The following is a 66,342-nucleotide window of genomic DNA, read 5'->3' on the forward strand; positions in this document are numbered from 1 at the left end:
TCAGTTCTTCCCTGAGAAACTAACTTGAGTCTTTCAGGATGCACATTCTCATGCAATGTTTATCTAAGTCCTCAGATCTGGTCAACCAGGTTATTATTGACATTTAGATAGCAAAGTTGGTCTCTTCATATAGTTAAATATACATGAGACCTCATCCTAACCCAGTTAAGGTGATGTATCATATATACGTATATATGGCGGATATCATAACTCATTGTACTCCCACTCTTTTGAGTTATTAACACATGATATCCCCAAAGCCAAACATGCTTATTAATTTAGCAACCCTGGATTTTGTTACATCTTATCTCATCCTGCTCACAAGCAACATTTAAGGCGATAAATTCGTGTTAGAAGATTTATCTCAAACCTGATAGCATACTCATATAGATGTGCAACATGTTATACAATAATCATAGAAAGAAATATGAATAGCATTACCATATCAAATCTTATAAATACTCATAGATTTTACATGCTTAACATAAGAATCCCTATTAATCGGCTTAGTAAAGGGATCTGCCACCATATCTTGGGTATTGACATATGCCAAGACAACCTTGCCTTTAGAAATAATGTCGTGCATATACTTGCATCTTGTGTCTATATGTTTGATTCTCATATCTTTGGTAAACGCAATTGCCGCTTGATTATCACAGAATAAAGTCACTGGCAGTTTTGCATCAGAAGTGACTCCCAAATGTTTGATGAATCTTCTTAACCAAACACATTCTTCCACTGCCAACGAGCCTGCAAAAAATTCAACTTCCATTGTGGACAAGGCTACACACGTTTGCTTCTTGCTACACAAAGATATAACACAATTGTTCATCAAGAACACATAGTCAGACATAGACTTACGTTCATCAGGGTCCCTGCCCCAATATGCATCCATATAGCCTACTACACACATGTTACTACCATGGTAGCAAAGAACTGAATCCAATGTATCTTTAAGATATCGTATAATCCTCTTGAGAGCCTTCTAATGTGCTTGTACTGGATTAGTTTGATATCTACTCACCAACGCTACTGCATAACATATGTCGGGTTGGGTGCATATCATTAAGTACATCAGACTGCCTACTGCACTGGAGTAAGGGATTTTGGCTATATCTTCTATTTTTTTTTTATTCTTTTGGACATACCTTGAAACTTAAATCATTCCCTTTTACAATAAGAGTATCTATGGGTTTATAATCTTACATATGAAATCGTTTTAAGACCTTTATATATGACTCTTATGAAAGAGAAAGAAGTATTTTTGAATGATCTCTTTTAATCTCTATGCCCAACATAAAGCATGCTTCACCCATGCCTTTCATTTCAAAATGAATGGATAATCATTCTTTAATGGTTTTCAGAAACTCTAAATGATTACCAGCCAATAAAATATCATCCATATATAGAGTTAGAATTACAAATTTTGGACCTTGACGCTTAAGATAAAACACAGTGGTTTTCATCAATCATAGCAAAATCATTGCTCATGATGGTCTCATGAAACCTTAAATACCATTGTCTGGATGACTGCTTCAATCTATAAATGTATCATTTGAGCTTGCATACTTTGCGCTCAAATCCAACAGTAACAAACCCCTTGGGTTGTTCTATGTATATTTTCTCATCCAGTTTTTCATTTAGGAATGAAGTCTTCACGTCCATTTGATGTAATTCTAAATCCATATGTAACACTATGGCTAACAAAAGACAAATATAGGTCAATTTGACCATAGGAGAGAATGTCTCCTCATAGTCTATCCCTATAATCTGTGTATCCTTTAGCAACCAAACGTGCTTTGTATCGCTCGATAGATCCATCGACATTCCTCTTAATATTTATAACCCATTTGCTCCCAATAGGTTTTCTTCATTTTGGAAGATTAACAGGATTTCAGATCTCATTTGATGCCATGGATTTCATTTTCTCTTCCATTGCCTTGCACCATTCATCACTTTTAGAACAAGATAGAGCATCTCTAACACTCTTAAGTATTTCATCATCTTGGGGCATAACTACAAAGGCTTTCCCTTCGATTTTGAATCTCCGGTGAAGAATTCTCTTCCTTGAACTCTTTCGAGTTGCCAGATCTTCATCAAAGTCGATATCCACTTGAGTGTTACTCCCACTATCCAAAAGTGATATAAACACATCCTCTTGTGTCTCTAAAATATGATGATCAATCTCGTTAGACTGATCTGAATCATCCAATTCATAGAATTGAAAGTTATGCTCTATCTTTCCTCTTTTAAGAAATTCACTCTCAATAAACGTGGCATCTCTAGAATCTATCTCAGAAATACTTCCATCTGTATTCTCTCCTAAAAACATATATCCTTTTGAATGTTCACAGTATCTTATAAAGATACACTTCTTTTCCCTATAACCAAATTTTTCATATTGATGAGAAAGATCATGGACATATGCAGCAGACCCTTAGGGTCTGAGATGAGCCAAATCAGGCTTTTTGTCTGTCCATAATTCGTAGCGAGTTGAAGAAATAAATTTTGTTGGTACACGATTTAATACATGGGCTGCAGTCAACAAACAATCACCCCAAAAAGAAATGGGTAAATTTGTCTGTGCCATCATGGACCTGACCATCTCTAAGATGGTCATATTCCTCCTTTCTGCAACACCATTTTGTTGCGAAGTTCAAAGAGTAGTCAATTGTCTATCTATCCCTTTATCATCAAACAATTCCTTGAATTGTTTGGATAGATATTCACATCCATGATTTGTTCTCAAAGCCTTGATCCTACGATCAAGTTGGTTCTTTATCATATTCATAAAGGATCTAAAGCAATTCAATGCTTCAGATTTATGTGAAATTATATACACAAGGCTAAATCATGTATAATCATCAATGAAAGTAATGAAAAAAGAGGCTCCATGCCTTGCTGCCACATTCATTGGCCCACATATATTGGAATGAATTAATTGAAGAGAATAGGTTGCTCTAACTGCCTTTCCAAAAGGCAATCGAGTTGCTTTTCCAGTAAGACAATGTTCACATATAGGCATTTCAATCTTTGCATAGGATCCCAAAAGACCCTCTCGTGCAAGCCTATCCATTATCTTTTGCCCTATATGTCCAAGTCGAGCATGCCATATAGATACATCAACATTCATATTACTAGCAGTTGAAACAAGAAAAAAACATTCATCACTAACATTCAAACTTTTAAGTTCTGTGTCCAACACATAGAAACCATTTATCAAGAAACCAAAAACAACTAAAGTTTGTCCACAAAGGATGTCAACATTGACATCTCTAAACACAAGTTTATAGTTTAACATAGACAAAGCAAAATCTGAAATCAAATTTCGTCGAATCTCTAAAACATGCAGAACATCATGTAATAATAAAGATCATCCTTCTCACAAATCCAATTTGCAGGTCTTGATCCCTTTGACTTTTGCTTTAGTGTTGTTCTCTAGGAACAACCACTTCGAATCAGATGACATCTTTCTGTATTTGATGAAGTTTGTGCGGTCTTTGGTTACATGGTTGATGGCTTCTGAGTCTAAAATCCACATAAGATTAGATTCAATAATTAGTGCACAACTACAAACATTGATATATATTTCAGGAGTTATAAAAGAATGCACCTTCTCCTGCTCATGACATTTACAAGCATAATGATCCAAATTTTCACAATTAAAGCATTTTGCATTCGTCTAATTTTTCTTGCAATCACGCTTCTCAAAGCACTGATAAGGATTCTTTTCTTGCTCTTTGTCTTGTCCCTTCTTGTCACCCTTCTTGAACTTTCTTGATCCATAATTTTTTTTCTTAAAAGATTTTGACCTCTTCGAGCTTTCTGCCACATATGCTCTCATGCTAGATGGTCAAGCCGATTCTAGGCGATCATTTTCTAACTCTACGTGACGGGCAATATCATCAAAAGTCTTAATACTCTCGTTATGAGTCATATTAATTTTCATATGCTCCCAACTGTGTGGTACAACGTGAATCACAGCCTGGACCTGTTGTTCATCTGTAAGGATATGTCCTGCACTATTGAGCTCTCTTATTATATTTGTCATCTCTCTGAGATGCTGACTCATAGTGTGTTGAGGAGACTTCCTGTAGGAATCGAACCTGATGGTTAGCCTTCAAAACTTTGTAGCTAATGTTCCCCCAAACTTATTTTTAAGGGTCATCCACATCTGTTGAGCAGTCTTATAATACTCAAATTGGCACATGATGTCATCCTCCATAGAACATAGCATAGTGACACGTCCAACAATATTCATGCACTTCTATTTCTCATAGGTTTCCATGTCCCTACGAGATTGTGCCACATTTTTATTTTTAGGTCATTCTACAATATGGTTGAGAGCCTCCAAAGCCTCAGCCTCCTCCAGTGTAAATTGAACCTTCCTATGTCATATATCATAGTTATCACCGTTCAATTTCTCAATTCGTACTAGGTCCGTTATGGATTTGCTTGGCGCAGCCATATCCTAATAAAGATACAATGCACAATTATGTTATTCATGCATGTAGTGATCTAATTACTAGCACATCTATATGCAGTCATAATCACATTATTAAATAATATATAATTTCTCTCAGGGCGTAGAATCAAAAGCTTACTATGTTCACAATCATCTCTCATTTTTCCTAAGATGATTATATTCATCTAAACTGCATTATAACTGTATAAATAAAGTATTAACTCATGGAGTAAGTACTTCTAAAGTACTTCAAACTCCTCAAATAATCAATATGATCACATCACATACATTCACATTCATTCAATATTATGTTCATATCTATATATATTGAAACAAAAAAATATATATAATAATTATCCCAGACCGGGTCCAGGTATCCCCGACCCAGCCGGGGCTCAACCAAAATTGGTCTGCGGCACCAACCGCAGGCCATGGGCCTCTGCCTACATGGACCCTGGCTGAATGCCAGGATCTAGCTCCAAAATCAAAATCGAGCTTACGGCCTTGCCGCAGTGGGCATGGTTGGAGGCTGAGCCTGCGGCCTACGCTGCAGTGGCCCACCTGGCCAAAGGCCAAGTCTGCGGTCTAGCCGCTGGGCCTGGTCCGGGTTCTACAGTTGGTTGATCCCTCACTTTGGTCGTGCGGCCACTGTCGCACGGTCAAAACAATCTTTTTTTTATTGTTGTATGACGGCCCCACTGCGTGCATTCACCATGAATGCACATGCATGTGGTTCCAACCACGTGCACACGAGGGATACACCCACAAACAAAACAACATAAAAAAATGGTCGCTCTGATACCAATGAAGGATAAAAAAATATATTTTTTTGAAGCGAAAGCGTAAAAGCGATCGTTGATGCTCGCCTTGCTCAATGGATGTGTGCCCTCACTTGGAGAGAACAGTAAATCCACCAATCTAAGTGCCCTACGATGCACTATTACCACAAAGATGGTCTCATCGTCTTCTTCTTCTTCCTTTTCGAAATGTGCACTCACTGTGTAAAAGATCTCTCTGTTTCACTATGCACACTTTCTCTCTCTGTCTTATCTCACTCTTCTCGTTCCTCTCTTCTCTTCCACGCAAATGAGGAATGAGCCGGAGAAGATGGGGAGGTGGGTGGTTTCCAAACCGCTCCCTCCTCAAATGGTGGTCCGGGTCCGAATCTCGCTCATCATGGGCGGACCCGGTACCCAACCCAACAAAAATTATTAATATACCTTTATGTATATTATAAAATCTTTATATATATTTTTAACCCTAAATCATTTTTCTTCTCTCTCCTTTCTTTGCTTCTTATTTTTTTCTTACTTCTTTTAAAATATAAATAAAGTTATTTTATGATGAGGACCAAGGCGGGGATAGGGACAGGGATAATTAGTTTGAAACGGGGTGGGGGTGGAGGTCCAAAGTTCCCCCGCCACCGGGGTGGACTGGAGATGGAGAGTAAAATTTTGAGATGAGGCGAGGATGGTGACCTTGTCAATCCACCCTCCCTCCCCGGTCCACTGCCATCCCTACCTGGCCCAATCATCTTAGGCATATATGGTTCTTGCTGCATAAGAAAGCTTCCTCATGAGCACTGAAAATTTTCAACCCGAGGACACCCGTTTTTATGTGGTAGCTGCTTAATCCATAGCTACTTAACAAAAAATGTGTGCGCTGAGAGTCCATCGTATGAGCAACGGACGCTCAGCACGTAAAAAAGAGCTTTTAGCGGCTCTTTTGAGACACTGCTAAAAAACAAAAAATTGACCACACATGCCCCCCGCTGCACTTTTAGTGGCGCTTCAAAAGCACCGGTAAAGGGCGTTTTCAACCATCTTAAGAGCATGCATCTAGGCTTGTGATCTTAGATTTACGAAATCCTGTTTTTTGGCTACCGTGTGCCAATAATTAGCCTATAATCAACAGATGTTGCAGTCAACGCAACCACATCTAAGTCCTTATGGTGGAGCCCCACATGCTTAACGGCCAGGCAGTCTGCAACCCTATGGAGGATCCTCTCTTCTGAGGGTGACCCATCACATACATAGGAGTCTTCATCCGAGTACTGAACTCCAATCAACAGTTTGTAGCAGCAGTGGCTAAAGGACACAAGGTAGCCCCCTGGTTGGTGTCCATGAGGACCCCACGAGATGGAAAAGAAGAGCCGACCCGCCTGAGCAATGACACCGAATTAGATTAGTAATTTAACTCATTGATTTAATTAAGTCAGTCATAAATTACAAGGGACAAAAGTACCTGATCTTGAATGTTGAAACTTTGGAATGCCACCACATGAGACCAGACAGAACACCTGGAAAAGCCTTAGACTCGTTAATAGCACAATGAACAGATCCCACCAACTTGTGCTCCAACCACTCACCAAACCTGTTTTAACTCATTCAGTTAATGATCAATGCATTGTATGGTTGTAATGTTATACATGATAACATTAATGAAATGTATCAAGATAAGTAATCAAAAGAAATGTTAATATAGTATTAACTCAAAAGTTAACTTGCCCATATATATATATATATATGTGTGTGTGTGTGTGTGAGAGAGAGAGAGAGAGAGAGAGAACTGAACATATTAGGCCCCATTTCTCATTCTGCCCCCATTTTGTCCATAGGTCTTAAGTGTTTTATGATAGATCTGAACTGTTAAATATGTTTAACGTGCTTGATTTAGTGGGAATCAACTCTTGAATCATGTCTTTTTTATAAAAAAAAAAATATTTTTATGAGCTAGAAAAAATTGATACTTTCATAGCCATTGATTTTGGATCACTCAAAAAACCTGTATACAGGTCAGATTCGCATCCAAAAGTCGGTTCTCACTAAACAAAACTTATAGATCACATCAATGGTGTTAGAAGTGAGAAAAAATACTTAAAACTACATTTTTTTAAGAGACCTAACGAAAAAGGAGGCCTAAGGAACACATTATACCCCTCTTTTTCGTTATATATTTCTCTCTCTCTCTCTCTCTCTTTCTCTCTCTCTCTCTTGTTCTTGTCGCCAAGCAATGTTGGTTGGCCCACCAACCAAATAACCCTTGTACTAGTTTGCTTCTTGCTAAATATGGGGCTCTTGCTCTTATCATGGTTCGTCTGGAAACCCGGGGTTTGGCACTTTCGCACTTGCGTAAATCATGGTTGAGGGCTTTAGCCTGCTTTAGAGACCATTTTGAGGACTCCGAAAATCTTGGTCAGTGGTTGCAGTGGGCGCTGGCCCCAAGCGGAGAGTTCCTCACAAAAAAAGTCTATAGATCGTTGCTCCTCCTGGGGGCTGATTGGTTGCCCGAGGATGTGCTTTGAGCGAAGGGTCCTTCTCCTCGTTCTCGAGTCCTGGCTTGGTTAATTTTGCATGATAGGATCCAGACCCACAATAATTTAAAGAAGTGAGACATTCAGCTCCCGAGTTGGTGCGTGCTTTGTCAAGCTGCAGAAGAATCTACATTTCACTTGTTCTGGTCTTGCCCAATATTTGTGGATCTCTTTAGCAGGACCTGGAGGCATCCATAAGTGTTTGTTAAGGAGGAGTCCTTTGCGCTAGATCTGATCTTGGCGCTGGTTTGTATTAGGCACAGCAAGAGGTGGAGGTTCATCTGGCGTATGTGGTTGCTTACTTCTTGGTGGTTTGTTTGGATGGCGTGAAACGATGCTCATTTTCGTTAAATTTCGGTTAACATTCAAAATCTGGTGCATAAAATCTTGGTGGATGTTTATGCGATCTTGCGTATGCATCTTAGTGATCTTCCACTTCTTCCTGCTCACGCTACCTCTCTTTTGCCACAATATGGGCAAGTGGCTCTGGCGTGAGCACGTTTTATCTGTCTGATGTTCTTTTCTCTTCTGCTTTCTTTATTTGTTTTGGCTTTTTGCTCTTGTTCAGTTCATGGGTTCAACATTTTGTTGATCTTCATGAGCTGCTATGTTGAATTACTTTCGTCTCTCTCTCTCTCTCCACATATATATATATATATACCCTTTTTTATAATAAATCTGAACTGTTAGATGTGTTTATCATGCTCGATTTAGTAGGAATCACTCTTGGATCATGTTTTTTTTGACAAAAAATGTATTTTTATGAGCGAGAAAATTTTGATGCCTTTATAGCAATTGATTTTTTTATCACAAAAAAAACCTGTTCCAGCAATCCAAAAGCTGGTTCCTACTAAACAAAACCTATAGATCACATCTGTGATGTTAGATGTGAGAAAAATACCAAACTACTATTTTTGAAGGGACCTAACTAGACCTAACGAGAAAATATGGCCTAAGGATTGCATTAAGGTTTTTTTTTTTAGGGAGCCTTCCAAAGGCGATTAATGTAGCTCATTGAATCACTGAATCTACCTTGATTGTGAGAAAGGGAAACGTTGGAATTTAGGCGCAGAGGAGATGTCAAATTGTCAACCTCTTTCATGACCCATGAATGCACACTTGGTTTGCACCTGGCTATAAAAAAATTTGCCTTGGAAAAGATTCTCCAAGCCTTAGATGGAGAAAAAATTCACAGATACGGCAGGAAAAGTAGTGAGAAAACTTTTATGTAAAAAATTTCACAACGTTTTGTAAACGGCTGTGAAGATTTCTTTCTTTTTTTTTTGACAGAAATGGAATATTCGCATCTATTTTCCCACTTTTCAGGCACACATTGAAGAATTTCTTTACATAAACGGATTTGGACTTGAAATCAAATTAGTCCAATTCATAAACCCCTTGACATAAACGGATCTGATTAACTCTCATATCAAAAAACTATGAAAAAAATAGACCCAAGGGGTTTGGCGTAGTGGATGGGGCCTAGACTGTTAGAGGGGCAGTCTAGGTTCAAATCCCATGGGTGTCACCCCCCTGCGTAAGCTAAAGTTTGGTGACTCCATGGGTTTGAGGGGTAAGCCCTTGGAGTTTTACCTGACATAGACTGAGACGGTAGTATGGCAGGCTGAACCAGGGCAGCTAGGTTTCTGTGCCTGGGGCTATTTCTCCAAGTAAAAAAAAAAATTGGGACAAACAGGGCGTGGTTCGTAGGAGTTGTCAGTGCACGTCTCCTTGTTAGGGATGGCAGTGGACCGGGAGACAACAGGGCACTGCCCTGCCTCGCCCGGTTTGGACCGGGGATGAAGGGCATGAAACGGGGATGAAGGTTAAAATCTATCCCCGTGCAGGGATGAAGGCGGGGATGGACTTATGCTTTTCCCCGCCCCGCCCCATCCCTGTCCCAATCTCCTCCCCGTCCCCAATCCTGTAAGGGATGATTATAGACTAAGGGGAAATGGGCCCTGCCGCCTCGCCCCCGTTTGGAACAGGGATGGTGGACATGAAACAGGGGTGGAGGTTAAAATCCATCCCTGTGGAGGATGGAGGCAGGGATGAAGGTTTGAATTTTGAAACGGGGGAGACCTTGTCCCCTGCCCCCGTCCACTGCCATCCCTACTCCTTGTAGTAGGACGTTGCAGATTCAAATCAGAGTGATAAGTTGAATAATAACTGGTGGGGGGTCTGCCTAATCCCAGGTTGCCTTTAAAAAAAAAAACTAGGAAAAATTGGGATATTATGTTATTCTTCACAAAGCGATATCCCACCTTATCCCTGCTTTTTTGATCCACTTGATCCATCCGAAAATGGCCTAATTGTGACCAATTTCAAAATTCTATTGAAATCAGAGAAACCCATACCAACACAAAAGAGACATAGCAATGCTAGATTTTGGTTGGTTGGATCTCGAACCATAACAGAATTCCCTAGTCATTTTTATGGTACGTTCGGGTGTCACGGAACCTAGGTGTTTTTCGTGAAAAAGCATCGGGTGTGCATTTTTGCGGGGCCCATAGTGACTAATCAAACAGCGGAAACCGCAGTTTCTGCAGAAACAAAATATACTCTGGGTTTTCTGCAGAAACGGTTCCCGTGAGGGGAGGTCCGATTCAGTTTCCATTTGCCACCAAAGTTTATGAAACCCCATCATATGTGCCTGCATTTCATCAACTTGGTCACATTTCATTTGATGCCAAACATATCTTCACATCACGATCATGATTTTTTATTAATCATAAGGTTTCCAACTGACATCTTTATGGTGTACTCATGAGTTCTTGAAATTAAAACCAGTTATTTACCCTTTTCCAGTTTGTGTACTGACATCTCAGTATTAGTCAAAGTCCCAATATTCTTTTCCTTTGGCCGTTAACTGTTTGTCAATGAACCTTTAGTCTCATTAATTGCTTTGCTCATTGAATATGCATTCTTAATACAATCCTGTCACAAAAAGTAGCCGTTGCAGGTTTTAAATTTGAATTTTGGGACCAAAAGTAGCCGCTCATGGCTGTAGAAAACCTGGAAAACATACATAAGAGTGCAAAAAGGCCCCACTCAAAAAAGTGACAACTTGATTGTGCCCCCATTTTCTCATAAGCCAGTCTTGGTATTGTGCACCTTTACTCTAGTTGGGCTTGTTCTAGCTCTTTGCTTCCATGGATCAGCCTACCAATCTCTCATTTGCAGAGAATCTGAGTATGGAAGAAACTGAGATGTGCAGAAATGACAATGCATATCATCAACCAGCATCAGATCAGCAGCCCAAGCACATCAGCAGGAAATGGTTTTCTCAACAACCAACTTGCGGTAATCGTGCGACTAAGCCCCTCAGCGACGAGGATCTTCAAGAGCTCAAGGGATGCATAGAGTTGGGCTTCGGCTTCGGGTTCGAAGAAGATCGCAGGTTGTGTAGCACATTGCCCGCGCTCAATTTGTATTATGCGATCAATCGTCGGTCTTCTTATACCGGAGAGTATGGATTCGCTGTCGCGTCTAACTCAGGTTGGATAAAATTCTTTCAGTTTTCTTTTTTTGTTTTTTGTCAGTTGTGAGTTGTTGGGAAATAATCTTTGATTCTGTGTTTGTGACAGAAGACGACTCAAAGATGATGAAGACAAGGCTGAAGCACTGGGCACAAGTAGTTGCTTGCTCTATCAGGCAATTTCACGGATAAGGAATTGTATTGAAAGTGTGACTGTTTCTCTGTCATTGGTTTTTCACATTTTCATGGATTTTGTGATTCATTATGTTTGAACTTGTGTGAGATGAGTATAATTATAAGAGGAAAGTTTTGTTTGGATATTCTTGGGGCAGCCATGAGTGCATGTTGGCTACAATTCTATCATCATGTCAGCAACGAAATCAAGCAGTGTCATAGAGTCATGCATTCAAGGCTTGGAGTAATCCCAGATGCTTAAATTTGCTTGGTAACTTATTTAGTAAATTATCTTTGTTTTACAACAGTAAATTTGAGACAATTAATCTCTGCAACATGCAGATAAAAGAAGCAAAATGATCTGAACAATAAAAGAAGCAAAATGATCTGAACAATGAAGAGAGTGATAAATACTAATGCATCACCCGGCGTCTCAAAAAGATCGTTTTGTTGATTTTGTTGCAAATTAGCTGCTTTGCATATCTCTCTCTCTCTCTCTCTCTCTCTCTCTCTCTCTCTCTCTCTCTCTCTCTCTCTCTCTCTCTCTCTGGGTATGAAAAAAAAAGGTAGCCAGAACGAGTATGCAGGTGAGGAAGGGTGCCTATATAAATCCAACAAGTACTACAATCCTGTAATCCAGAGATCTGATGCACCGTTGTTGCCTGTGTTATCTCTTTCTTATTTTGTAAAGATCAATGCAAGTTGAATCCACTCTATAGGCCAAGCCAACAAGGATTCAGAACACTTGGCTAGGTGGGTCAGCTAAAGGCTTTGAAGATGAAGGAGGTCGAGAGTTCGATATCGAGGTGTAGGTCCTTTGCCCCAATGCCTAAGCCAAATGAAAAACTATCCCCAGTGGGCAGAGGGGAGTACTCATGGAGTTTTACACTAGAGAAAGCTACTCAAATCCATGTTCAACATAACACCTCTGGCCCACAACCGGACGTCTAAACTATATTTGTGATTTCTCCGCGCTAAAAAAAAACCCTGTCTAAGCCAAGATATGTATGGAGGTGCTGTGGTATCATCTTGGTTGCAGAATTGAATAAAGTATGCTGCAATGAGCAGTGTCATCTGTTGGTCTCCTCCTACAAAAACTACAATGTTGCCTTAACAACTAACACAGTGCGTACACCTTTTATCATGTCTCCAGACATCACCTTCAAATGGGATATCCGTAGTAGTGAATCATTTCTAAACATGTCTCTGTCTTGTGGCCACACTAAAGAGCCAAATAGATAGTCCCAGGCAGGGGCTGCATTTGTTCCAACTCTCTCTCTCTCTCTCTAGCACAAGAGACATTGGATTGCAAAGTAATGATGCTTTCCTGCGGGTCAGCCACTAGCATAGGCTTTTTCAGCTGGACTGGTAAAAGTTGAGCTATATTTTAACCTTGGCAAATCCCCAGCTTTTTTTATGAAAAAAGAACAAACAAAAAGAGTTTTTTTTTGTATTTTGAGCCAGAAAAGATGTCATTGCTCTTGGTGATCCCCATAACTGAATGGCCTTGGTAGCCTGGTGGGATACCCCATTACATATACACCAACTTCAATGGTTATTTGTTCATAGAAAATGAATGCATGACTTTTCTGTTGTGTTTGAATGAACAAAGCTCCCATGTCTTGCGTTTGAATTTGACAGATGGATGGTTAGGTCACACTATCATAACAGAGGGGTCTCGAGTTCGAACCCCAGGGTGGTTATCTGATGCAGGAGTGAAGCAGTGCAGTCCGGATCCAAAGAGATTCATTTGGGTCTAGTTCTAGTTTTAGGGTTTTTATTTTGGTTTTATTTAAATTTGCATCTTTGAATGTAATAGATTCATCTTGATCCGAAATAGGCTTAGGGTTTCTCATCTTCCCTTATAAATACTCCTAATACGGGTTTCTCAATCAGAGTTGATGGATAGATGAATCTTATTTATGAATTTTCTGCAATTTTCATTATTTTCTTTTCTTTTTCGTGTATAGGAGTAGGGTAACACAGAGATTTCTTCGCATCTAAGGTTGCATTATTATCCCCCAGCTTGCCTGTCTACAAAGAAATGCCCCCATGTCTTTTGCACAAATTCTGAATTATCTTGTTTGTTAAATTCCACTACACATGGCAGAAGAGTGATGCAAAGCAGGAGACTACTTGGGGGTTGAGGGGGCACCAATGGAGTTTTACACTGGCAGGATGTCGATCGTAGGTACGGTAGGCTAAGGCAAATGCTGGCAGATCTCTAATCCTGGATGCAGTTATATGAAACAGAAAAAAAAGAAATGTCACTTGTGATGAACCTAGATTCAGCATGCACCCAGTGTCAGTGCACTCTAGCTGACAATGGACGTGCAGGGTTTCAGTCCCATGTCAAGGTTGATCTGAACCTATACTCGTACAAAACAACGCAAGCACAGATGTTGCTTGGGTACAGTTGATCCAGCCGACTGATTCCCAGATCTCATCTAAGTACATGACCAACTAGATCCAATCTGCATCTGCCTCATTTATAGTTTTTTCACTTGTATTTTCTTAGAAACTTGTGACCGGTTCAAAAGACCCAGATAAAGGTTTAATCCAGATCCTGATGGGATGCTGCTGTGCTCATATGATCCAAATGCGGCCCTAGGACGTGCATGAAACGCACTTGAGACCGAGTTTTACTTTTAGTACAAGGATTGTTTTGAGAAAACATATCAGAAATGGGTCATAGTGTGCTCCAAATTTTCTGTATGTGCACATGTAAGGGGTAAATTTTGCTACCCTATGGGTAAGGAACCCTCTAGTGAAAAATATAATATTTTTAGTTTTGTTTACTTTTTTTGCACATCTGACCCTCAATATGTGATACATATTAAGTTTAGTAGAAACTGACCTTTGGATCATCTTTTCTTGACATATATGACAGATTTTACAAGGGCTGATCCTACAAAGTACCCAAACTTCAAGCAACTTCGAACCTCAGAAAAACATATTTTATATTGAAAAACTATGATCCAAGGGTCAATGTTTCCTACCATTTTAACCATGTTGAACACCTCCTTGAGGTCAGATTTGGCTAAAACAACCTACCTCTATGAGTTCCATCTAATGGACTCCTTACCCACGAGGGTAGCAAATGCCATCCTCACATGTAATACCCACCATCCATGGTTCTGATTTGAAATATCAAGGTTCTCATCGAGTGTCCATGGTTTTAAACAGTCACAAAATCCCATTCATGAGAAAATCCCGGAATGTTTTAAAAATATGATTTTCGCAGAAAGTATCGCAGCAAAATATCAGTACATATAAATCATAAAAATGTAAAAAAATATTTAAACTAATTAGAAAGATTTAACATATAAAATATATTAAAGAAAAGATAATCTTGCGTCAACAACAAAATAATATCACAGAATTTTCAAAGTAGGCAATCTTTTCAAAATATCAAGATTTTCTTGGACTATATCTGGTTTTGAAAATATCATGATAAAATTGCAATAATTTAAAAAAAAACTAGAATTATCACTATGGCTTTAAACCGAGGCCAGTACGCAAAAAACAAAAGACCAGCAAAGTGCCAAATGAAAAGCACAGAATTTGGAATTTTCTATTGAATTCAAAGTTGAAATACATCGCAAATTGGCACTATGTCCCAGGGATTCGGCCAGACAGGTGCCTCACCCGCATCGAGTGCGGTCAACCCGACCCTGGGTGCAGTCAACGCACCCAGGGTCATTTTGGTCCATTTTTTTGGACTTTAAAAAAAAAATCTGCCCTATGAAATAGGCCGCGCCGGGGAACCCCGGACCCCCCTTCTATATATATATATATATATATATTTTTTTAAAAAAAATTTTTGCCACACCCCCGCACCCACACCCAAGGTTTTTGAAAGTGCCACACCCCCGCACCCACACCCATGTGACTTAGCGTATAACATATTTATACAAATCAAGCGATGAGATCACACAAACTCATCAACAAACACATGTATGGCCCCAATACAAAACACCAAACTCGGCAGTGCCACCATAAATTTTTGTTGTTGTTGAGAGGATGAGAGTAGGCTCAGACTGGTTTTTGGAGACATTAACCCCATTAACCAGACGCGGCCAAGTTTACAAAAATCCAACGTCAAACAGTATCATAGCAGCATTAGTTTGCTGTCCTGTGCAACCAAGTTCTTGCAAAACTGTTAGTTGTATAACACCACAAGCTCCAAAGAGGTCACACTTATTGAATTGCCAGATTCAATTAATGGGCAGCCCTTGACATGAGTTCCCCTTTCCTGTATGATTTCTTTACGACTTTGATGATGTACATCCATGATTTTGATCTATGCTTTTTTATCATCTAATGAATGTATGAATGTTAAATGCTTATATGGATGATGTGTTTGTGAGTGATGTATGAATGGTATGTGATGTGAATGCATGTGAGAGATGTAGGAATATATGGCAAATAAATGAACACTTTCTTCCACACAAAAAAAAACCTTATTTCATAAACTCATCCATTCCTGGGACATACACGCATATGCATTTTGGAAACCCATTTTTATAAACTTGTGATTAGCGTGTGCATATTTGTGCCCCTGATTGCCTTTGCTCAAAATGTCTTCAATCGAATGAGTTCAAAACTCGACCACTTCAGCCTTCTTCCCTTTTCCAAATCCTAAGAAAAAGACTGGCTTGGCATTTACCGCCGCTGTCATTGACTCTTACATGAATCAGTTAAAGATGTTTTTTACAGTTACGGCCAGTAACATAATCCATAATAGATTCATCTTGAAAGCCAAGGAATTTGAAGCTCCTAAGGCTTCAGGCAAAGATTGAGAAGGGCTTCAAATCCCATCAGCAGCATCAAGCTTGAAGTTGACGAGTAGCACACTCCTAAGTAGGATAAGACAGCTCAAACTATTAACTGAAGATGATAAGAACAAGCATCCCAAGGTTAGAGAAAGTTTCATTATAACATATACCATGAAGGCAATCTAGAACCTGGGCTACTTCAATCCAAAGAAGATAAGTGGCACCTTGAGTGGCTACAGTTATGGATTTGAGAATTAATTTTCACACATGCCGTTATGAAAGATGTCAAGATTCTCAATAAAACCTCTTCCCACATGATTTTCGATGTCGAGAAAATGATGATGTTTCTTGGAAAGAGAAGTAGATCTCAGCAGACAAATGAACATTTCCCGGTTTCCTCAGAATAATGTCCTTTTAAGAAACGTGAAATCACAATAACAGGCTTGGTAATTCAGCTTTCATATATACTTACCTTAGTAGAGAACTGAGGCATTAATCTTTTGTAACTCAGCAAAGCACTGATTGCACCGCTCCAGTCTGTGCCCAATGGGGAAAAATACAAGTCAGGAACAGTAGAATTACTGCACAGCAAGCTTAATGGAAGATGGGATTGATGGTGACTGGGACAGAGACCGTTCTGCTGCATGAAGATCAACCCCAACTAATGCTGGTCCAGATACTGTTGAATGGATTACTGGCCCAAAGATCCTCACAAGTTTTAGCAGCATCTCCAATGACACACTTACATGCCTGCCCATTCAAAAAACAAGCTTGGAACTGCATATACACAATAGTACGCTATTCTTGCTGCAAAAGCTAGAGTAGGTCAAGGGAAAGGAAACATGGAAAGGAAACATCATGCCTGTCAATCTTGCTACCAAGTAAACCAGTAAGCAATGGTAATACACAAGCAAGATATCCAGTCTAACAATGTCAAATTTCTCCATAGTGCACCGTTTACATCAGCCTGCAGCTGTGTTCAATAATTATGAAGTCAGTATGAGACATAGCTATGCCCAAACTAACTAAAATTAATAAAATATCTAATTTCAGCTACACAACAGTAGCTTGAATGGAATACCTACAGAATGATCAGACATTTTCTCTATGGTAAAGATGGTGCCCTTGATGTCATTCCTCTCCCAGAAGCACCGTACAACCTGAAAGCTATTTTTAGACAACTAGAACCCTTGCAAATATAGTATCTTCAAAATCCAACTATAAAGAAGCACTCAGAATGGGGCATTAAAATTATAAACCACGATGTAGAATGCTGGACTGGCACTAGTGCAATGGATTTATGCTACATTCCACGTTCCCAAAACAGTATGCAAAACAAAGTGATGAAAAGCCATGTATTAAAGGAGCTGCCAAATATAGACCTTGACCTCTAGCCTCAAATTGGACAAATTAACAATGTCAATCCTGATTGTGGGCAGCCAGAACTCACTGGTTTAGAGCCTCACAGAAGTCCAAGTAAAAGAGTGTCACAGAAGTCCATCTAAAAAAAATGCAGTTCTTCATGAGCTTTCCTCGATCAGTCTCAACAAAGAGAAACTGAGAACTTCTAATTACAAGGATCAGGATAAAAATCAAATAAATAGAAGAATGTCGAAAAAGGAAACTCTCAAATAGGGAATTGAAAAGGGAAAAATCAAATAAAACAGATGTTCAATGAAAATAATGGGTATCACATAGGGAAATGAAAGGGAAACAAGCATAGAACTTCTGGAACAACATAACAACAACAACAACAACTACGCCTTCATCCCAAAATTCTGGAACATAACATGAAATCAAAATCGTACCACAAATAGAAACCGAACTGTCAGGTGAGTCAGAGGAAGCACTCATTCCCAATGTGTCATTGTTTGGAGATTTTTCTCTCCTCCCCCAGCTCTCCACCAGAGAACGTGTTCTTTTACCATCACCTGCTTCCATCAAGCATTTTATCATCACCTCCCCTGCTTCCATAAAGCATTTTACCATCGCCTCCCCTGCTTCCATCAAGCATTTTACCATCACCTGACCCCTTGCTTCCGTCAAATATTTTACCATCACCTGAAAGCAAAGACAACAGCATTTTGTATATAAAGATGATAAATCCTTAAGACACTAGAACGGAGTTAGTTCTTCCAGCTCCGAACTTTAATACATCATGTAAGATAGAACAAGAATCACGTTTACTCAATATTAGAAAGGAAAAAAAAAATCCTACCGACATTAGTTCACTAAACCAAGTGTAGAGAACTGAGTTGGCAGGACCCCAACTATTGATTGATGTTGAACAACCTAAAAACAATGCTCACAAAAGCAGCAGTTACATTACAAAAAATCTTTTAAACCATCGCATAAATCCATGTCAATAATTAAACAAGCTATTAACTATAACCTATTGGCAGACATTTGGAGTCAAACAATTTGCGTGAGCATCACAGACCATTCATATTTTTGGAAATTCATTTTATACTCCACCAGCAGCAAATTAGTTCTTTTTTAGGGTTAGAACCAGTGTTGTTAAAAGCGCGCCTCAAGGCGCAAAAAGCATGCCTCGCCTCGAGGCGAGGGCCTTTTTGCCTTGAGGCGCACTTAAAAAGAGTAAAACCCTCAAGGCGTACGCCTCATGCGCCTTAAAAAATCGGATGGGCCCAGACCCGAGTCCGGCCCGGGCCCGGGCCCGGACCCAGACCCGTATGCTCGAAGGTTCGAGAGAACCTGTCTTTAAAAAAGACACAGTCACCTCGGGCGAGGGGCAAAAGCCCTCGCCCCTTCTCTCTCCACTCTGTCCCCTCTCGTCCCCCGCGACCGTTGTCGTCGGCCACCACCCGCCGCAGGTCATCGCCTCTTCCACCTTCTTTCCTCTGCTGAGAATGCATCGGCGACGCGCCGGCCACCACCATCTTCTTTTCTCTGTTGCGAGGGCACCAGCGACTCACCGCCACCGCCGTCCGTTCCGGCGACCTCGGCTGACATCCCTGACGCCGCCTTTCCTCTGCGTTTTCCGGTGACGTCGAAGTCGCCACCGCTAGGTAAACCCTCTTCTTCTTCTCCGTGAGGGGTCGACCGACAGGGAGGCAGAGCCCGACTCTCGTCGGCAGGGGATTACCCCCTCCTCTGCTTTTCTCTCTTGGTCGACCAACAGGGGGGCAGAGCCCCCTGTCGTCGCCTCTCGTCGGGAGGGGGTCCCCCCCCCTCTGCTTTTCTCTCTTGGTTGACCGACAGGGGGGCGGAGCCCCCTGTCGTCACCTCTCGTCGACAGGGGGTTACCCCCTGCCTTTCTTTTGGGGTCGACCGACAGGGGGGCGGTGCCCCTTGTCGTCGCCTCTCGTGGGAAGGGGTTCCCCCCCCCCCCCCCCCCGCATTTGCCTTGTCGATAAGGGGGCTCTGCTCCTCCCTGTCCTCCTTGCTTTGCCGGCAGGGGGCTCCACGCCCCCCCCCCCCCTACCATTTGCCTTGTCGACAAGTAGTGAGGAAGGAAGCTGATAACTGCGACTGTTTGCAGGGTTTGCTCTCTCTCTGTTACTGTCTTTTTAGATTCTTTTTCTTCTAATACATATTTGGTTGTTTATGTTAAGTGTTATTTCATTGATAAGATTCTTTATAGATTTTCTTATTTCCTGTTTTTGCATGTGTTGATTTTCATGCTAGTGGAATATTATGTATTGGAGAACGTCTTAGTTTATTATGTTTGATGATGTGTTCCAGTATTTAATCAAACTGTTGATGATGGTCGCCTCATTTATCGTTTTATTTAGTTGTTCTGTCATTTTGTAAACAGAGTATGTTTCTAATTCATGTATAATTTTTAACTTTTAGTTGTTCTGTCTCTCCTCGAGGATTAGCCTGTTTCAGGCCAATGCTATAGGCCTTGGATATGTCTCTCCATGAACATGAACCTGCTTTTGATTAGCTTAGGCTGGTATAGGTGTCATGCCAGTGGATGTTGGGTTATACAATATACTTCTATATGCATTGTTAGTAATTTATAGTTGATTCACATATCAAATCTGCCTAAATGTTGGCATTGTTCCTCTTGGATTAGTTAACTACTTGTATCTTTACTTTTAGTTGCTAATCTGTGTTTGCATCACTACTAATAGTTCTCTGCATCGGGTGTCTTATTGTTTTGCTTGCATTTGCCATCATTTTCTTGTTAAGTTTATTTTCAATCTCAGAAATTTTATTTCCTGTATTTAGATTAGAATTTAGTTGTTAATTTATTAATTATCATTTTTAGATACATTAATACTTGTGAGACTAGTTAAAAAAAACTGCAGTACATTAATACTTATGTTGAAGTTTTAGGGTAATACAATATGTCTAAACATGACAAGTTTTGAATGTGGTATACATTTTCCGTATTTATTTGAGATTTTTTATTTCGTGTTGGTTGGTGCTTCATCAATAAAGCATTTCTTATTTATTTATAATTTTAGATAATTTTTATAGTTTTTTTTTAAGTTTAATTTTTTTTTTGAGGCTTACGCTTTGCGCCTCGAGGCTTACACCTCGCCTCAGATTTTGGTGGAGCGCCTCGCTACGCCTCAACACTTTTAACAACACTGGTTAGAACTTAGAAAATAAAAATTGTGGAAAGAAACTGAAAAGGCATCACCAAAAGAAAATTACTTAAACAACAAGTAAACACATGTAAAACCATATCAAAAACTCGCATAACCCCCAAGTTATTTTGTTAACTAAAAAACTAAGAATCAAAAGTTGCAGGAATTTACAATTTTCAGGCTCACTGCTCGATGTATGTCCTACTGCTAAAGTTCTTTCGATCTTCTCGGCAACATTCTTCATACTTATTGCATTGCCATCACCGACTCCAGCAATAACATCTTTTGTGTCAAGGCCAGGAAAGAAGTTCCAATCTGCTTTACGGTTTAAGTTATTACTCTTGGAAATAGATGATCCAAGAAACACTGAAATGGATTCATTATCTACACCACCTCTACCATATGATGGATTCCGTACACGGGATGACTTTGATGCTTAGGCCGTTCTTTCAACAGGCATGATTTCAGCTTGGGAATCGACTGGTGGTTCAAGTTTTTGGCTGCTTCTAGGGACAATGACAGGTACAACATCAGGCCTAGTGAAGACTATCTTTGGCATGGCATTTTTCTTTGGGGCAGAGGGATTGCATGCTGCTGTTGAATTAGAAGCAAGTATCTTTGAAGCATTAATTAGACCAACTCTTTGGGGAGTACGAGGTACAGTTTCAGCAGCTGCAAAAGAAAAATAAGACGCAGAAACTGTCATTTAGGAATCACAATAAAGACTAGCAATGAAGCAAAACTATAATGCGTAAACCATTCTTAGTAATAAAGCTGTGAAGAAGACACATTTATGAATGCTATACATAGAGTAGTAAACGAGGCAAGAAAAGATCACTCACAGTTTGCTGATTGATTAACTTTAGTCTGTTTAGTTTCGAGATTCAAAGGTGGAGAAAATGATTTAGTGTTAGCCTTCATACTACTCTCTAGCTGCTGTACTGGATGGACTTCCCTTGGATTGGGTTTGGGCTCGGTAGGAACATTTCTAAGCACACCACCAACCGCATATGGTGCTATGCGTTGAAAACAAATTAAATACAATATTATCATCTTAAAGTATGTGTTTATTTTTTCATACTTCCATATAATGAGCAGATAACAAGTCAGCAATTCACAATTGATAAAATATTACCGATATATCAGCAACCCAAACTCCAACACAACTTTGATTGAAAGAACAGCCTAAAAGCTTCCCCTCACGGATATTAAGATCAGCCAATCTACACCATCCCATGTCAACTGCATCATGGCATCTGACAGGCTCCCATGAGAATACCTGAAAAAACAACATAACGTTCAAGAAAGAAAAATAAAAGAGAAAAAGAAAAGGACCAGCTTATCAATATTTGAGCTAAACCAGAAAATATCCACTACCTTTAAGGATTCATGCAATCCACAAAAATGTGTTATTCCATCAGGATTAAAGACCATAGAACACACACCTGTAGCCTGGCAAAGCAAGAGAAAGGATACATATCGGAAAAGTTTGACAAAACTTGAATTTTACCTAGATCTTCATTCTCACAATATTGAATGGTGTACAAGGAACATATCCACATGAAATCCATTATGAACAACTCTATGTAACCAGTGTAACCAAAAGCAGTTGTAAAGTGCTCGTTCAAAATCAAGAAAAGTCCTTAGTAAAGCCCAAAAAATTGCAATGCGTCTACCTTTATCAAGTGCTAATTTTCTTTGCCTGGAAAACTGTAATATTTCTCATATATTAGAACGAAGGAGAATGTATTAGAACCATCGGAGCAGTTAACATGGTATCTAATGTCCAGCATGTGGACCAGACTGTCTGCATGCAGTTGCCACTTTACCCACTCTTAATAAATAGGAAACCCAACTGATTTTCCATACTCAAAATGAAACAACCCATTGTTTTTGCCTATCTCTGGCTATGAATGGGTCCAATATTATTAGTCCAAGTAGGGGTTCAACCCGGTTGCACCTAACCTGACTGGGTGTGTGGCCCTCATACCCAATGCAATTAGCTTTTATAATGTATATATATGAACCAGCATATTTAGACTTAAATATTTATGTCTTACATGTAAAAATATGCATTTCAATCATTTTTTTACTAAACCCAGCAGTATCATATCAGATTTTCATGCAGATTCAGACTTCATGTGGTCTATTTTAGACTCAAATATATTCCTCAAAATTAGGGTTCAATTTCAGACGGACTATGATGTCGACCATGACTGATTTGTTTGCACACTTGAAAATGAGCTTGTTGGGCTTTATTATGGATCCACTCCGAGTCCGATTGAATGTAAAATGTGTTGCAGCTGACGCAAACAACGTAAGATCTGGATCCATCCATATTTCCTATGCTATGTCACCCGGATACTCCATTTTGATTGAAGTTCCGTATCCCTTTATATACAAGTCAAATTGGAAATTTCATAAAAATAGATATATCCCCGTATCCGCAGCCGTATCCATGTGACATAGTTCCTATGCATCAGCTAACCTTGAATCAGTTTCAGTTATACATTTAACACCATCCATCAACCAAAATGACCATCATTCTTTCTCTGAAATTATTTTTTATGAAACAACAAGGGTTCCACTCATATGAAAGAGGCAACTTGTGAACGTCACCAAGTAGAAGGGGCATCACAGGTTCGAAACCTATGGCTGAGCATTTCATGCAAGATTGAATCAAAATCCAAAATTTTTATAAGAGTTTGCACTTGAGATAATATTCATGTGTTAATGCCATATATTTATAGATAATATTCATTTTTTAATGTCATATATATATGGCATTAAAACATGAATATTATGTTGAGTGCAAACTCTTAAATAGCTATTTTAATTCATTATAATTAAAAACATCAAATAATAAAACTAAGTTGAAATTGAAATGTAATGTAGTTGATAACAAATTAAAAAAGAAAAAAAAAAGAAAACAAAACAAAAATAAACACACAAGTAATCAATATCATAAAAGGAAATAGATAAAGTTGACTGTGTCCGTGAAATGTCTTGGTATGTTATTGTCCTGTTGTGGAGACACGGAATATGCACCTAATTGAAGTGTCCATGTGACATGGTCTATACCCAGCAACCAGAAAGCTCTTTTCTGAATCTCTAAAAGTAAAAGCACATATGTCATGTTCTAAGCTTTAATGAGAGAGAGAGAACCTGTTCCTGGCTAACAAAAAGTTTAGGACCCATCAAGTTAAACTGCAGAGAGGGGCAAACAGGCTCCTTTCTTCGATGACCAGGAAAGTGGTCCCTGTTGGGGGACCATACACAAGGGATCTGAACTCTAAAAAGTACTGTAATTCCTTAATAGGAGGCTTACCTGCAGAAGATTCAGAAAAGAATGTTATTTAGATATAGTAAGAGATAAAGTAGCAATTGTTGTTGCATTGTGCAGGGGATGTTTCTTACATTCAAGGTAAAGGTCAATGGCACGAACAAGGTGATCATTTCCAGGAACATCATCAAGATGAGAGGTGATAGGACAGAAGATCATGCCAATAACATCAGGGGCAGAGCGAATAGTTTTTGTCCAATGGGTATGGCTCTGAAACAGATCATCTCCTTCCCTTCACCTCATAATGACCATGACATCCTGCAAAATAGATTTCAACAAGTTCAAGAAACTTTAATTTCTTACACATGCTCTAAAATAGCAAAAGTGCATGGATAAATACAGAATATAAACCCTCACCAAGTTTGCATCACAAATGCAAGATCTCATCTTATGTATCATTATTGTATTGTCGAATTTGGTTCCAGAGAACCCTCACCAGTAATCATGACATGAACAAGAACCAGCTCTGAAGTGGTGAAAACGACTAACATCGCGGATGACAATCTCTCTTTCTGTTATAGCCGATATTAATTTGATAGCAGTGTGGCAATCTCCACAAATACGAAGGTTCTTGAAAATTCGTATAACTTTTGCGGAATTTGTACATATCAATCCATATGCTAGAGCCAACCTCTCACTATGGTAAAGAAGTGATTCCTTCTTCTCATCATCAGCAATATTATGCAGCACAACATTTGTGTCAGGAACATATCCTCAAAGACTCAGTTGCTCATTCAGTTCATCTAATTTTGCATAGATCTCATTGGCATGTCTGTGTGAGGCATCTTGTGGAACAAATACATGAATATGTCCATCAATATCTATCCAACTACATCCGGGCTCCTTTTTCACTCCCCTTTCAGTCATCATCTGCCTAACCTTGACAACATCATTCCACCGGCCTGCAGCAGCATAAATGTTGGACAGCAGTATATAAGTTGAGTCCACAAGTGAATCTAACTCAAAGAGCTTCTGAGCTGCCTTTTCTCCAAATTCAACATTTCCATGCATTTTACAAGCACCAAGAACGGCTTGCCAAATCAGAGAATCAGGGTTCAGTGTCATTTTCCTAATAAAGCTTTCAACTTCATCAAGCATGCCTGCCCGGCCTAGGATATCCACCATACATGCATGATGCTCCATTGTCACATTAATGCCATATACTTGGCTCATTGATTCAAAATATTGCCTCCCTTCTTCAATTAAGCCCACATGGCTACATGCAGAAAGAACGCCTACAAAGGTCACTTCATCAGGTCTCATGCCTTCTTCAAGCATGCATTTGAATGCTTCAAGAGCTTTTTCTCCAAGTCCATGTTGTGAATAACCACATATTAAAGTGTTCCAAGCAACTATATCTTTTGAAGACAGGTCATGAAACAAAGTTTCTGCTTCTTCCATACATCCACATTTACTATACATGTCAACAAGCGCACTTGCCACATAAATATCACTCAGCTGACCATTTTTAATTACCCATGAATGAAACTGACGGCCATTTTCTAAAGAGCATATGCTAGAACAAGCCCTCAAACAGCTCGCAAATGTGAACTGATTAGCATTAACACATTCGCGTTGCATCTGCTGGAAGTATCTGACAGCCTTCTCCCCTTCACCTGTCTGTGCATAGCCTGTGATAACCACAGTCCAAGCGAAAACATCTCTTTCAGACATTCTATCAAAGACTTGACATGCCTTAACCAAAAGCCCACACTTTGCATATAAATCAATAAGCGCAGTCCCCACAAAACAGTCATTCTCAAGCCCATTTTTTACAACATGTGTGTGAACTTGTTTTCCATAGTGTGCCTCCAAAAGATTAACGCAAGACCTTAAAACACTTATGAAAGAATACATGTTAGGTTTGACATCTTTCAACAGCATTTTCTTGAAAATATTAAGTCCTTCAATACAAGCATCACCATTCTGGAATCCAGAAAGCAGGGCATTCCATGAGACCGTATCATGACATACCATCAAATCAAATACTCTACAGCCATCTTGAACAGCATTCAATTTCATGTACATTGCCACTAAACCGTTCCCAACAGTATTATCCAAGTCAAGCCCAACCTTTATGATATAAGCATGAAGACTAGCGGCATGTTTTTTGTCATCAATATCAGTAACAACACTAACAAGACTAGCAAGAGTAAATTGGTTCGGCGTAATGCTTGTCTTCCTCATGTCACAAAAAGTCTCAAAAGCCTCATGACCATAGCCATGTTGGGCAAAACATGCTATCATGGCTGTCCATGATACAACATCATGAACTGAGATTCTAACAAAGACCTTATATGCATCCTCCACCAATCCACACTTGGCATAAACATCAAGAAGGCAACTTTGGAAAAAGCCATCTAGCTCCGTCCCCATCTTGATCGCCAAAGCATGAATGCTCCTCGCTTCTCTTATACTTCTTAAACAAGCACATCCCTTCAGCACGCTGGACAAAATGAATTTGCTGAACTTGACCTCCTTCTCAGTTAATTCTCGAAACAAGTACAATACTCTCTCAACATCACCAACCTGAACATACCCAGCAAGCAATGCATTCCATGAAATAGAATTATGGTGTGGCATGTGCCAGAACACACTCCCAGCATGCTTCATCTCACCACATTTAGAATACAAATCAACAAGAGCACAACCAACTACTACATCAGATAAAAATCCACACTTAAAAGCATACGCATGCAACACTTCTCCCAGGTCCACCTCAAGACACAAGGCACAGGCTTTTAGACCAGTAGCCAAAGCAAACTCGTTAGGTCGAATCCCACTCCTCACCATATGGTAGAACAATGCAACAGCTTCATCCCCTCTACATTCTGTAATAAACCCAGAAAGCAAAGCATTCCAAGACACAACATCTCGTTGTGGCATTTTATCAAACACTTGGCAGGCATACGACAAATGTCTGCATTTACTGTACATAGCAATCATGCAATTATGCAAATGTGAATCTGGCTCGATACAACTCCTTATGAGATGACCATGGACCGCTCTCCCTTCCTGGACAGATAACTTCTTTGTGCAATTCATCATCATGGTAGAGTAATCCATCAATATATCCTTCCTGCACCGAAAACCAGAAGTGGGTAGTGACCGGGAGCTCATATTTTCATCTTCTATAGCCGAAATTTGAGAGTTGTGGAGCTCTAACACCGGAACAGCCATGGAAGAAAGACTTAACTGCGTGGCATGCAAGGTTCTTGATTTTTTTGGCAACTGAAGATGGTGAAAAACAGCATTCTTCCATATGGGTGACACAAAAATAGTGAATGTATGGAAGCCATGGGAGTGCATTCTATGCATTGAGAAGTGTGGTTCAATACACTCTGGATTTTTGGCTGTGAAGGAAGAAGCAAACATTCATGGTTAACTCGGTGCAATTGATAAAATAACAAACAAAACCCTTAATATTCTAAGTTCCAAGTTCTAACCAAAATCAAGTACTCATTCTTTATCGATTCATGGTTAATGATAATTGAAAAAGAAAAACACATAAACCCTAAAAGCTTTATTCAACATTCATGTTGAAAAACACCAAATCAAAACCATAATTCATACAAACATCATAAATTATGGATTTATGTTAATTGATAAACAAACCAAAACCGTTAACATTTTAACCAAAATCGATTCACGTCTAATGGTAATTAAAAAAAATCATAGAAAAATCCTAAAACCATAACTAACATTTATGTCATTTTACAAAAAAACCAATTCAAAATCTTAAATACTAACAAACATAATTCATATATAGCCTAATTAACAAAAAACAACCTTAAAATTCTAACTAAAATCAAATGTGTGGAATGATGTTTAATATTGATTAAAAAATTAAAAAATACCTAATTAAATATTCACCTCATTTAAAAACCAAAATAAAACCTAAATGCTAATTGAAAAAAATATAAAAAATCCTCAAACCTAATTAAATATTTATGCTATTTACAAAAATAAATAACAAAAACTCAATCCTAACAAACATCATTCATATAGAAGCTAATTGAAAAAAACCCGAAAATTCTAACTAAAATCAAGCATGTGAAATCATATTTAATGTTGATTGAAAAAATAAAAATACCTAATGAAATATTGATCATATTAAAAAATCAAGATCAAAGACCTAAATGCTAATTGAAAAAAAAACACAAAAAACTCTAAAACTTAATTAAATATTTATGCTATTTAAAAAAACAGACCTAAAACATAAATCCTAATTTCTAACAAACATGATATATATATATATATGCTAAGTGAAAAAAACCCAAATTTTTTAAGTTTATAACTAAAATTAAGCACGTCGAGTTATGTTTAATGTTGATTGAAAAGAAAGAAACACTTACATAATTAATTAAACATTCATTTGAAAAACCTAAATGTTAACTGAAAAGAAAACACAAAAAATAGTAAACCCTAAAAAAGCACTAGAAGAAGAAGACCAACAATGGCATGCTGCTGGAAGGCGGATGGCTGGATGCATGGTGCAGGAGGCGCTGACCCAGGTTTCGGGAGAGAGGACCTGCCAAGGGTGCACCAGAGGCTGCCGCCGAATGACGAATGGCCGGAGGCACTGAGTGGAGCTGCTTCAGTCCAGAGGCTGAGAGAGACCTGTGAGGGGTGCGCGGCGTGCGTCGGAGACAGCCGCCGGTCGGTGAAAGACGAACTGTCGGAGGTGCATCCGTACAGGTCCAGTGGCGTTTTAGTGAGAGAGAGAGAGAGAGAGGTGGGGTCGGGTCGGGTCGGGTCGGAGAGCTAGGCAGAGAAAGAGAGAGTCTGGGTCACGGAGGAGGGGCACACATCGTGTGCCTCTGGGTCGGGCCCCCTCTATTGCGAATTCCAGGTCAGGGTGGGCAGTCCACCTTGACCCGATACCCCTATTGGAGGATTTTTCGGGCCTAACGTAGCTATGCCCCTCATCCTATTATTTGAAAAGTTTTTGGCTGTGAAGAAAGAATCAACATCATGATTCATGAAACCCAACAAAAATCTTGGAACTTGGTTGTCCAGAAACCCTCGAATTCTCTGGACAGGATAACTAATTCTTGAGAAAAAAAAGAACAGTCTTTTAAATTCTTGTGAATCGTTCTGTCGAATTCTCGGGCGAGAATTTTTTTTTTTCGATAGAGAAAGCTGGGGTTAGGCAGACCCTTACCAGTTAAATAACTATACCATAGGGATTCGAACTTGCAAAGTCCCAACAAAAGGTGACTTGCACAAACTGCTCATGCCAGACAAGCACAGATCCCGTTGGTTTCTCGTGCAGGATTCTTGTTCAAAAGACTCATGTGGAAAAGAAAGAAAAAAGGTGGAAAGACTTAGACGAAAGGATCGGTATTTGGGGTGTGCCCTTCGCCTGTAGTCCATTTGGTTGAGGAGCTTTCATAGGGAACAATCCAATTGATCCTAATCTGGCCTAATGAGTGTGACCAGCTTTGTTACTACCATCTAACAACGGGGCTCCGCTTGTCTGGTAGGAGCAATTAGTGCATGTCACCTTGTGTTGGAACGTTGCAAGTTCGAACCCTCCCTAACCCCAGCTTTATCTGTCAAGAAAAAGCTTTGTTACAACGATCTAGGTATGACCGGACACTTGATGCTGGTTTCCCTCACGAGTTTGAAAACCTTTTTAGAGAATAGGACACGAAGACACTGACTTTTTTATTTTTTTGATCAATGCAATACTTTTTTTTTTAGAATTTAATAGTTATAATTTATTTATTAAATATTTATTTAAAATAACATCATTCCTGTCGAAGTGCCGATCTTACTATCAATATGTCTAGTAGTGTCGCCAAGGACACGAAGCTAAAATGACATGTACATGTGACATTGATGATTAGGATTTAGGAATAAGGTTGTGAATTACTCAATGGACGGGGTTAGTCCTGGGTAACAGACCTTACCCAAAATTAGGTATCCAGGTGTGAGTAGGGGTGTCAACGGGCTTGGTTTACCCAGACCGGACCCGAATCAAACCCTATAGGGTCCGGGTATAGTGACGAATAACATGACCTGATTAAGACGGGTCCAGACCCAAAGGTCTGATCAATACATGGACCCGGGTATAGTTTATGAAATTTTATACCAGACTCAGACCCAACCCAAGTTTTGATTATGACCCATAATTTTTTAATATAAAGGTAAAAAATATGGTTTTACTAGGTATGGTCCCAGTTTGGTTCATGTAGTTCTTATCATGTCTGGGTGTGATTTTTCTTATAATGGACTCAATTAGACCTGGGTTCAGACCCGATACCATACCCAAAAAACTGGTCCAAGTCTGGTTTCGCTTGGGTCTGAACCAAACCCAATCTCTTGACACCCCTGTGAGCATAAAAATGCTGATCCAAATGTTATTTGGGTCGATATCCGCACATGTAACATACGGATAGCAGATATCCGACCCAACCCAGCTGAACAAAGTGTTTCTATTTATATAGTTTTATGCAAAAAAAATTATATGCTAAACACTTTTAGCAGATATCTGATTCCCAATTAGCATGCTTGTGTGGAGAGCTACTTCAGTCTGTCTTGGGATGGAGCCTTGGCACCCTTCCGTTCAGATATCTTGGCCTTCCGTTGTTCTATGGTCAATGATGCTGATATATTGTTAAAGCAAAGAACAAATTACAAGGATGACAATCTCGCATGCTCTCATATGCAGAGAGATCATACGTAGAGAGAGGGTCTGCCTCGTCAAACATGTGCTCTCTAGTGTGCCTCTCCATTAGCTCCTAACATTCAAGTTACCGAACCTTGTCATTAAGGGATTGGAAAGACTCTAGCCATTTTTTTTGGTCAGGAGTAAATCCCTTAAAGAAGGTCAACCAAGTGAACGTTGCCCATAGAGGGTATCAGCGACAAACCGGAAGAGATGAAAGATGATGAATGAAGAAAACTAGGCTGAATGATGGTCGATTTCATTCGACAGTAGATAGATGACAGTGTCTTTCATCATGTCTCTACAGAAACTTCGGCGCATGGTCTTTGGACCAAATTAGAAAGCTTTTACGACAGAAAGATGACAGTAAATAAGGCCTTTCTATTTCGAAAGCTTGTAAACCTCAAGTATAAAGAGGGTAGCTCTATTGCAGAGCATTTGAACGACATCAAAAGCATTGTAAATCAGCTAGTCACAATGAAGATCGCTTTTGATGATGAGCTACAAGCTTTGTTGCTCCTCAGTTCCCTTTTTGAGAGTTGAGAAACATTGGTGGTTACAATTAATAACTTTGTACCTGATGGAACGATAGCTATGAGCCAAGTTACCAGCAGTCCATTGAATGAGGAGACCAAGAGAAGGTCATCAGGTGTTGCTTCTACCTCTGAGGCGCTTGTGATTGAAAACAGGAGGAGAGGCAGGAGTAAGAGCAAGACTCTGCACTTTCATGGCAAATCCAGAAGCCACTCACACTCGAGTTCTAAGAAAGACGTTGAGTGTTATTATTGCTACAAGAAGGGACATATGAAAAGGGAGTGCATGAAGCTCAAGTTCAAGGAGCAGAGTAGAGAGAAGAACCCAGACGAGAAGCACAGTGCCACAACCGCAGTCACAGATGAAGAGCTCATGGTTATCTGTGATGACACTAGCATAAATTTGATCGGTCAAGAGACTGATTGTGTGATTGACTCTGGAGCCTCATTTCATGTTACCTCATGGGATGATTTCTTCACTTCTTACTCGCAATGAGACTTCGAGAATGTTCGAATAAGAAATGAAGATGTGTCGAAGATTGTCGGCATGGGCGACATTTGCTTGGAAATGAGCATTGGCTGCAAGTTGTTGTTGAAAGACGTGAGGCATGTACCAGACATCTGACTGAATCTGATCTCTGCCGAAAAGTTAGATGATGAGGGCTACAATAACACCTTCAGTGATGGAAGGTGAAAGTTAACCAAGGGTTCTTTGGTGGTAGCAAGAGGAACAAAGGTATGTTCCCTTTATACTTTGCAAGTGAAGGTTTGCAAGAGTGTTGTGAATGTTGTGGAGGCTGACTTGTTCACAGAGTCATGGCATAGAAGGCTCAGGCATATGAGCGAAAAGTGACTGCAAGTTCTGGTCAAGAAAGAGCTCCTAGCAGGCACAACAAGTACATCTTTGGAACCATGTGTTCATTGCTTCCATGGTAAACAGAATAGAGTTTCTTTTCATAGAAGCATTATATCTAGAAAATCTCACGTTCTAGATCTTGTACATTCTGATGTGTGTGGGCCTTTGAAGGTCAAGACACTTGGTGGTGCACTGTACTTTGTGACTTTCATTGATAATCACTCTAGGAAAGTCTGGGCTTATACACTGAGAACTAAAGACCAAGTTCTAGATGTATTCAAGCACTTTCAGGTTATGGCTGAAAGAAAAACTGACAGGCAGTTAAAGTGTGTTCGCTCGGATAATAGCGGCGAATACCTTGAACCATTTGATCAGTATTGCATCAAGCATGAAAGGACCATGAGGATGACACCTTAACAAAATGGAGTTGCTGAAAAGATGAATCACATCATTCTTGAGAGAATCAGATGTTTGTTGTCACACTCTAAATTGCCAAGATCTTTCTGGGATGAGGCAATAAGGACAACAGTTGATCTTATCAACTTGTCTCCTTCTATTCCATTAAAGGGAGATGTTCCAGAGAAAGTCTGGACTGAGAAAGAACTTTCCTATGGACACTTAAGAGTGTTTGAATGCAGAACATTTGTTAACATTCCGAAGGAAGAGAGGTCCAAGCAGTGTATATTTCTTGGCTATGGACATGAAGAATTTGGCTACAGGCTATATGACCCTATTGATAAGAAGGTGGTCAGAAGTCAAGATGTTGTCTTCTTGGAAGATCAGACTATTGAAGACATTGGTGAGACTGAGCTATCAAAGTCCAGTAAAGGTGATCTTGTTGACATAGATCTCCTTGATGCACCGGTTGTTCATGATTTCGTGGAGGAGATGTCACCTCCCCATATTGATGTAGAGGAAGGAAGTGCTAAGACAGAAATTGAAAGGGAGTCAGTACTCCAAGAGCCACTTTTTCAGACTTCGATAAAGAGGTCTACCAGGGAGAAACAGTCATCCAGAAATTACTCATCAATGAGTATGTGATGATTACAGATCAAGGTGAGACATAAACTTTTGAAGAAGTTTTGGAGGATGCAAACCAAGATGAGTAGCTTAAGGCAATGAATGAGGAAATGGATTCATTGCATGAGAATCATACATTTGATCTGGTAAGGACACCTAAATGGAAGAAGGTGTTGAAGAACAAGTGGGTCTTCAAGCAGAAGACTGATGGTAACAACTCCCAACCTAGATACAAGGCACAACTTGTAGTGAAAGGTTTTGCTCAGAAGAAGGGAGTTGACTTTGATGAGATCTTCTCACCAGTTGTGAAGATGTCCTCCATCCGAACTATGCTCGGTATAGCTGCAAGTATGAATTTGGAAGTTGAGCAGCTTGATGTGAAGATTGTTTTTCTGCATGGTGACTTGGATAAAGAAATTTATATTGAGCAACTTGAGGGTTTTATTGACAAGGGTAAAGAGCACCTAGTTTGCAAGCTGAAGAAGAGCATGTATGGATTGAAGCAAACACCAAGGCAGTGGTATAAAAAATTTGATTCTTTCATGACTGAGCATAGATATTCAAGAACCTCCACAGACCACTGTGTGTTTGTGAAAAAAAATTTAGATGGTAATTTTACCATTCTCTTGCTTTATGTGGATGACATGCTGATTGTGGGCCAAGACATCAGTAGGATAAGCAAGCTGAAGGTGGAGCTGAGTGAGACCTTTGCCATGAAGGATTTAGGTCCAGCAAAACATATTCTTGGGATGAGAATCGTTCGTGACAGATCACATGGGTTGATCTGGTTATCTCAAGAGAAGTATATCTGAAAGGTTATTGAGAGGTTCAATATGGACAAAGCAAAGCCTGTTAATTGTCCACTTGCAGGTCATTTCAAACTTAGCTCATGTCAATGTCATGCAAATGATGAAGAAGGAATCGAGATGCAAAAAATTCTCTATGCTTCGACAGTAGGTTCATTGATGTATGCTATGGTCTATACTCGACCAGACATAGCTCATGTTGTTGGAGTTGTTAGTCATTTTTTGTCAAATCCAGGGAAGGAACACTGAACAACAATGAAATTGATTCTCAGGTATCTTCAGGACACTTCGAAGTTGAGTCTGTGCTTTGGAAATGGTGAACTTATTCTTGAAGGGTTCATAAATTCCGATATGACTGGTGACGTAGACAGTAGAAAGTCTACTTCTAGGTATTTGGTTACCTTTACAGGAGGAGCAGTTGCATGGCAATAAAAAATACAGAAATGTATAGCTCTCTCCACTATAGAGGCTGAGTTCATTGCCATTACAGAAGCCAACAAGAAATTATTGTGTGTGAAGAAAAATCTTGCAAGAGTTGAGCTTAAAGCAAAAAAAGTATGTTCTTCACTGTGATAACCAGAGTGCGATTCACTTGAGTAAGAATTCCTTATTTCATTCAAGATCAAAATATATCGATGTTCGATATCATTGGATTCGAGATGTCTTGAATAAAAAATTGCTGCAATTGAAGAAAGTGTATATTGATGACAATACATCAGATATGCTGACAAAGTCATTGCCCAAGGACAAGCATGAGAAGTGTCGATTCCAAGCAGGAATAGAAGAAGCTTCCTCATAAGTCGGGAAGAAGGAGAATTGTTGGGTTTTCCCTCCTGATTCATACCGCAGCAGAACTCCAATCACGTCGCTTGATCTTGTTGAGAACGTTTTTCGTATTCGCTGGATAGCGATTTGTAGAAGTCCTCTCAACTGAATGACTATTCAGCTGTTCAGAAGTTTGTGAATCAACTATTTGTCGGTGATGATTTGTGATTGGTGCATGGAGCTGCGTAAGTCGATTTCATATTCGCTGCATAACGATTTGTGGTTATCGCAGGATAGTGATTTGTGCTGTTTGCCGGACATCGATTTGTGGTATCACTGAATAGTGATTTGGGGTATCGCTGGATAGCGATTTGTGGCTTCAGCTGGAAGTCGATTTGTGGTATCACTACATGGCGATTTCTGGTCATTGTTGGATAGCGATTTATGGCATCGCAGCATAGTGATTTGTGGTATCGCTGGAATAGCGATCTGTGCTAAAAGCGCTTCGTATGTTATGCAAGACGTTTAGTCTTTTCGTGTTTAATGCGGGTCTCGTCCCCTATATATATAAGATGGATGAGAAAGGTGAAGAGACTTTTCAGTTAGAGCTTTGCAGAGTGCGAAAAGGCAGAAAGTACGAGGAACACTTTTAAGGCATCAAAAGGGTGCGAAGAAAGCAAGGGTAAGAAGTGTTGTTACACTTCTTTTAGGACAGTTTCGTCAAGCTAGTTCTTCAGATCATTTGTTCCTTATTCTTCTTCAGATCATTTGTTCCTTATTCTTCAGTGATGTATATCCTCTTGTTCATTCGTTACACCTTGTGTGTTTGTAAGGTTTATGCCTTTTGGCCACTCTTGTAATATTTGTTTGAAGATAGTGAAAGGTGCTAACCTATTGGTCGTCGTGGACGTACCTCAGTTGAGAGGGAACCACGTAAATCGTTGTATATTGTTTTTTGTTTCCGCTGTTGGTTTGGTTTTTTATATCTCTTTCGGTGTCATTGTCGTATTGTTTTCATCGATTCATACTTGTGGGGAATATTCGTTTCGGCTGTTTGTTTCTGTAGGTATTTGTGTTTTATTCCCAACAAAATTTTGGACCGTTGTGGTCGCATGGTTGTATTATTGATTCCATCTCTCCAGAACAATATGGGCAGATTTTCTTTGACTTACACCTTACAGTGTTTGAGGCAACTGCACTGTATCGGTTTCGTGCTGACATCCAGAGTTGGCTTATGCAATGGGCTCATTTAGACCCCTCCATCTATTTTCAGTTCAGCTGATTCACTCAATTGGAAAGAGTATTGATTCCTCAAGCATATCACGCAAACAGTTGTAGGAAGCTATACAAACTATCATGCGGATGAGACTGGGCAAAGCACCATCTTCCAAGAGCATCTTGGACCCTTGATTGGCTTCAAAAATAGGGTATTTCTATAGTGAATAGATGCCCTCTATTGAGTCTATTCTATGTGGTGCAAGCGAGGAGAGCAACTCACATCTTTTATTGTTGTGCCCTGTTTCCAGTAGGGTGTGTGAGTTACATTTTGTCAAAGTTCGGTAAGTCAAGAAGGTTGCATAGGTCTCTAGTTATGAAATTACAATGGTGGTTCCAACTGTTCAAGACGCAAACAGGCCTGGCTGCAGATTTGTTGGAGATTAACATTCTATTTAGTGGTCTGGTTCATTTGGAAGTCGAGAAATCAAATAGTTCATAATAATGATCCTTTATCAGAGACATTGGCACATCAAGCTCTATGGCAATCATGTAAGGAAAACTACTTTAAACTCGAGTGGGTTGACGATCGACGAGTTGCCATTTCCTGTTGGGTTCGGTTCAACATTACTCCTAGTCGGTGGATCCCTCCCCCCATTGATGTGTTGGGTAACTCACTGCTGTCTATATCATATGCTATGCAGTCTCCGAATCTTTATTGTACTAGGTGTTGTTCAACAACCAAAGGAGCTATTGTGGCCGGAAGTGACTATGATTAAAGAACATCTTCAGGTGACGCTATCTGTAAGTCGAAGGCTATGGATCCATTCTAATAACAGAAGATGGATATCTCGAATGAAGGAAGTGCAGAAAGGTCGAGGTAGACTCTCAAGTAGGGGTGGCAATCGGGTCGGGTTGGCGGGTCAGCTTACCTCAACCCGAACCCGACCCGTTTATTAAACGGGTCGGCTGTGGCAAACACGAACCCGACCCGTTTAATAAACAGGTAACCCGACACGACCCGCCAACCCATTTAATAAATGGGTTGGGTCGGGTAAACGGGTTTTCAGGTTGGCGGGTTGACGGATCGGGTTGGCAGGTAGGCAGGTTGGCGGGTCGGGTTGACGGGTCGGTTTGGTGGTCGGGTTGGCGGGTTGACGGGTCGGGCAGACGGGTTGGCGGGTCGGGCAGACGGGTTGGCGGGTTGACCCACCCACCTAACCCATTTATTAAACGGGTCAGCTGGGTTGGCGGGTTGGCATACCCCCAACCCGAACCCGACCTGTTTAATAAACAGGTTACACGGGTCGACCCGTTTATTAAACGGGTTGGCTTAAGCCCAACCCGAACCCGCCTAAGAGGCGGGTTGGCGGGTCATGTCAGAAATTGCCACCCCTACTCTCAAGCCACTCTACAACTTTGATGTCTTCATTGTATTGTTGTGTTTTTCGATGCAGAGAACCAGGCCTACAAGTGTGCTCCCTCTTGAAATTTCTGTAGAAATATGAAGATTGTATTATGTGGAAAGATAAACCGCCTGGCATACTGATTTTTCACAACAGTAGATATTGTCTACAGTAGGTATAGGTGGGGAGCCTTAATCTCTCAACGTAAATATCAAAAAAAAAAAGTTGGTGATAATTCTAGCGTGTAGTTTATATAGTTATGTCTACCTCCAAAAGAAAGATTCTTAATTACAACCCGAGGGGTTTGGCGTAGTGGGATGGGGCCTAGATTGTTAGACGGACACTCTAGGTTCAAATCCCATGGGCATCATCGTAAGCCTAAGCTTGGTGACTCCAAGGAGTCAAGGGCTAAGCCCTCAGAGTTTTACGCCAACATGGACAGAGACAGGCAGGCTGAGCCAGCGTGGCTAGGTCTCTATTCCTGGGGTAGTTTCTCTGAGTAAAATTTTTTAAAAAAAATAGGAAGATTCTTAATGTCTACTATGAACGTTTGGAGTTGATGAGTTTTTATCAAAACTTCAATTTCTTCTGTGTAGCCGTCATTTCATTCTGATTCCGAAAGAAGTTGAATGCAGAAGATATATCCCAATATAGGCTCATTTCTCTACTTAATAGACTGTCAAGATAGTGGCAAAGCTTTTGGCAGAACGTTTAAAGCGTGTCTTGCCTTCGCTAATATCCACATACCAATCAAATTTCCTAAAAAGTTTGATACTTCATGATAGTTGGGAATGAAATTGTTCACTCTTTGGTGCAGGCAGGTAAGCCTTTCTTCTTATTGAAACTTGACATTTTTAAAGCGTTTGGCATGGTTAGTTGGGAATTTCTTCATTAATGCTTGAAGGATTTGGCTCTTCCAAGCATTTTCATTAATTGGACTATGGAGTTTTCACAACTCAAATGATAGTCCCGGTTAATGGAGTGTGGGGTCATTATTGTAATATGAGGCGGGGCCTTCGACAGGGCTGCCTTTATCACTTCTCTTCAACATTGTAGGTGAGGCCCTCAATGCAACTTTCAAGAAGGCTATGATTATTGGGTTAATTGATCAGATTCCTATTGCTAATCTTGGGAATTTGTTGATTCTCCAATATGCAATGATATAGTTCTTTTTGGTCCCGCAAACCCTGCTCAAATGGCAAGAAATTGATTGCTTTTGAATCTGTATCAAGTCTCAAAATCAGCAAAAATATGTGCAAGCTCATAGTATTTAGTTTACCTCATCGCCAAGTGCGCCTTGCTGAAAGGTTTTTTGACTGCAGCCAATCGTCCCTTCCACTTGACTTTCTGGGTTTAAAAGTACTTCAAAAACATCCTTCGCAGAATTTGTGGGTGGCCATTGAAGAAAAAAATCGCTCTACAATTGATTCTTGGCATGGGCTTTATCTCTCCAAGCCGGCCAAGGCTACGCTAATCTGCTACATCCTAAACAACTTAAAGCAACATCATATTTCTTTATTTCATATACCCAAAAAAAATTGAATCATTAAACAAGGTTCTTTCTAATTTTTTGTGGAGGAAGAAAAGGACCTACAAGGTTCTTGTGAATTGGAATGTGGGTAACAAAGGCTTCTGCTGCCTGGGCCAAGGTTGTCAGACCAGAAACCAAAAGCAAAAAATGATACAGGAAGCGGAAGTAAGCGATGCATTTTAAAACGTATAGAAAGCAGGAAGCCAAGAATAAAAAAAATCAATATAAGAATTGAAAGAAACGAAAACAAAAACTAAAATAAAAGTGACTTCTTAAGTTTCATGATTTTTTAGTGCAAGAATTAATTTTTTAATAAAATCTAAACATGATGATTGCCATTTAAAAAAAAAAACACATGAAAGTAAGTGAGAAGCATGAAATAAACTACATGAAAAATAAAAGTGAGAAAACATACAAAGAGAATATATGAAGCATGAGGAAAAGCATAGAAGAAGCATGGGAGAATCGAGATTCCCATCAAGCTTTCATAACTCGTGTCTGGGCATTATAAGGCATTTTCAGTTTAATATTGTGCTCGTTTGACATTGGTGGTGGCCATTGGAGTGTGAAGATTTTTCTGGGCTGTCTTCTTGAAACACAAATACAAGCTCCTTGGACCACCATCCCAATGGCTGACAAATTCTTCTTGGAAAAAAGCCTCCCTCGTTTAGAAGGCAATTGCTAAAGCATTTAGCATTTTTTCATGTCACCTGATTGAGGCGAAAGGTATCAGACCCCTTAAATAGTCTCTCACGAATGATGGAGAATTCTCAGTCGCCTCTTGCTACCTGACTGGATTGGAGGTGGGCATGAATTGCTTTTCCAAAGGCATTATTTGGGGGGTAGGGCCTTCACCCCACGCTCGGTTCTTGGCCTGACTTCTCATAACGAGGCGTGTCAATACTTTAGACAGTTTTAAAAAATGGGGTATTCATATTGTTAATAGATGCTGTTTATGTGAACAGGATTTGGAATCAGCCGTGCACCTGTTCTGGTTCTGCACTTTCATCCAATCCTTCTTCAAACCAGCCTGGCCGAGCCTTACCATGCAGTTAAACTCAGTCTTGCTTCAGGACACTGATCTTTGGTCCTCCTCCTGTGAAATTCTCTAGGAAATGGCATTGGGCCTGAAAGTACTTGCTCGTTTCTGTGGTGGCAGATTTGATTTGGAAGGAGTAAAATGGTAGACTTTAATGACAAAAAAATTGATGTTCTAACTGTGCTCTATGCTATTTAGTCTGATATATATCATTCTCCTCAAGCGGTTTAGCCTAAGGATGATATTTCTTAATTGGAGTGCAGGTCCTTTCGTCTATGCTGCTCTCTAAAAAATTTATTTGATTCTAAAAAGAAGAAGAAGAAGAATCGGTTGTCGTTTCTTGCAGGGGATAAATCATAAAACAGACACTCTATGGGATACTGTTGTTGGGGGTCCATCGAACGGCCCATATTATACTCTCATGCAACATTGCATGAGCGCATTTCTCTTCTTAACATATCCCAGCCTCGTCGTTCATATTCACACGCGGGCAGTAGGTCGCACGTGCACACCTCCCAAACCTATAAATGGGTGCTGGGCCTTGGTTATCTATTTTCGTTCTCGCGCGGGAGAAGCAAAACCCTATCCTCTCTCGAACAGAAGGGGAAGACGAAGATGAGGGTTTTCTCTAGCGCCATTGCTACTATTCCCCCTCCACCTCGACCCCTCCGATCTCTGAGGGATCGGCGTTCCGTTCGTTGCTTCTCTCCTGCAACTCTTCTTCCCGATCATCCTTTTGCTCCTGAGGTAAGCCCTAAACGGTAATTCTAATGTGATCTTTTTATACCGCTGAGAGTCGACGTCTAAAACCCTAGATAATGATTTCTGGAACAACATCTTTAAGTTTTAAGGCCTAGAACGCTAAATTCTGACGATCTCTGAGCGACGGAAATGCAATCTCTAAATCCTGTGAACCTAGAGAGGAATCCGTATATCTTAATCGCTAATGTCGTATTTCTCCAGTCTAAATGTGTTTTGATTGCTAAATCCCTATATCTGGCAGGAGCAGTTAGTGCACACGTCACCTTGTGTTGGGACGTTGCAAGTTCGAGTCCCAATGGTATAGTTGTATAACTGGTAGGGGTCTGCCTAATCCCAGCTTTCTCTGTCGAAGAGAAAAATGTGATTTGAAGGCTTCGTTAACCCTATATTGATGATGGATGGCGTTTATCTAGAGTTCATTCTAAATTCTAGATTCGCATCTCATAATTGATATGACTTAGTCCATTAATTTGTAAACATCGCAATGTTGAGCCTCATTCTATAAAACTTTGGATCCTAATGCCCGAATATTGCGATTTGAGCCCGAACAACTAAAATTCGTGGCCAAAATTGATGGTTCTAAATGTAGAATTGAAACATATATTGTAATTCTTTCGTACCTAGGCATCTAGGTCATGAACCATAAATTTATAACTAAATGCTGCATTATGTCATAGCTGGTGGTTCTTTTTATTTGGACAAATCCAGGTTGCAGAAGCAGCGGATGCTCTGTATGCAGAGTTCAGAATGGTGGATAACTTGGTAGCTCATAACACTAGCCGCGTTCTTAAGGCATACCAAAAAGCCAGGGTTGGATCTCATGTAAGTTTGACTGCAAACGATCGAATGTTGTGTTTTCAGCCAACTGTATAATTTCCTACAAATGGGATTTCTGTTCTATTTCATTTCTCTGTTTTCTTCTGACTTACAGAATTAGTGAACTTTCCATTTTTTTTTCTTTCAAGTTCCAAAACTGAAATTTTGGTGTGAGAAGTAATTAGCTTGTGAACGGTTTCAGCAATTGGCCTGCTACTTGGCAATGCAGTCAAGATGTAATTGAACAGATCCTTCATATTGTTTTTCCTCTAACATTTTGTTGATTCATGGATAATGTGGCTGGATCTTAGTAGCATATCTATAGGATTTTCTAACAAAAATGGAAGAAAGGAAAATATTGTGTGGGCAACTGGTTAAAAGAGGAACGGAAAATAGAGCAGGAACATGAAGAATAGAAAATGGAGTATAAAAGAAAGAATGTTAAAACACAGGAGGATGAATGGACAACATTAGCAGGCTTGGGGTTCTATATGCTCAAGCAATTAGGAGTTCCATACTAGTGGCCCACTTGATTCTTGGAAAATATATCACATTACTTTCATTGATTATAGTTAAAAAAAATCAGTTGTTTGTTATCATTTCAATTCCCTGAGTGGTATGAAGATTTTAGGGAATGGAGTAGGGAAATGCATGTCAAATGTACATATAATGGTGTCCGATTATTGGAAATAGAATTTAAAAAAAAAAATAGAAGTATCTTCAAATTGAAATTGTTGTGATGGTATTGTGATATGTTTGTGACTTTGTGTTATTTTCCAAAATATTCAGATTTTTAATTTTTAATTGTTTATTGTTATTTAAGTTTTAGAAACACCAAAATTTTCTAAAGAAGTACTTTTTCTTAAATTATCCAAGAAAAGCTCTCCTTGTTCTGACGGTGCATAGTTGGCACCTATGTAACAGGGATTCGGCTAGCAGGTGCCGCACCCGGGTCGACGCGACTCCACGCGGGTGCGGTCAACCCGACCCTGGGTGCGTTGACCGCACCTAGGGTCATTTCGGTCCATTTTTTTTGGATTTTTTTTTTTTTAAATTGCCCTATGAAAAGGGTGGGGGTGTTGCGCAGCCGCTGGAGTGTTGGGGTAACCAACCCCCACTCCCCACGATCCCCCACTACCCCCATCTCCCTTCTGTTTCGCCTCTCTCTTACGCACTCTTCTAAAGCCCCAATTTTCTTCCTCTCCCACTCGTTACCTGTCTCTCTCACTCGTTATCTTCCTTCCCCTACTTCTCTCCCTCTCGTTTTCCTTTCTTTCTCACACCATTTGGTGAAAAGGCACACGGCTCATACGAGCACGATGGCGAGGGGACTCCTTTGGATTCACGGTAGCCGAAAGAGGGAATCAGAAAGAAATCGGGAATCCGCAATTCACATGTAGGGTTTACTACGATTGTTGTGGGTGTATTTTGTTTCAAGTTTGCAATGGGTTGTAACACACCCCAAATATAAAGGATTTTGAAAGAAAAAAATAGGGGTTTTAATGGCTGACGAAAATCCCAAATCGGCAGATTTAGGGGTTTCGGTTGCTTTGAACCCCAAATCAAAAGAGGAGTTTTAAGGGCTGCCGTAAACCCCAAATCGGCTGATTTGGGGATTTTGGCTGCTATGGACCCAAAAAAAAAAACTCGAAGATTGAAATCACGGACTGAGTACTGGCAACAAAACGTTTTTTTATTCTTGTATGAAATCCATGAATAGAAGTTTGCGATTTAGTTATCCTAAATTAAAATTGAAAAAATGTTTGCGATTTGCCTCAACTAATCGGTGTTCTCTTTTGTATCTCAAAGTATAGTTGTGTATGACTGCGGGTTTGCATTTTTATCCATGGTCGAAAATCTGTCTGCAACACCTGCATTACAGCAAAGGATATGTTTTATTAGTTGTTCTCACTTGCTTAGTTCTTATCCCATCGTAACTGTGTAATGAATGGTGTTGTACATTTGGATGCAAGTAGGAGTTATATTGGTCGAGATAGTATGAGATTTTATGCTACCTAAAATGTGATGAACATGAAATGTCGAGGAGTTATCTTTTGAAGTATTAAAACATATGTTGTGATTTGCAATATAGATTGTAACTGATCACACCCCTAATTATTAGAAGGGAAATCTATGCATGTTTATGGATATTCTATAACATAGGGAATTTGTAGGTATTTTTGGCACACGTGGGTCCAGGGGTGTTGCATATTTAATCCCTGTATAACTTATTTTCTTAGATACACTATGGTACTGTGCTATGCTTTACTGGATATTGGTTTTTCCAGATGATTATACCGTGATGGTAACATTCACACCAGAAATCGTGAAATATGTTGTTTGTTCATGTACATTTTTTTTATAGAAAACTATAGTTCTAATTGAATTTGAACATATTGAGTAGTGGATTATATATATATATATATATATATATATATATATATTTATTTATTTATTTATTTATTTTATTTTACATTTTTGCCCCTGCCGCACCCCCGCACCCGGGTTTTTTGGAAGTGCCGAATCCCCGCACCCGCACCCATGTGACATAGGTTGGCACAAAGCCGTTAAATGGTTATTCCTCATTTATATGATGTTTTTAATACATGGTAATACATCATAGCAATAAATTACTTGTCTGTGGATAGCATTTTGCTGGGTGTACGGGTTATGGCCATGATGAAGCTGGAGGCCGTGAAGCACTGGACAAAGCTTTTGCAGAAATTTTTGGTGCAGAGTCAGCAATAGTTCGCTCTCAGGTTTTTAAGATATAGCAAATTGTTTTTTTTATTGGCACATACCTACCAAGATATGCATGTTAATATGTTTTGGACTTCTGTGCTGCAGTTTTTCTCTGGCACTCATGCTATAACTTGTGCACTGTTTTCTGCTCTAAGACCTGGGGATGAAGTAAGTGACATAACAATACAGCCTTGTTAATTCATCTATTATTTCTCCTTTAATATTAGGGCAATTTGAGCATGTTAGTGGAAGGGCTTCTTTGATCAGTCTTGTTCTATGTGAAGGCTCTGGTTGGCTTGACATGGTGATCAGCTTCTAGCAGTTGCAGGTGCCCCTTATGATACATTAGAGGAAGTTATTGGAATCAGAAATTTTGAAGGGCTTGGGTCTCTGAAGGATTTTGGAGTTGCCTATCGAGAAGTTCCTGTTAGTAATTTGACTTTATCATTAAATACTTGTTGAAATTTTCATCATTATGTGTTACTTTTCTTGATGCTATGTAATGGTTCAGCTTGGAGAGGATGGTGGTGTTGATTGGGATGCACTCAAATTATCGTTGAGACCAGAAACAAAATGTGCCTTCATACAGAGGTCATGCGGCTATACATGGCGACGTAGTTTGAGCATCCAGGAGATCCAGCAGGCTATAAAGATTATCAAGGTGCGTCTTGAAATTTTAGTATGAAGTTCAACCAAGCTAATTCTTGTTGTTTCTCATTTTATTCTTTTTTTCTTCCATTGTTATCGCCAATGAATAGTTGTATGTGAGACCAATTTAAAGACCATAGTCAAAAGTGTTCACATTATATGCAGCGGTACTGCATGATGCAGCGTCACTGGCAGCCACCCATCTTGGCATGGATGAGATGGATGTGGTCTCCATCTCGAGAAATGTTGAGATGGGTGGCTGTCCCGCTGCATAAAAATTGCCTTCCAGTAAAAATTCATGGAAGCACAGTTAGTAACTGAGGCCATTCTAAAGACAATAGTAAAATTTCATTGAAGCACAGTTAGTGAGACCATTCTAAATGCACAAAACATGTTAAGAGGCTTGCATCTTCTAATTTGCTCAATCTATCATGCATTAATTTTGTTAGACTTCCTTTTACATAAATAAATGCAGAAGCAGAATCCTAACTGCATGGTCATGGTGGACAATTGTTATGGTGAATTTGTGGATAACTCGGAGCCTCCGATGGTGGTATGTGCCAAACTATCTGGATCTATCACTTGTTATTAGCATCTATTTATACAAGAAATGATCAAATAGATGTTTTGTTTCATAGGGTGCAGATTTAATTGCCGGGAGTTTGATAAAGAATCCTGGTGGCACAGTTGCACCATGCGGTGGATATGTTGCAGGTCAAAAGAAATGGGTGGAAGCTTCTGCTGCTCGTCTTTCTGCACCAGGATTAGGTGTAGATTGTGGGTCGACACCTGGTGATATCATGCGAGCACTCTTTCAAGGGTTGTTTCTTGCACCACAGATGGTTGGAGAAGCAATTAAGGTATGATTTATTCATTTTAAGAAGGAAAGAGTTTTGTCTGTTGTGATTTTCATTATGAAAATAGGGTTCTTTTTCTCTTTACTCAGGGAAGCCTCCTCATTGCGGAGGTCATGGCGTCCAAGGGTTACAAGGTTCAACCACTTCCTCGAGTTCTTCGACATGATACAGTACAGGTGCTTACCATTTTGTTCTGATTTTGAAAAAGTAAATTTCTTTTTTTTGCTTTTACTGTACCATGTCATCCAAAATGCTTAATTCAATTGGGTTCTTTGTTTGGTTGCTGATCCTCATTTTGATCAAACTTTAGTAGATCTTTTGATTTTTCCTAGGATTTGGAAGACCCAGTTATAGGAAAAAAGGAATCCGCTTCAATAATTTTCCTTTTATTAGTCTGAAAACTTAGACATATGGGTCAAAGAAACATTGATGGGTCTCTTTGATTCTCTTTGATGATATGAAACCTGATTTAAATATCGGATCAAATTGAAGATCTCAAAAATCAATTTAATTGTACTTCTTTTCCATTCTATGCTTTTTTCTGTTGGTGAGATATTATTTTTCAAGAGCTTAGGCATGATGCCAAGAACTGGAGCCCAATCTCGAAATGAATTGTGAACTCTTGGTAACAGGCTACATGCACGAGATCAATTAAGAATAGATGACAAGAAAATATCTATGCTATCTTGATTGGGTAGTTTCTTACTGTTACTAAAACATTGTTGATTCCTAATGAATAATCTGTTCTCAGGCAGTGCAAATGGGGAGCCAGGAACGACTCTTAGCATTTTGTGATGCTGTTCAAAGAAGCTGTCCAGTAGGTTCATATGTCAAACCCATCTCTGGTTCAACTCCTGGCTATGCATCTGAGGTTGGTCACTTTGTTTATGGGTGATGGTCCTGAACCATTTTAACCTTATCAAAGGATCACGATTCACATAGGTCATTTGGAATACATATGCAACATTCCTTGTGTCTATATGGATGATGAAGATATCACAATATGCTTATCGATGATAGCTAGTAATATGACGAGAAATCGACCTTTATCGTGAATCAGGTGGTTTTTGCACATGGCACATTTGTTGATGGCAGCACAAGTGAGCTCTCATGTGATGGGCCATTGAGGGAGCCGTTTGCCGTCTTTTGTCAGGTAACGTTTTGCCATCTATTCTCAGTAACCTTTCAATGTTGACATCGTTCTGTACATGCATGGAAGTCCCTAATCTGTGTTGCCTGGATGTCTACCACAGGGAGGCACTCATTGGACTCAGTGGGCGCTTGTTCTGGGCGAAGTTTTGAGGTCCTTGTAGAGTTACCCTGCACCCTGCATGCTCGGTATGGAGGTTAAGAAAATATGTAACATAAACAATTTGAATATGCAATATTTGTCTGCAGATTTATCGTGGATGGGGCACTTAAGGCAGGGTGGCCGTGTCCTCATCCGGGGTTTTACCTCGCAGAGGGCAGGCCCATTAAGTGACCTGGTCCTCGGTGAGGGTTTCCTCGTCAAAAAAAAAAAGTATAAGCAATATTAACATGTTCATCGATTGTTTGAAATCCGAGAACACTTAGATGTCTAAAACTATTAGATTTCAACAATTGGCTTTTCATATTCTCAAATCTTCTTTAGAGACATTAAATGAATTCTTAAGAAATGAAATTTATGTCCAATAGATGACATTTTTGGTTTGTGGAATTCCGCTGTTTATTTTGTGATGAGGATGACATTTTTTCATTTAGATAAGAACTCCCTTTCTTCATTTTGAATGCATATGCCAAGTGCCATGGGCTGGAAAACAAAAATTTCTCGTCAGTTTAAGATGTATACAAGCTGCCTGTATGCCCATGAACTGTAAAGGTCTACAAGCCAACTTTCCCACCTATCAATTCAAACTCCTCCCTAAGTTTGGACCCATTATCAGGCTTACACCTGACTATCCCCCCTTTTTTTTAGTGGGTTATTTTATAGATAGAAAAGGCAAACTATTTGCTTTAAAGCTGCGTGGTCCCATAGCGGCCTTTAGATAAAGAATTAGAAGCTAAATGTCATGGCATCTAAAAAACTCCATCATGAAAAGCCATTTCAAAAATTGAATGTAGATGGATGTGGGGAAAAAATTTTCTTTTAATCCTTTGCCAATGAGATGTAAGGAAAGGAAAGTAAACCACATGGATGGGAGACGAAACCTACATCCATAGGTATCTAAATCACAAAGAAAATAAAATAAAATGTTTAATATGCAAGGACCATTTTATAATTAAATAAAGAGTTAGAAGCTAGATGTCATAACATCTAAAAGACTCCATTGTGAGAGAGCCATCTAAAAAAATGAATGTAGATGGACGTAAAAAAAAATTCTTTGTCATTGGGGAACGAGACAAAAGTTAAGAAAAACCACATGGGAGGAAACCAACATCCATAGGTATCTAAATAACAAAGAAAATAAAAAAGAATTTTAATATAGAGGAAGGGTCGTTTTATAATAATAAGATAAGGCATTAGATGCTAGATTTCACGACACCTAGAAGACTCCATTATTAGAGAGCCACCTCAACGATTGAACTTAGATGGAAGAGAAAAATTTTTAATCCTTGTTCAATGAGACACCAGGAAGGGGAACCACATGGGAGAGGAATTTCATGTGCTACCCATATCTCAAAACAACCTAACAGATCGAAAGAATTGCAAAAAAATATAATAATATTTTAGAAAAAACATATAATTTAAGTCATTTTTTTTAAACCTCCAAGAGCATTTGCCCCACACCTAGGGCTAGTAAAATAGTCCTACCTACTAGCCGAGCTTGGGCTGTTTGGGCTCAACTCGTTAAGGGTACATCCCTGCTCGGGCTCAGCTTGTGAACTCATCATGAGCTGGCTAGTTTTTTTTTTTAAATGTTTAAAATAATATTTATATGATACATATAATATATATAATACACGTATAAAACACACACACATTATATATATATATATATATATATATATATATATATAATGTGTGTGTGTGTGTAAAATGAGCCTATGCTAGCTGAGCCAAGCTTGCCATGTTTGTGCTAAGCTCGTTTACCTAAATAATCTTGCTCGTATTGGCTTGTCAAGTTCATTTTCTGAGCCTAGCTGAAGTTTGAGTTTGAATTTCAACTGAAATTCAATAACGAAACAGTAGCTTGAATTCAAATTCTATTTAAAAATTCATCATTGATTTTCAAATTTGAATTTCAATATTTAGGTCATGCATTAAATGCACTTGAGACCAACTTTTAGTACAAGGATTGTTTTGAGAAAACATATTAGAACGGGCCATGGGCTCCAAATTATCTGAATGTGCACATGTAAGGGGTAACGTACGTTTTGCTATCCTCGTAACCCACTAGTGAAAAAATGTAATATGTTTTTTAAGCTTTTTAGTACATTGACCCTCCAAATGTGGTATACATATTATTAATTTTAGTAGAAACTGACCTTTGGATCATGTCTTTTTGTAAGATTTTAAGAGGGTTGAAAAATCAACTGCCTACAATGTACCAAAATTTCAAACCTAAAAAAAAAAACAGATTTTTATGTCAAAAAACTAGGGTCGACCATTCCTACCATTTTGACCATGCTGAACACATCTAGGCAGTTCCTTACTCACGAGTGTAGCAAATGCAATCCCCACATGTAATACCCACCATCCATAGTTCTCACTTGGAATATCAAGGCCCATTCTCAAGAAAATCTCGCAATGTTTTAAAATATGTTTTTTTGCAGAAAAAAACTCAAGAAAATATCAGTACATATAAATCTTAAAAATATTTAACATACAAAGTATGTTAAAGAAAAGCTAACCTTGCGTCGACAACAAAATAATATCACAGAATTTTCAAAGACAATATTTTCTCAGGATTATATCTGGTTTTGAAAATATCATGATAACATTGCAATAATTTCAGAAAAAAAAAACAGACGAGATTTATCACTATGGTTTTAAACCGATGCCAGCACGCAAAAACAAAAGACCAGCAAAGTGCCAAATGAAGCATAGAATTTGGAATTTTCTATTGAATTCAAAGTTGAAATACATACCCCAAATTGGCATATAACATATTTATACAAATCAAGCGATGAGATTGCACGTGATTACACAAACTCATCAACATGTATGGCCCCAATACAAAACACCAAACTCAAAAGTGCCCCCATAAATTTCTATAGCCGATGAGAGTGGGCTCAGACTGGTCTTCAGAGACATTAACCCCATTAACCAGACGTGGCCAAGTTTACAATACTCCGATGCGTGTCAGTATCATAGCAGCATGAGTTTGCTGTCCTGTGCAACCAAGTTCTTGCAAAACTGCTAGTTGTATAACACCACAAGCTCCAAAGAGGTCACACTTCTTGAATTGCCAGATTCAATTCATGGGCAGCCCTTGACACGAGTCCCCCTTTCCTGTATGATATGATGAAACATGGAGCAAGACATGCATCAGTTAAAGATGTTTTTTACAGTCACGATCAGTAACATAATCAATAATAGCTTCAAACCCTTTCGTATTTTTGGGGGTTATTTACGAAGACATACCTAGTTTTTTTTATCATTCGGATTCATGCCCTGAAAATTTTGGTAATTCAAATGCATATCTCATGCATTTGTGTCAACTTTTCTTCATATGGGTAAAATCATAAATTTGAGTGATAATATGAAAGGTTAACTTTAGTGGCTAACCACAGGTATGCTGGTTAGTTTTGAATTTATTAACTATTATTTATAGTTAAAAAGAGAATAGCTACTAAGGGTATGAATTTGAATAAACGAAGACAAGACTAGATCCCATTTTGAATTATAAGTTTCTTTAGGTATGAATTTGAATTATCGGAAAGGACCAGCTATGTTTAAGTAACCCTACTCTTAACCTGTTTTCCTGATAAATTGAATAATTTGTACACCTCTGCATAGTATGCCCCATGACATTTAGACAAATTTTATTTACATCCAAGGACTTCGATATTATGACAGCATGGACGCCAGAACTTTAAATATTTTCTACTCCGAATTCAACCAAGAGTGACAACAAATCTGAATGTGTTCGTGCAAATGTAAATTAACCCAAAGTTGATTCATCTTGAAAGCCAAGGAATTTGAAGATCCTAGGGCTTCAGGCAAGGATTGAGAAGGGCTTAAAATTCCATCAGCAGAATCAAGCTTGCAGTTGATGAGTAGCACACTCCTAAGTATAAAACAGCTCAAACTATTAACTGAAGATGATAAGAACGAAGCATCACAAGGTTAGAGAAAGTTGCATTCTAACATATACTGTGAAGGCAATATAGAACCCGGGCTACTTCAATCAAGAAGAGAAGTGGCACCTTGAGTGGCTGAGAATTAATTTTCATACATGCCATTATGCACGATGGCAAGATTCTCAATAAAACCTCTTCCCACATTATTTTCGGCCTTGAGAAAATGATGATGTTTCTTGGAAAGAGAACTAGATCTCATCAGACAAATGAACATTTCCCTGCTTCCTAAGAATAATGTCCTTTTAAGAAACGTGAAATCACAATAACAGGCTTGGTAATTCAGCTATCATATAGGAACTACTTACCTTAGTAGAGAACTGAGGCATTGCTTAATCTTTTGTAACTCAGCAAAGCACTGATTGCAGCGCTCCAGCCTGTGCCCAATGGGAAAAAATACAAGTCAGGAACAGCAGAACTACTGTGCAGCAAGCTTAATGGAAGATGGGATTGATGGTGACTGGGCAGAGACCGTTCTTCTGCATGAAGATCAACCCCAACTAATGCTGGTCCAGATACTGTTGAATGGATTACTGGCCCAAAGGTCCTCACAAGTTTTAGCAGCATCTCCAATGACACACTTACATGCCTGTCCATTAAAAAATCAAGCTTGGAACTGCATATACACAATAGTATGCTATTCTTGCTGCAAAAGATAAAGTACGGTCAAGGGAAAGGAATCATCATGCCTGTCAATCTTGCTACCAAGTAAACCAGTAAGCAATGGTAATACACAAGCACAGATATCCAGTGTGACAATGTCAAATTTCTCCATCAGTGCACCGATTACATCAGACTGTACCTATGTGTTCAATAATTACGAAGTTGGTATGAGACATAGCTATGCCTAAACTAACTAAAATGAATAAAATATCTAATTTCAGCTACACAGCAGTAGCTTGAATGGAATACCTACAGAATGATCAGACATTTTCTCCATGGTAAAGATGGTGCCCTTGATGTCATTCCTCTCCCAGATGCGCCGTACAACCTGAAAGTTATTTTTTGACAATTAGAACCCTTGCAAATATAGTATCTTCAAAATCCAACTATAAATAAGATGCACTCAGAATGGGGCATTAAAATTATAAACCACAATGTAGAATATTGGACTGGCACTGGTGCAATGGATTTATGCTACATTCCACATTCCCAAAACAGTATGTGAAACAAAGTGGTGAAAGGTCATATATTAAAGGAGCCTGCCAAATTGGACAAATTAACATTGTCAATCCAGAATATAAAAATTTTATAACTAATGAGTAGGCATGTATATTCATATGTGTGAAGTTCACAGCTCATGTTCCTTAAATATTTTTTATCAATCAGAAAACCTTTTTAAGTTTAGAATCATAATTTCTTGAAGAGTAACAAGTCACTTATCACAATTTGTTTCATCATCAACATCAATACATTATTGTTGTCTTCTAATGTAGTAAACCATTATATTCCAGAGCCATATATTTTTTTCAGAAAATTAGGTAGAAAAATCTCTGGTTTAAATTTGATTATCCCAAATCCAAACAACCCATATTCTCGTTTATCACATATTGTCAAAAAAATGGAAAAGAAAAGGGACAAAAGGAATTCAAACAGTTTGGGTTCCTCACTGAAGTTCTCAAATCCACCAAATCAAACTCCACCCTTTATCAAATCTGAATTCCATATTTCCAATCCCAGCGACAGCAGATATATTGCAGCATAGAGGTAGGAAATCTTACTTTCTAGTCAATCATATGAAGGCTAATGAGAAGCAAGCTTTATGTGGCAACTATACATTACTACACATTAGATAACCACAACTAAAAAAAAGACTGCTTATTAGCCCCATGCATGGAGAAGGATTTTAGGCCATAATTAAAAGTTTATGATAACACAACTGATTCAAGAAAAACATCACAGATCTGTATCTACAATGAATGTCTACCTAAATGATATACCTGTAACTTTGTAAGACGAGACTGCATCCCACTTGAAAACAACTCATGATCTTTCAATGTGTTGTCACAATCATCCTCATCAGAAGCTAAGGGCAAGCCACTGTCATGCACCTGAAGCTGAGCTTTCTGGCAAAAATAAAAAATAAAACAGATGCTCAATGAAAATAATGGGTATCACATAGGGAATCGAAGGGGAACAAGCATAGAACTTCTGGAATAACAAAACATGAAATTGAAATCCTACCACAATAGAAATCGAACTGTCAGGTGAGTCAGAGGAAGCACTCATTCCCAACGTGTCATTGCTCGGAGATTTCTCTCTCCTCTCCCAGCCCTCCACCTGAGAACATGTTCTTCCTCTGGAATGTCTTTTCTCTAGATAGGTAAAATAGAGAGTTAAAATATCAAGTTTATAAAATATACTTGAACAAACAATTGGCTTCATTGGACACACCTTTCAAGTATTGAAAACTACCTGCCCCCCTGCTTCCATCAAGCATTTTACCATTACCGCCCCTGCTTCCGTCAAGCATTTTACCATCACCTGCCCCCATGCTTCCATCAAACATTTTACCATCACTTGCCGCCCTGCTTCTATCAAGCATTTTACCATCACCTGACCCCCTGTTTCCATCCAATATTTTACAATCACCTGAAAGCAAACACAACAGCATTTTGTACATAAAGATGATAAATCCTTAGGCCATTATAACGGAGTTAGTTCTTCCAGCTCTGAACTTTAATACATCACTTAAGATAGAACATGAATCATGTTTACTCAATATTAGAAAGGAAAAAAAAATCCTACCAACATTAGTTCACTAAACCAAGTGTAGAGAACTGAGTTGGCAGGGGCCCCACTATTGATTGATATTGAACAACCTAAAAACAATGCTCACAAAAACAGCAGCTACATTACAAAAAATATTTTAAACAACCTTTAAAACGACCATGGATTAACAAAGGTAGGTTTTGACTGCAAGCTATATAAAACCACCACATAAATCCACGTCAACAATTAAACAAGATATCAACTATAACATATTGGCAGATATTTGGAGTCAAATAATTTGCATGAGCATTACAGATGCAGCAAATTAGTTCTTTCAGAGGGTTAGAAAATAAAAATTGTGGAAAGGAACTGAAAAGGCATCACCAGAAGTAAGTTACTTAAACAACAAGTAAACACATATAAAACCATATCAAAAACTCGCATAACCCCCAAGTTATTTTGCTAACTAAAAAACTAAGAATCAAAAGTTGCAGGAATTTACAATTTTCAGGCTCACTGCTCGGTGTATGTCCTACTGCTAAACATCTTTCGATCTTCTCAGCAACATTCTTGATACTTGTTGCATTGCCATCACTGACTCCAGCAATATCATCTTTTGTGTCAAGGCCAGGAAAGAAGTTCCTATCTGCTTCATGGTTTAAGTTATTACTCTTGGAAATAGATGATCCAAGAAAGACTGAAATGGATTCACCATCTACACCACCTCTACCATATGATGGTTTCCGTACATGGGATGACTTTGATGCTAAGACCGTTCTTTCAACAGGCATGATTTCAGCTTTGGAATCAGCTGGCGGTCCAAGTTTTTGGCTGCTTCTAGGGACAATGACAGGTACAACATCAGGCCTAGTGAAAACTTGGGTGCTAGTTGAAGACTGTATCTTTGGCATGACATTTTTCTTTGGGGCAGAGAGATTGCATGTTGCTGTTGAATTAGAAGCAAGTATCTTTGAAGCGTTAATTAGACCAACTCTTTGGGGAGTACGAGGTACAGTTTCGGCAGCAGCTGCAAAAGAAAAATAAGATGCAGAAACTGTCATCTAGAAATCACAATAAAGACTAGCAATGAAGCAAAACTATAATGTGTAAACCATTCTAATTTCTAAGTAATAAAGCTGTGAAGAAGACACATTTATGAATGCTATACATATAGTAGTAAACGAGGCAAGATAAGATCACTTACAGTTTGCTGATTGATTAACTTTAGTCTCTTTAGTTTCAAGATTCAAAGGTGGAGAAAATGATTTAGTGTTAGCCTTAATACTACTCTCTAGCTGCTGTACCGGTTGGACTTCCCTTGGATTGGGTTTGAGCTCCGTAGGAACATTTCTAGGCACACCACCAACTGCATACGGTGCTATGCGCTGAAAACGAATTAAATACAGTATTATCATCTTAAAGTATGTGTTTATTTTTTCATACTTCCATATAGTGAGCAGATAACATGTCAGCAAATCACAATTGATAAAATATTACCGATATATCAGCAACCCACACTCCAACACAACTTTGATTGAAAGAACAGCCTAAAAGCTTCCCCTCATGGATATTAAGATCAGCCAATCTAGACCATCCCATGTCAACTGAATCATGGCATCTGACAGGCTCCCATGAGAATACCTGAAAAAACAACATAACGTTCAAGAAAGAAAAATAAAAGAGAAAAAGAAAAGGACCAGCTTATCAATATTTGAGCTAAACCAGAAAATATCCACTACCTTTAAGGATTCATGCAATCCACAAAAAAGTGTTCTTCCATCAGGATTAAAGACCATAGAACGCACACCTGTAGCCTGGCAAAGCAAGAGAAAGGATACATACCAGAAAAGTTTCACAAAACTTGAATTTTACTTAGATCTTCATTCTCACAATATTGAATGGTGTACAAGTAATGTAAATAACATCATAAAACAAAATTCATGAACATAAAGTCATTAATGAGATAAAAAGCCTAAAAGTGATAAACAAAATCACAAAAAACATAGTTTCTGGTATTTATCAGCATTGAAGGACAGCAAAAAAAAATCAGTGGACACACCTCATAGGCAACTGCAAGTTCCATGAAGTTATGACATTGAATTTTACTTGAACTCATGCATTTTAACCAAAATTTGAAGGCAAGGAGTGGATCATATATTGCATTCAAGTTTTATAGTCAACAATGCAAGCCCCTCACTGTTCACATCCAGTTTTGATAGGCACCTTTTCTATTTTGCTTTTCTTAGTGAAACATGACTCAAGAAAATCAACCAGAAGGAAATCACAAAAAATATAACTTTTAACGATCAACCAAGCACCCAAGAGAGACATGTAAGATATTTTAAAATAATTATTGAAATAGCACTCAAGAAAACCACAAGAAAAAGCAGATGAACATAATGGAAACAGAGAAATCTTATGCACCTCAGGCCCTGCAGATCCAATAAGTTCAAAAGTCTCTAGATCCCAAAACTTAACTGTTCTGTCAGCAGACCCTGAGCAAAATGTGAATTGTTAGCCAAATTATAAAAAATTAACTGCTGAAACTTGATTTCTAGTTCAAGTACCAATATGTAGGAGATAGTTACAGTCAATGAGAATGCAAACTCATAAGCACAGTAACATCTTCATCAAGAACTTCTAAAAACCAGATGAAGATAATTCTAACAAGGAAAGAAGCAGAGGAATATATCCACATGAAATCCATTATGAACAACTTTATGTAACCAGTGTGACCAAAAGCAGTTGTCAACTGCTCTTTCAAAATCAAGAAAAGTCCTTAGTAAAGCCCAAACTATTGCAATGTGTCAACCTTTATCAAGTGTTAATTTTCTTTGCCTGGAAAACTGTAATATTTCTCATATTTCTCAACATTAACTCAATCAATTCACTTCTGTTGTTTGAATGTTTACAACTGTTAGCTGACCAGTGTAGGAATTTAAAGTTTTGAGTACACATTGCTTACTATAAAATTTTATCATACTTAAAATACTAGATTGTTAGAAGTCATTGCTTGAATTGACATCAAATTGTGTTTCCAGACAGACAGGTAGGAATTTAAGGTTTGAGTACACATTGCTTACTATAAAAGTTTATCATATTTAAAACACTAATTGTTTCCAGACAGACAACCACAGAAGCGAATGTCAAATCTTTGAACTATTGAAAAGATATGTAAGATTTCAACTCATGCAAGAAAATATGATTTACAAGAAAACGAACAATGATAACCAGCAAAACATCTACAATTATATCCAAAGATGAACATATTATATGGAGCTAAGTTCTAGAGAAATAAGTTGTTGGGTAAAGCACAAATTTAAATACAAAAGTATGTGTGTCAGTGTTGCTAACCTATGTCACAGGGACACTCCATGGATACGGACAAACCAGTTTCACACAGTTAACAGTGTGTTATTAACCTTATTTATTTCTTTTTATAATCTTATTACTTATTTTGTATTCACTTGAGTTCTTTTTCTTTTAAAATTTGTCATCAGTTATATTACATTTCAATTTTAACTTAGTTTTATTAGTTGATGTACCTAATTATAGTGATTTAGGGCATGTTTGGTTCGATCAGATGAGATTCACTCTCTCATTTGAATGAGAGAGTGATTCTCATATGGCCCCAAATCTCATGCCCAATCAAACATGAGATTTGGGGCTGAAGTGATCACTTCACCCGTGAGATTTTGAATCTCATGGGCGAGAGTGTGATTTTGAATCACATGATTCGAAATCACATTCCAGTGAACCACGAGTTCTGCTAAACGTTCGAAGGTGAACGTTGGGGTTCACCTCCATCCTCTTCTCCTCTCTCCCCTTATATGAAGAAGAAGAGCAGAAAAGAGGGGGGAAGCCAGTGCCATCTGCTCAGCGGAGAAGGGAAAAAATCAGGTAACCTGTTTTTTTTCCTGGTTGAGGGGGAGGGGAGCTCTCCGGAATTGATTCTAGCAAGCTCCATGAACTAGTTGGAGGAGGTGAAGCTGCATTAACTCCATTTTCTCTTTTACATTGGAAAATCTGGGCCAGTTTTTGTTTTCCTTGGAAAGAATTGTTTCGTTTTTTGGAAGTTTTCGACGGTGTGATTATGGTAATCGGTTGATGCCGTAGGGCATTTTGTTTGTTAGTTATTGTGTTAGGTTCGAAGAGTCTAACTCGTTGGATGGTTCTCTGGAGGTGGAATTTTTGTAAGTGCTAAGGTTTTTCTGTAGGGTTGGAGTGGATATGGCGCTTGGTGGGTTGAGTATGGTGGTATTTTCGGGGAGTTTGATGGGGAATGGATTGGAAGCAGTAACATGTTTACGGGGTTCGGAGGTGTCGGAATTGAGGGAGTGGTTTTAGTTCTGAATGGGGTTGGCAACACCGAGAAGCCCGATGGCGGGCCTCGTGTATCAAAGTTTACTGGATCCAAACTTAAGCCTAACTGGATCAAACTATGATAAATCCAATCCATGATGCATTAAAAATCCATATCTAAAAATTCACAATTTATTTAAAATCACTTTATTGGATCCAAACTCAAGCCTAACTAGATCCAACTAAGATAAATTCAATCTATGATGCATCAAAAATCCATGCCCAAAGTTTCATAATTTGTTTAAAACCACTTTATTGGATCCAAGCTTAAGCCTAACTGGATCCAAATATGATAAACCCAAACCATGATCCAATAAAAATCCATGTACAGATCCATTAAATCCAAAAATTAATTGATAGAATCCATGATCCATTAAATAAATAAATAAATCCATTGATCCAATACATGGTCATTAAATCTAAAAAGCCATTAATTCAATCTATGATCTGTATTCAATTCATGATCCAATTATGTATAACATGAGAAAATGAATGTGTCAACTTATCAAACAGAAAAAATGAATCCCATACAAATGAGATTCCTTTCCTTAAACCAACCAAACATGAGAAGTGGAATCTCATGAGACTCCAATTCACATGATTTTGATTCTCATGAGATTCTAAATCACATTTGTAAAGAGCAATCAAACATACCCTTAGAGTTGCTTTTTTATACATACACAAGCACACATACATACACATATGTGTACACACAGCCACGTCGCTGTGTCCTACTTTTTTAGAGTTATTGTATCGTCCCAAGCATGTCCACATCACATCCCATACCTGCATCTGTAACCATGTGACATAGTTGTTAACTGCAACTACATTAGGTTAACTTTAACAAGTTCACCACATTTCTTTCTCCTAAAAATTCAAAAAACCTCGTTTTACTTTAACGCATTAACTGAAAATGAATATCAAACATTTAGATATGGGACATGTGACTTCAGAAGAAGAGAATATGTCAAGCAAGTTTCCTTTAGGTAAGAAAACAAAATTTTTCCTAAAGAGTAGAAGAAAAGTTAGGGAACATAGACACAACAACAACCAATCACCATACAAGAGAAAGGAAATCAAAAGTCAAAATCCTCATCACCACCGCCAATTCTAGCTGTCCTGGCCAGCTAATATCCTCATTATTAGGCTATACGTCGATCATAATTTCCGACATTACTTGAGTGCGAGAGCAGATGAGACATAAATGAGAGATTTATTGCTGCAGAATCTCAGCAATGTAATCCATTTTTTTTTGTAGAAATTCAGCCAGAAATTTCTTTAGGAACCAGTCATCTTAACATACCCCTGAATCCGCTAGCCAGACCAAACTAAGCTGACTCCTGACACCAGCAAATAGGTGATCAACTGAATACAAGTTTTGTCCTACTTGTCAGACATTTGCTTACCAAGGAGTACCTCCTCTTTTGGATGTGAATGATTCAGTCTAGCACAAGCCACCCAAAGGTTTGCTATTTATGACCTTGGTTTAAGAGCCCAAGCCCAAATGGTTTTGCAGAGTGTATTACCCAGCCACGTTTCAGAAGTTACCAAAACTCCACCAACTAATTCAACCATACCAACCAAGTTATACATGAATAACTCGTAAATGCTTGTACAACTTTTGCCTTCATTTCTAGGAAAGGACAGCATAATGAAATACATGGAACTACTCAGGATACCTTGCCAAAACATGGAAACACAAATAGCTATCAACATGATATATACATCCACTCAATGCATTTTTGAACCTTGAAGATGCAGGAAGCCTATCCAATACAAATACAATTCCATGTGAATCACACGATTGTCAGCTTTGAAAAAAAGGACCTGATTACTTCATCCAATCTATTTTCACTATTGGGCATCCATTCATCTTGAATAGGGAATCAGGTTGCAACTACTCAATTAATTAGGGATGTAAATGCTTGGACTCAGGTTGGGTATAGTCAGATCTAGGTTAAGTGGGATCAGATGCAAAGTGCCATTACTAAACCCAGGTCCGATTAGTTTATATACCATAATCAGATACATATTTACATATAATCGGATCAGCAATTGTCAGATTAAGTTGGAGTCGGGTTTGGATTTGGATCCTGATGCAGAAATACTCCAACCGAATCCAAGTCCGATTAGTAACCTGATACTGGTGTTTAGGGATGGCAGTGGGGCGGGGGACAAGGTCTCCACCCCTGCCCCGCCTCAAGATTTTATCCTCCACCCCCGCCTCCATCCCCGGCGGGGAATGGATTTTATGCTCCATCCCCGCCTTCATCCCCGTTTCATGTCCTCCATCCCCGGTTCAAACGGGGATGAGGCGGGGCGGGGCGGGGATATTGCGGGGAAAAGTGGTCGGGGCGGGGATGAGGCGGGGATCGTGCCGGGGATGGGGCGGGGCGGGGCGAGGAAAAGTGCACGTCCATCCCCGCCTCCACCCCCGGACGGGGATGGATTTTAACCTTCGTCCCCGCCTCCATCCCCGTTTCATACCCTTCATCCCCGGTCCAAACGGGGCAAGGCGGGGCGGGGCCCCGCTTTCCCCCGGTCCACTGCCATCCCTACTGGTGTTTCTACCGAATCCAACTAAACAGACTCAGATTTGGTTGGATATTCAACCTTAACCCACACCACTTACATCAATCACCCCAAAACTGAAACTTCCAACCACTTGTCACGGGCCTATCTCCAAAAGCCACGTGCAGCGCAAGGCGAACCCAACCTAGCAAGCCTTTGCGAGTTCCAGGGATGCAGCAGTGGGTCATCAAAAGCAACGAATGCACAAGCGGTCTCAACCACGGAATGCACAATCACAACAGGGTATACAATCACATAAAGAGCATAGAGATAATAGAGTGAACAAAGAGAAGAGGAAAGAGGGGCACACACATGAAAGGATCAATTCATTGAGCATGAAGAAAGTATACAATAGTGTGATACACCACAATTTCATTAAGGGATACAAATAGAATGTACATGTATCAAATATATACAAATGGATCACACCTTGACTAAAATGAAGACCAAAGTTTTTGGATTCTCTACATGGGCAGTTAACCACAAAGAATAACACAGTGTTCCAAGCATGCCTAAATCTATTTTAATTCAAGTGAGCCTACTCTAATGTATTTGAGTTTTTTAGGTTGTGGCAATCCACAACCTGCAACCATCAAACCTAGTGACCATGATTAAGATTACTGTGGAAATGATATCACCATAAAAAATGGAAATGTACCTTTTCCCTTGAGAAATACATCAAACATAAGCATCAAGATGCCTACTGACTATACTTGGAAAGAAGAAGGGTAACTGGTTTTGGTTGGACAAATGGATATGAAAAATGCTTCTTGCCACCAATTTCCTAAGCTGAACATATCTTAGTTGTGACAAAGATGGTTTCATCATTTCTGTCCCTCCACCTCCACTTGGGATGTAGTGAGAAGCAACTTCATAGACAAAGAAAGTCATTGAGTGATTGGAACTCATAAGACCCCAAGGTACACATCTAATCTCGTTAAATAAGAGATGAAGTAATTTGGAAAATAGGTCAAAAGGATCTTACTATTCCATGTGGAGACAGGCAAGTATAAAGATCTTTCTAGTCCTTACTTCCTATAGGACACAATGGAACTGAAAACAGAACCTTTCAGATAACAACTATTATCAGGTGTAGGGCCCCTCTCTCCAAGAGCTACACTCATTGCTTACCTTGTTGGTATTGCAAAAGGCTTAATGCAACATAGAGTAGGCGGTATTCAGAGTATATATGTATCCCATATTATATCCTACCAAGTGTGGTATTACATGGCAACAGGTTTGAATTGGATCTTAATATATGGCCTATGTCACATGGGTGTGGGTGCGGGCGCGGGTGCAGGTGCGGGTGCGGGTGCGGGTGCGGGTGCGGGGATTCGGCACTTCCAAAAAAACCGGGTGCGGGGGTGCGGCAGGGGCAAAAATGTAATATATATATAAATGTATATATATATATATATATCATGTATAGTGTATATGTATGAATGTATGGTAGCTGTTAAGGTCCATGACATTTATGCCCAACTTACTTTTTACCATTTTTTTATCTTATATGGTTGTCCCCAAAGATGAAAGTGATGAGTTATGGAGCCTGATTCATTGTTTTTGCCCTTGCAGGAAGGGGGGGTCCGGGGGCTCCCCCCGGCGCGAGTCCCGCTGTGCGGTCAGCGGGCGGGGGTCCAAGGGGGGCCGCCCCTGGCGGGGGGTTATAGGGGGGCAGCTCCCCCCCCCCAAAGATTTTTTTTTAAATTCCGCAGCCCATTTCATAGGGCAAAAAAAAATTTAAAAAAATCCAAAAAAAGGACAAAAATGACCCTGTGTGCGGTCAACGCACCCAGGGTCGGGTTGACCGCACCCAGTGCCACACCCGCACCAGCGTCGAGTCGTGTCAACGCGGGTGCGGCACCCTGCTAGCCAAATCCCTGTGACATAATATGGCGGGTCTAGGTGGAAAATTAACAAGTGTAGCCAGAGCATCAATGATTCTATTTTAAAGTTTCCTTATAACTGAGATTGACGTTATATAGCTTTTCACATTACCTTAGGACTCGCATTGATTTGTGTGTGTAACCCATCTTAATAAAACTTAAAATGGAACTGGTACATATGATTTAAGCACGCACATGCATTTTAAGCATTTAAATGTCACATAAATTAATGGCTAGTCTCAAGTAAAACTTTGATTCTTTCATGCTCCATTAATAATATGAAAAAAGATGAAAAAGAAAAACTCACAAACATGACACTGGTTTAAAAAAGATCAATGTGTTTGTTCCAACTACAGCCACGGAAACAACTCTGTTCTTTATATTGCAGAGAAAACAACACCAAGATAATCATAACCAAAATAAATCAGCATAAACACAACATAGCGATGGTGCCAAATATATAAGGCAGCAAATGGACAAGTGTACATGTGTATTCAATATTTGAGAACCTTAGTATCATGAAAAAGAATCCCATGTCTTACAATATTTACCAGGATCTCTGTTGCACAGGTCTTTACCTTTTACAATCAACAAGACTGAACCATTGTTATTAGGGGTGGCAATCGGGTTGGCGGGTTGGCGTGTCAGCATACCTCAACCCGAACCCGACCCGTTTATTAAACGGGTCGGCTGTGGCAAACACGAACCCGACCCGTTTAATAAACGGGTAACCCGACACGACCCGCCAACCCATTTAATAAATGGGTTGGGTCGGGTAAACGGGTTTTCAGGTTCGCGGGTCGGGTTGGCGGGTTGACGGATCGGGTTGGCAGGTAGACAGGTTGACGGGTCGGGTTGGCATACCCCCAACCCGAACCCGACCTGTTTAATAAACGGGTTACACGGGTCGACCCGTTTATTAAACGGGTTGACTTAAGCCCAACCCGAACCCGCCTAAGAGGCGGGTTGGCGGGTCGGGTTGGCGGGTCGTGTCAGAAATTGCCACCCCTAATTGTTATTACCGTGTGCTACCAACCAACATATGGTCATAACTTATGGCCTTTATTTCATCATTTTTGTTGAACTTCTTTAAAAACAAGAAAAAGAAACAATAAAGAATTTAGAAAAAAAAGGTCCAACTCATAACCTCAGAAAAAAATTCAATCAGATAATGCCATTTCAAGAAGAATATGGTTGCAGAGTTTGGCCATTACTTTAGGAAACACAAAACATGCTAACGCAAGGTGAGAACCTTGATGCTTCAGTGACTTTGAGCCATCTCCTGAGCATCAATGGGAGAATTATCTTCAACATAATAGAAGCCATTAACAAAATTATATATGGCATTCAGTCCTTTAAGGTTATATATATTTCAAAATCAGAGAATATTGTCAAGAATCTTCATGTGCAATGCAGTTGGAAAGCAAAGGTGTGCTTGCACATGCATTCATGTAAACATCAGCAAAAACAATTGCAGACAAAAAAGTAACTAAAATATATTCAAACTATGTCTGCATCTATCATCACAAGACTTGAATGACTTTAAAGTTTAAACACAGAAACATTCTGAGAAGCTCACCTGTTGCAAGGAGGAATTCATGGGGATGAAAATCTATGCACTGTATTTTCCCTTCATGACACTTAAAATCATGCAAGAGCTTTCCAGCAGTCAGATCCCACAACTGTTCACACAGCAAAGTGCATTACATACTGTTACTTTCTTGCAACAAGATTCCCATAACAGCATCTTCATCCAGAAATAATGGAGAAAAGAGCACTGTGACTCTAACTTACCTTTACAACATGATCTTCACCCCCAGAAACAACCCAACGACCATCTGGGCTGAACTTAATCGCATTAACACCTCTACTATGCCCTTTATATGTATGAATGCACCCTTTTCTTCTAATATCCCATATCTTCAAATTAGTATCCAAAGAACCAGATGCAAAGAACTCGCCGAAAGGATGAAAATCAACAGAGATACAATTCGATCTGTGACTGGTAAGTGTTCGAACAACTGTCCGCCATCATAGGAGCATAGAACGAAATCAAGAAACCCATTCATGATATCATCATAAACTCCAGTTATAACACTCAATGAACAACTGAAACACCAAATGGAACTGGTAAACTCACTTTTTGCCTCTTCCAAATCCCAAAGTTTTATTGTGCCGCTCGAAGCTCCAGCAACCACCAAAACCTCCGAAGAGTCGAAGGTTAGAGACTCAACCGGGCTCGTGTGACCAGAAAGACTCTGCGTATTTACATAAGAACAAGATCAGGATCCAGTTCAAACACAAGAATCTCCCCTATTGATCATATCCTTACTGCAAAGCTAAAATATGAAATGCCAACAAATTTTCATCAAACAAAAGTGCCTGAGCTTGCAATAAGGGTAAAAGGTGAACATCTAACAATTTATCCGTCATATGTGATAATGTAATTTATATATTACACGTGATGATGTTACCAATTGACATTTGTTCTCTCTTGTTTAAAGAGAACAAATGGAAACACCAACTATGACGTAAACACATTACACCAAAACCGATTTAAAAATAAATATCGCTAAAAAACACAAGAATAACAGGAACCCATCCCGTAAAATTCTCCAATACCCATTTATGCATTCGTAATTCACCAAAAAATCAATCTTTTCTCTAATAGAGAAATACCCATAAAAATGACAAAAATTCATATCCCAAATCCCCAAATCGCTCTTAAAAATCAAGAAAATGTGTGTGTGTGTGTGTGTCCACTACTCATACAAACAAAAAAGAAAACATAGAAAAGCACAAAAACATCAACAGAGAAAAGGAGGATTTGAACCAACCAGGATGGAATTAGGCTTCCCGATAGCCCAAAGATTAACCTTGTGATCCTCTCCTCCAGTGACGACGACCCTCGACGATTTCTTCCCGATCTTCAAGCAATTCACATTCGAACTATGCGCCACAAATTCCTCTAAGACAGAGAGAGTCAAGAAGAAACAAAAACACCACCACCAACAACAACAACAACAACAACAAGAAACATCCCTAATCCAAGAGAAATCCCGAATATCCTACCAGAATCAAAACCCCACAAATTGGGGGAAAAAGAAACACCCACCAAAAGGAAAGTGGAAGAATAAGAAAGAAAGAAAAGGAGGGGAAAAGGAAAGGAACGGATTTCCCTCTCTCGTTCCTTACGCAGAGAGAGAGAGGATACGGAGTTTGTAGCCCCGCTTCATCTTCGAACACGACTCATCCACGTGCGAGAGAGTGTCCGCACGAGCGAGTCGACGCGTGCCTGGAGCGAGTCAGGAGGGCGGTGCAAGCGTGCGGGAAGAACATTTCTGGTGGGATTCGCAGAGGAGGGAGTCCGCCATTAGAGAGAGAGAGAGAGAGAGAGAGAGAGAAGAAAAAGGGTTTTGCTTTAATTTTTTAGAGTTTGTACATTTTTTAATTTCTTTAGAGAGGGAGCCGAGAGGGCTCTCTCTCTCTCTCTCTTCAAAATTTTTCTCGAATTTTTAAATCAATCTTTTATTTTTTATTTTAACACGGAGAGAGGGGGAACTCTCTCTCTAAGTATTTTTAATATTTTTGTTTTCATTTTTATTTATTCATTTATTTTTACTTGGCTCTCTATTATTACACTCATTAACAGTGCTCACATTTTCCATAGGACCCCCACCAGATTTTGTGACTATACTCATAATAGCATTCACATTTTTGACATGAATCCTCCTCAAAACTTTTGC

General features: G+C 39.2%; 2 protein-coding genes and 1 pseudogene across 4 annotated transcripts; 1 reads left to right on the plus strand and 2 right to left on the minus strand.

The window, feature by feature from the left end:
• Nucleotides 1-24,058: 24,058 nt before the first annotated feature.
• LOC149844569 (pentatricopeptide repeat-containing protein At3g09040, mitochondrial pseudogene) lies at nucleotides 24,059-26,999 on the minus strand (annotated as a pseudogene). Its single transcript, XR_016430583.1, has one exon. The product of XR_016430583.1 is annotated as a pentatricopeptide repeat-containing protein At3g09040, mitochondrial pseudogene (transcript).
• A 13,520-nt stretch (nucleotides 27,000-40,519) lies between these two features.
• LOC149844570 (uncharacterized) lies at nucleotides 40,520-47,458 on the plus strand. The gene is made up of 12 exons (XM_089997251.1): nucleotides 40,520-40,704; nucleotides 41,428-41,541; nucleotides 44,184-44,294; nucleotides 44,383-44,445; nucleotides 44,590-44,703; nucleotides 44,789-44,938; nucleotides 45,401-45,478; nucleotides 45,564-45,785; nucleotides 45,872-45,958; nucleotides 46,534-46,653; nucleotides 46,843-46,935; nucleotides 47,036-47,458. The coding sequence occupies exons 1-12, from the start codon at nucleotides 40,573-40,575 to the stop codon at nucleotides 47,093-47,095; spliced, it is 1,344 nt and encodes a 447-aa protein (XP_089853377.1). The 5' UTR covers nucleotides 40,520-40,572; the 3' UTR covers nucleotides 47,096-47,458.
• Nucleotides 47,459-49,802: 2,344 nt separating this feature from the next.
• On the minus strand, nucleotides 49,803-66,002 carry LOC149844571 (katanin p80 WD40 repeat-containing subunit B1 homolog KTN80.4-like). Of its 2 annotated transcripts, none has more exons than XM_089994857.1 (18): nucleotides 65,811-66,002; nucleotides 65,434-65,564; nucleotides 64,737-64,854; nucleotides 64,391-64,617; nucleotides 64,176-64,278; nucleotides 56,202-56,272; nucleotides 55,517-55,591; nucleotides 55,275-55,418; nucleotides 54,982-55,162; nucleotides 54,280-54,804; nucleotides 53,481-53,657; nucleotides 53,250-53,380; nucleotides 53,006-53,131; nucleotides 51,982-52,056; nucleotides 51,755-51,867; nucleotides 51,538-51,654; nucleotides 51,374-51,442; nucleotides 49,803-50,217 (listed from the first exon to the last, which is right to left on the minus strand). In XM_089994857.1, the coding sequence occupies exons 1-18, from the start codon at nucleotides 65,830-65,832 to the stop codon at nucleotides 50,157-50,159; spliced, it is 2,466 nt and encodes an 821-aa protein (XP_089850983.1). In that variant the 5' UTR covers nucleotides 65,833-66,002; the 3' UTR covers nucleotides 49,803-50,156. The 2 variants fall into 2 exon arrangements, with proteins under 2 accessions (XP_089850983.1, XP_089850979.1); XM_089994853.1 differs by having other exon boundaries at nucleotides 53,460-53,657.
• Between the last annotated feature and the right edge of the window lie 340 nt (nucleotides 66,003-66,342).

This window comes from Nuphar pumila, chromosome 2, assembly GCF_984573655.1.
Source record: "Nuphar pumila chromosome 2, dmNupPumi1.hap1.1, whole genome shotgun sequence".
In the NCBI taxonomy this organism is placed as follows: domain Eukaryota; kingdom Viridiplantae; phylum Streptophyta; class Magnoliopsida; order Nymphaeales; family Nymphaeaceae; genus Nuphar; species Nuphar pumila.

Coding starts and splice junctions, on each gene's coding strand:
- LOC149844570 (XM_089997251.1), top strand. CDS start 40,573: ATGAGGGTTTTCTCTAGCGCCATTGCTACTATTCCCCCTCCACCTCGA. Junction 40,705..41,427: donor ATCATCCTTTTGCTCCTGAG/GTAAGCCCTAAA, acceptor GGACAAATCCAG/GTTGCAGAAGCAGCGGATGC. Junction 46,936..47,035: donor CGTTTGCCGTCTTTTGTCAG/GTAACGTTTTGC, acceptor TGTCTACCACAG/GGAGGCACTCATTGGACTCA.
- LOC149844571 (XM_089994853.1), bottom strand. CDS start 65,832: ATGAAGCGGGGCTACAAACTCC. Junction 53,132..53,249: donor ACAGTTCGATTTCTATTGTG/GTAGGATTTCAA, acceptor TATTTTTGCCAG/AAAGCTCAGCTTCAGGTGCA. Junction 51,655..51,754: donor CTTGGTAGCAAGATTGACAG/GCATGATGATTC, acceptor TTTAATGGACAG/GCATGTAAGTGTGTCATTGG.